A 65,475-nucleotide genomic window follows, 5' to 3' on the forward strand; every position below is an offset into this window, starting at 1 on the left:
TCTTTCCACTCTGGGATGTCTCTCAGTAGGGTCTACTCAAGTTTTTCTGTGTTCTCCAATGAGCGACTCCAATTTTGGAGGTAATCCACCGATGCTGAATAAAAGTTTCTCACTGCACAAAAGAAATCATCCGCTCGCATTTCACCAACTTCAACCAGGGCATCCAACTGCTTTTTAATGTCAGAGGGTATGAGTGATTCCTCCAGCCTGGCCTGCAAGACTTTTCTCAGGTCATGAATGTGCAAAGCCACTTCTGTGGCTGATATGTGGTCTTGTTCTACTATCTCCAGTGTACGGTTAAAAGTGGCTGTTTGCTTGAGTGTGAAGCCAAACCAAAGTTTAGTGCAAGGATCGCTGAAAATGTCTCTTAGAAACTTTGGGCATTTTTCTTGAGAAAGAAAGTATGCACGCAGACCATTGAAAATGTGTAATATTCTTTCAAGAGCTAGATCAAGAGAGAGGAAAGGTGTGTTGCCATGCTGCAGTAATTTCTGATAGTCCACCTGCACAAAAGCAAGTATGTTGCATATGACAGCTTCAGATTTGGTGTGGGCAGAAGAAAAATTCAGATCATACAATTTCTTGATCAATTTCACAGTCCAGTCAGCCAACTGAAAACTGTGGCCATGCACAACAGAATGATAAGCACACTTACTTTTAGCAGCATCCACATGCTTTTTGTATGACCATGCTGCGGCCTCCATGGGCGATGGGAAAGCGAGCTCCACAAATCTCACACCTCACTTTTCTAGGCTCTGTCTGTGACTCGTTTTTTAGAAATGTAAACTCTTTTTAAAAATCCTCATTAAATGTACATGCACGCTTCCTTGACATTTTTCCAGCCGCAATTTCATCTGTGTACTCTTTCAAACTGACTCTTCAATCAGTTCAATAACTGGATGTCTATTGATAGAGGATTGTGATTGGATAGTTTAATCCAATCATGTGCTTCAAATAACACGTGTGATTTTATTGGTTTTACAAGCCGTATCCTTGGCTACCTTTGATTAGAATACTCAATTGACCGAGAAAGCCGCATAGGCGATAGAGAAATTTTAGGAGAGGAGAAATATGGGACAAAACACGATTTTTTTCAGAATAAGTCAGGACACTAGAAAATGTGCTTAAATATGGGACTGTCCTGGGAAAAACGGGATGTCTGGCCACCCTTATTAGACACACCATAATGAATGGAACAGAATACACTCTTGACATTCTTTTAAAGGAATATTGTGGAGTTAAGACGAGTTAACTTTAATTGACAGAATTTGAGGCATAATGTTGATTACCACAAAAATACATTTTGACTTGTCCCTCCTTTTCTTAAAAAAAAAAAAAAATATGGGTTATAGTAAGGCACTTACAATGGAAATGAATGGGGCCAATCTGTAAAAGTTAAAATACTCACTGTTTCAAAAGTATAGCCACAAGATGTAAACAATACATGTGTGTTAACATGATTTTAGTGTGATTAAAATAAATTACTAACCTTTTCCTTATAAAGTTGTATCTAATTTTACAACCATGACGACTTGTGCCGTTAACCCTAAAACCTTAAAATGACCATAAAAATTATGATTTAAACAACTTTACAACTAATATAGTACACAGTTTTTAACATAAGAATTATAGTAAGTTATTTTATAATATTTTAAGATTTACAGATATGCCTTTAAACCCTCAACATAATTTGCCCCATACACTTTCATCGTAAGTGCCTCACTGTAACCTCGATTTTTACTTCTTTTTTTTTTTTTTTAAGAAGTCGAAATTAGTTTTTGTGGTAATCAACATTATGCCACAAATACTGTCAATTAAGCTTAACGTTTATTGATCCCGGGATATTCCTTTAACTTGACATGGTGTCTTAAAAACGCTGCACTAATGGCATGAGATGGTCAAAAACGTAAAACACGTCATGTATGAACAGCCCCTTATTGTTTTAATTCCCAAAATACGTAAGTTACTTTTTTAAATAAGTAATGTGCATTACTTATGGGCATATTGGTTTAGGAGGCCTAAAAACTAGCGTTTACCAAGTATATCCATTGATTTAGATGGAAATGGTGCCTCGCAAGGACAAAAACGGCATGAGGTTGAGAAAAGAGCGGTTGGTTCATGCATCTAAAAGAAAACGTTTTATTTTTCTGCAACACACTCCGATATACACATCTGTTGACCAATGACAATTTCAGACAGGCAGTCCAGTTGTGGTTTCGAAATTTAAATTCACTCACTGTATTCTCACTTGATTTCAAACTGACCCAGCTCTTTCCACACACTCAAAACAGATTTTACGCATTCCTATCTGTCAAACATTCTGTCAGAGCTTTCTATAGTGTGTAAGTGCCTTTACTTTTAAAAGTTAAACCCCTCAACACTGCTTTTTTGTTCTGCATTTTCACTTTGTTCCTTAAAGGTACAGAATGTAAGATTCAGAAACCCATGTTATTAATGACACCTGTGGCCATTAAGTGAACTGCAGCCTGTTGCTCGTGATTGCGCACACACTGTATAGGGACACGAGCGAGCATGACTCCATAGGGAAGCGAGACTGACCGTGATTCACCGGCATCATGATCACGGATGAGGTAGCATAATTAAAATTACACAGTTATGATTGTTTTACTACAAACGTTGAGACTGTATATTATATTTGACTCTCCAGCGCTGGAACAGGGCTAAAACAACAGCTTGCAATTCGTCAGCATTAGCAGGCAAGATCAAGTTAGCTAAAATTACACAGATCAATCCTTATGGCACTATATTTCACATGCTTTGCAGTTATGTAAGCTTACCTGACCAATAAGAAGAACACCAATTCAGGGTCGGTTTTGATCCCCGAAACCAAACAAAGGTCCCTCCAGGAATCAAATGTTCTGCCGATGTTCACTCTAGTTTTCGCTCGACCACAATCACTTTGTCGCTTAGCCAGACGGGATTCAGTAAATGTAACATCCTTTGGATTTTCCCGGCAAAAGCGACCTGCTCCCTTCGCATGAAAATCAGTCTACAGGCTTTAATAGGCAACCTAGGAAGTCCGGGAAGGGCTCATTTTTTAAGTTGCGTTACAAGCCGTTCACACATTAGCAAAAAAAGGCGAATATTACATGAACAATTTTACATATTGCACCTTTAATATTATAGCTTTCCTTAACTGAAAAGTGCTTTGATTATTCATTTCTGAAGGTATGTTAGGGTAAGGCATCTTGAGAAACCTTGCTGTTTTGCTGTTTTGTCTCAAGTGCATAACTGTCATTTGGCATAATATTTGAAATAAAATGATTCACAAATTGGAATCTGGCATTTCCACTGATGATCTGAAGTAAACATAATTGGAGCAACCAATGTATTTAAACAGACAAACCTGTTCTGCTGGTGCTAAATAATGTATTGACTTGTACAAGTATGTACTTAAGGTTAAGCACATTAACCCGACTAAGAGGTTGAGGCATGACTATTAAAAATACAATATTTAGCCTTAAGGAGTCATATTACTAATATCAAACAAGATATATATACATTATGCAGCTTTCCATTCTCACTTGTTACCATAAATAAAATCACAAATATTTTTGCAAATAAAAAGGTTTACATGGAAACAGAAATCTTTGATGAAAGAATGAAAAAATGATTCTGAACCCACAGATGAAAATTTACTTCACCTGTCGTGCATAACGTAATGGCTCACAGTTTCTGGCTGGTATAGATACGTGTAGGCTGGGTGTTTAAGTGTGGAATGTGAGCACAGATTACCGAAACGCGATCTACCCTTGTGCACTACCTCTGATTATATGCTTGTGTTCATTTCTTCTTTTTATTCTAATGAAACTATTAGATGATCACTGAAAAGACAGATTATGATGAAATGCCTAACACTTTCCCCCAGTCTGGCTCCGACAACATAAACTTCACCCAGAACACACCTGATCTCAGGTGACACCCAGTGCCTGACAACACCCCTGCTCGCCCACTCAGTTCCCCTCAAAAACAATGGGACTGCCGCCTAACCATGACCAAATCCCCTCCTCAGGTTCTGATTGGCCACCTGGCATGTCATGTGATATAGTAAAGAGAGAGAAGTCGCAGGTTGAAGTTTCTGCAAGACAAAGTGTTCTTCAGGTGCAGCCGAGCGTAAGCAATAGAAAGGTTCTGGAAGACTGACAGGCAGCAGAGCATGACCAAAGTGCTGTATTTGTTTTAGTCCATTGCTTAGGGTGTATACCAGTGTGTGTGTGTTTAGGTTATGGTGTTCCACTTCTGAGGTCATGTCACCAGAAGAAATTCAAAGATTTTTGAGCCAAGTGGACTTTGAATGCAACTTCCAAAAAACATTATTTGTATGGTGTAATTTTGAAATCAACCATTCATGGGTCCAAATTTGGTCAGTCCAATCAAATTGCACCTTCTGCAGTTCATGTCATTGTACCCACCCTTGCTTGATTTATTAAATGTAACTTATTTTTGTGAGGTGTTTTGCTTGAAATGTGTTTGTGCTATTTATAAAGGAAATTGGTACTTTAATCCACCAAAGTGGCATTCAACTGATCACAAAGTATAGTCAGGACATTACTGATGTAAAAAAACAGCATCACTATTTAAAAAAAAAGTAATATTTGATCAAACCTAGACAGGCCCCATTTCCAGCAGCCATCACTTCAACACCCTATCCTTCAGTAATCATGCTAAATTGCTAATTTGGTACTAGAAAATCACTTGCCATTATATCAAACACAGTTGAAAGCTATGTGGTTTGTTAAATGAAGCTTAATATTGTCTTTGTGTTTGTTTTTGAGTTGCCACAGTATGCCATAGACTGGCATGTCATTATTAGGTAAAAACTGGCAAAAAAGAAAGAGCTTTCTCTAGAAACTCATCAGCCAATCATAGTTTTGAGGAATGAAGGCTATACAATGCTTGAAATTGCCAAAAAACTGAAGAAATCATAAAATGGTGCGCACTACAGTCTTCAAACTCAAAGGACAACTGGCTCTAAAAAGGACACAAAAAGATGTGGAAGGCCAGATGTACAACAAAACAAGAGGATAAGTACATCAGAGTCTCTAGTTTGAGAAATAGATGCCTCACATGTCCTCAGCTGACAGCTTCATTGAATTCTACCCGCTCAACACCAGTTTCATGTACAACAGTAAAGAGAAGACTCAGGGGTGCAGGTCTTATGGGAAGAATTGCACAAAAAAAAAAAAAAAAGCCACTTTTGAAACAGAAAAACAAAAAGAAAAGGCAAGGCAAGTGCTACAGGAAGTGTGGGGTGAACTGTCACCTGAGTATCTGGACAAACTGACAGCTAGAATGCCAAGGATCTGCAAAGCTGTCATTGCTGCACGTGGAGGATTTTTTGATGAGAACTCTTTGAAGTAGTTTAAGAAGTTCTGAAATTATTTTTTAAATTGCAATAGAAATTTTTCTTGTTATTAATGTCCTGACTATACATTGTGATCAGTTGAATGCCACTTTGGTGAATAAACATACCAATTTCTTTCCATAAGAGCTAAATCTGTACATTATTCCAAACATGTGGCCGCCAGTGTATATATATAGAAAGATAGATAGATAGACAGTATAGATTTAAATAAATACAACCTGATATTTTGGTATAAAATGCAAAGACATTCAGACATTTTAAGTGTGACTTAAGACACTTGGCAACTGTATATATTAGGTCAGGTACCCTCCCATGAAACTGAAGCTGTGTCCCAGATGTTGCCCTATACAATATACACTCTTATTAATATAGTTTTAATTTATAGTTTTAGTAGTTGCTACATTCACCAATAATTTTTACAAAAGATTTGTTAGATCATCAGAGTGGCCAGTTAACTCCACTGCTTCAGCAACATAGAACAAGCTGCAAGTGCTGAGTGCATGAAGTGTCCAACATCCCACACTCTGTTTAATTGTTTGAAGAAGTACCTTATCCGGGTGCTTGTAGTTCACTTCTTTTCATTGCATTTTCAGTGTGAACGCACTGCTCGCAGTACTTTACTCTACAAAATGGCATAGAATAGTGTGCAGTTTGGGACACACCATAAAACTATAGCTCTGCACTAACATGTCTTGCTTTTAGTTACTAAGAAAACCTGCTTGAACTGCTTAAAAACAAAAGTTTAATTTTATTAACCCTATCTTATCTCACTGAGGGCATCAAATTGGTGCCCTGGCTCACAAATATGAAGGTGCACAATGTTCTGGCTGTTCAAAAAGTGTTCAAAAAGTCATTAGTAAGGTCAGTATGACATATGGGCAATACCATTCCACCTCACTACTCGCATCGTATTTCAGTTCAAATAACTTCAGCTGCACACACTAAGCATCTTAGCCAAATGCTGAGAGCGTCCCTAACACTAGACTTACAAATGATTTTAACTTCCATTTTGTTTAGTAGGTAAATACCTCTGACCCTAAGATTGAGCTCAAAATAGCCTCAGTTGTAAAGCAGGATATTTTTCTGCAAATATTCAGTGCTGTAATACTTTAAAATGAAACAATGTATTCTTGTGGACCACAAAATACTGAGTGCAAAAATTCCTACTGCAATGAAACTATGTTTTATATTCACATATTAATGCATAAAACATAAGCTCACGTGTCTGAAAACCAGCATGCCAGTTAGACATCAAGCTGTTAATATTGTTGGTCTTTGAGTACAATGAGCATATAAAAGCCAACAAAAAGTGGAGTCAAAAGAAGTGATATACAAAGCAGTTGCAAACAAAATGGACCTACCTAGCAGTTGACTAGTATGGTTAGCACTTTACAGTAATATATTTGTTATATCGTAATATCACAAACATTTTTAAACCATTGTTCCATTTCAGGATAAAAACTCATTTTAGCAATGGGTTTTAATTAGCATTAAAGCAAATCTGTAGTGTCAGATGGGTTGTATTTCGATTAAATTATTTGCTATTTTAATTTGAAATTTGCATTTTTTTTGTCACACTAAATAAGCCTGCGGGTAATAGTGAAGTCACTTCAGAATTAATGTAATGTACTACAAGTTTAGTTAGACTAGTCGTTAGTACAGTTGAAGTCAAAAATGTCAGAATGTCATTGCATTAGATTACAAAATATCAAAGCAAGTGACATCTTCAAACAATAAACCTTTCTTCACATTCATTTAATAAATTTGTTGTTGTTGTTGTTGTTGTTGCCATTTTTCCAATCTTACGTTTTGATAATTCTGTGAAGTACCTGAATGTTGAACTGTTTGTACTTCAAAGAATAACCTCTTCTCCCTAAAGGGGATGACTTGCACTGCTTCCAAGTTTCATTTTATCGATATTAACCTTTTTAAAAAGCTTTGCCATTTGAGCAAGCTGTTGAAGAATCAGTTTTTCCTGAATGGCCGTGTGTGGGGGGGGGCATGTGTGTATGTATGCTGTGTGTATAAGTACCATCTGAAGAGATCTTGGGATGGTCTTTTGTCATTTAGCTTATCCTTGGGAGTGTCTCGAAGACCTAATGACAGAGAAAAAGAGGGTATTTTTAGAGCAATACTTTTACTTTCGAGATACATCAGTCAGATTATCTTACTAAACATTTCAGACTGCATGTATTGAAAGTCTTGGAGAAAACATGATCACATAACTGACAGTTTGTAAAGCCCACACACTTGTACAGAACACTGAACATTAAAGCAAAACAAATGGTGCACAATTTTTCTTTCAATGAAGGTTTAAATGTCTAATTTTTGTAATCCTGTTTTACAAGAGCATCCCTCTTGGCTCGGCCCCATCAACTTACCACACACAAAATCTTTCTCTTTTCCATTTCTCTATCCTTTTCTAATCTATGAACCCTTCTGTTTGACTGTTAATACTGAGCATAAATACTATGTTAGAGAACTAGAACTTCAGATGTGACATGACGTCCACAGTTGCTGCAAGTAGCTGTCCGTTGGTAAAAGTTAAACGATGAATGCTTTTTAAACAATGATGACTCTATACTTCTGTAGAAACTCCACCCTGATGTTTGAAATATAAAACAAATTCTTAAGGCTTGGTTACATCTTTCATGGATCATATCTTTCAATGATTTATTGACATGAGAGAACAATTTTGTTTTGAGATGCACAAGGTTTGGAACAATGCACATTATTAATACTATTAACTAAATAATATGCAGTATACACTGCATACTGTTTATTATTCTTATGTTCTAATATGTTATTTTGTGTAAAATGTCTAAAATTTAGCATTCCAATAAAAAAAAATCAGTCAAAAAAGAGATGTTAAATATTGTGGCAGTAATTACTTCTGGATAATTCCAATGGAAGACCATATTTTGATAAATGTAGTTGGTCAGCAGGTTTTTCTATGCATACAGCAAATTCTAATGTTTTGCACAGAATAAATCAAATATACTGCAAAAATAGATTGAATGGTAGTATGCTATTCCAAATATGGCCTTATTGTTGAGAACTCAAAAGGCTTATGGGTAATAAATGCCTTGACAGTTTAAACTGGCCTCTTTTATTGAATCAGAATCAGAAGATTCTTATTCAATAAAAGAGGAAGATAAACAAGTATATTTGGCAGGGAAAGATTTGTAGGTCAAGGGCCTTAATGTGAGTGAAGTTGATCAAACATGGTAAATATTGCGGTATATGGGGGTTCCATGTTCATTTAATGTATGTGCATGTATGATCGTTATTTGAGTTGGGTGCGGATGGACCCTCTCTGATCTAGTGACCTGAGGTGACCTCCCTTCATAATTGTATATGAGAGTATGTGTGTGTTTTGGGATGTAGAATGTAAGGGGGAAAGGAGGGGAGAAAGTTGAGAGAGTTCAAACTTTTGGGGGTCTTTACAAGGGATCTGTACTCTGTTCCCTCTTACTCACTATGTTCGAACACATACATACACAAACTCCATGTAAATTCATATAAACTTCAGAGCAAACTTCTATTTTGTTTCAGTTTTTGACTATTTGTGATTTCTGTTTGTGTGGATTTTTTAAATCCATAAAGCCTACAGAACAAGTCTTTATAGATGTTTCTGTTGCCCTATCAAAGTTTTTAATACTCAAATATGTCATTCTACATAGAAGCAAATTGTTATTTAGTGTGGAAATGTCCAGAGCTGTAGGTTAGCAAATAAATCTTGCTTATGATTTAGACTAGAGAAAAAAAACAAAAGAGCAATATTGAGAGAGAGAGAGAGAGAGAGAGAGAGAGAGAGAGAGAGAGAGAGAGAAATAAAGAGAGGCAGGGCGTTTGTGCATGTATGTGGCACTTTGCTGGCTGTCAGCGTCACTCGGATGATGACCCTATTGTCCAATCAGAGCTTGTGATTGTTTTGCACTTCTTGCTTCGAGGGGGCCCTGGCATGGACCCCAGTTGCACCCCCATTACCAAGAAATAACCCCCTCTCCAGTCCATAATGAGACCCAAAACCAGTCCAAATTTCAACCATCCCTCCTCCAAATAAAGACTAGAGCACCTTCATGATATTGAGCTGCCTCAAGTCTATCATGGTAAGTCCTACTCAGCAAAGACTTCCTGTGAGGGGACTACGGCAGCCTAAATCCATTGCACCACTGAAACAATCTGGCCAAACACCTTAAATTACACACAGTATTTAAGGCTAACACTCAATGTAGCATACATACTTACAGTTAAAATGTAGCACTTAAAATTAGGCCCACACTGCTTTAATGTACACACTGATCAAACAGTTGTGTAGCACAGAGATTTCGTCAAACCCAACTTAATAGTGTTTTTGTGCTTATTTGAATTTGTAACGCAATTACGAAATGTTTGTTTTTAGAGGGCTTGCACAGTTTCTCTCTCTCTCTCTCTCTCTCTCTCTCTCTCTCTCTCTCTCTCTCTCTCTCTCTCTCTCTCTCTCTGTGTGTGTGTGTGTGTGTGTGTGTGTGTGTGTGTTTGGACACCAAGTGTGCCAGTCTCCAAAAGGTTAGATCTGGACAGGGGCCAAGCCTGAAGGGGTGACATGAGAGAGAAGGGACAGAAAAGGTTTTAAAGAGGGAAAAGGAACCAATCCAGAAATGACAAACCTTTTTCAAACCTAATGAGGAAATTTCCCAAAATGCACGCGTACACACACATAAAATTTATGAAATGCCACAAATATGGGGTGGGGGGGAATCAAAGAGCATTCCCAGGATCAGCACAAGGACCTTATTCATGCTAGTGGCATCTTTTATTTTTTATAGGAATGACAACGAGGCTGTGAGGGATATACTTACAGTCTCTTCAATGGGCTGTACTGCAGTTTAAAGTGTTTTTGGATCGTTCCGTGGACAAAACATTGATAAAATATCTATTCAAGGACATTCAGTATACAAAGAACTCGAGACAACATGAACTGTGGAAAATCAGATGTGATCAAAAAGCTTTATACAGCTTTATACCGTTCGTGCCATTGAAGAGATGGAATTACTCACAACCTCGTTGTCATGCTCATTAAATATCAAAGATGGCGCAAGCGTGAAAAAGGTGAATAAGGGGCAGTGTTGGTATCAGATGGTACCATGGACCGTTGATATGTAATATGGTAATGAATGATTACTATATTAATAAAACATGATATTTATGTTACTCCAAGATTCTTCATGTACTAAACAAGAAAGTTATATCTAAGCCAGGGATTATTGAAACCACAAGGGGGCACCAAAGGATCTTTTCTTAGGACTTAAAAGGACAGTTGACCCAAAAATGTAAAAATAATTTACCCACTCTCATGCCATGCCAGATGTGTATGACTTTCTTTCTTCTGCAGAGCACAAATGAAGTTTTTTTTTTTTTTTTAAGAAAATCTCAGCTCTGTAGGTCCATACACTGCAAGTGAATGATGGCCAGAACTTCGAATCATTCAAAATCATAAACCAGCATAAAAGTAATCCAAAAGACTAAAGTGATTAAATCCATGTCTTCTGAAGTTATATGATAGGTGTGGGTAAGAAACAGATCAATATTTAAGTCCTTTTTTACAATAAAATTTCCACCCTGCCCAGAAGGTGGCAATATGCATGACAAATATGAATCACCAAAAAAAAAAAAAAAAAAAAAGAAGATGAATGTGGATATGAAAGTGAGAGTGGAGATTTATAGCAAAAAATGACTTTTCATATTGATCTGTTTCTCACTCACACCTATAATATTGTTTCAGAAAACATGGATTTAATCAATGGAGTATTTTGGATTACTTTTGTGCTGACTTTATGTGATTTTGAATGATTTGAAGTTCTGGCCACCATTCACTTGCATTGCATTGACCTACAGAGCTGAGATACTCTTCTAAATATCTACACAAATTATTGTGTGCTAGTACATTTCCTACCAGTGCAGTCCATAATGACTGTTAATGAGTTAATGGCTTTAGAATTGTAGAAAGAAATTTGTGTCAACACCTTTCACATATTATTTAAATAATAAAACTAAAAGGAATGCACGCAGTATGCATACTGATACATACAGTGGTTTTAAAGTGTAATTTGCAAGCACTTTGGAACATACAACACACTGGAAGTGGTTCATTATTTCTTGTCATGCATATGAATGGGTATTTTATGTTCATTATTGGTTCTTCCCTCTTTTTTCCAATATCTTTAGTCCACTCTTCTCCCTGTATACCAACGACTGCACCGCCAAGGACTCCTCTGTCAAGCTCCTGAAGTTTGCAGATGACACTATTGTCATCTGCCTTATCCAAGATGATGATGAGTCTGCACACAGAAGGGAGGTTGAATGGCTTGCTCACTGGTGCAGTCACAACAATCTGGAGCTCAACATGCTCAAAACAGTGGAGATGACTGTGGATTTTAGATTAGTCAGGCACCCCCTGCCTAGTACCCCCCTCCCTAATACCTCTTCCTGCAGCAACCTTAGTTTTCCCCAGGAGGACTCCCATCCAGGTACTGACCAGGCTTAACCCTGCTTAGCTTCAGTGGGCAACCAGTCTTGAGCTACAGGGTGATATGGCTGCTTTGGTATTAGTGGTTGCCCCCTTCCCTCCCTTCAAGAACTGTGCAATTCCAGAGTGTGGAAAAGGGCTGGAAAAATCACTCTGGACCCCACTCACCCAGCCCACTACCTTTTTGAACTGTTGCCTTCTGGCCGGCACTACAGAGCTCTGAGCACCAGAACCGTCAGGCACAAGAACAGTTTATTTTTCCCTCAGGCTATCCATCTCATGAACAGTTCAAACTGCCCCACTGAGCAATAATTACATGCAATACACAGCTTTGTCAATTATATTTATTTAAAATATCCTAATATTCTTCTGCATAACATTCCCTTGCACTATATATAACAGATTTGTATTTGTACATACGTATATACAGGTGCATCTCAATAAATTAGAATGTCGTGGAAAAGTTCATTTATTTCAGTAATTCAACTCAAATTGTGAAACTCGTGTATTAAATAAATTCAGTGCACACAGACTGAAGTAGTTTAAGTCTTTGGTTCTTTTAATTGTGATGATTTTTGCTCACATTTAACAAAAACCCACCAATTCACTATCTCAAAAAATTAGAATACATCATAAGACCAATAAAAAAAACATTTTTAGTGAATTGTTGGCCTTCTGGAAAGTATGTTCATTTACTGTATATGTACTCAATACTTGGTGGGGGCTCCTTTTGCTTTAATTACTGCCTCAATTCGACGTGGCATGGAGGTGATCAGTTTGTGGCACTGCTGAGGTGGTATGGAAGCTCAGGTTTCTTTGACAGTGGCCTTCAGCTCATCTGCATTTTTTGGTCTCTTGTTTCTCATTTTCCTCTTGACAATACCCCATAGATTCTCTATGGGGTTCAGGTCTGGTGAGTTTGCTGGCCAGTCAAGCACACCAACACCATGGTCATTTAACCAACTTTTGGTGCTTTTGGCAGTGTGGGCAGGTGCCAAATCCTGCTGGAAAATGAAATCAGCATCTTTAAAAAGCTGGTCAGCAGAAGGAAGCATGAAGTGCTCCAAAATTTCTTGGTAAAGGGTGCAGTGACTTTGGTTTTCAAAAAACACAATGGACCAACACCAGCAGATGACACTGAACCCCAAATCATCACAGACTGTGGAAACCTAACACTGGACTTCAAGCAACTTGGGCTATGAGCTTCTCCACCCTTCCTCCAGACTCTAGGACCTTGGTTTCCAAATGAAATACAAAACTTGCTCTCATCTGAAAAGAGGACTTTGGACCACTGGGCAACAGTCCAGTTCTTCTTCTCCTTAGCCCAGGTAAGACGCCAGGAGTGGCATAACAAGAGGAATACGACAACTGTAGCCAAATTCCTTGACACGTCTGTGTGTGGTGGCTCTTGATGCCTTGACCCCAGCCTCAGTCCATTCCTTGTGAAGTTCACCCAAATTCTTGAATCGATTTTGCTTGACAATCCTCATAAGGCTGCGGTTCTCTCGGTTGGTTGTGCATCTTTTTCTTCCACACTTTTTCCTTCCACTCAACTTTCTGTAAACATGCTTGGATACAGCACTCTGTGAACAGCCAGCTTCTTTGGCAATGAATGTTTGTGGCTTACCCTCCTTGTGAAAGGTGTCAATGATTGTCTTCTGGACAACTGCCAGATCAGCAGTCTTCCCCATGATTGTGTAGCCTAGTGAACCAAACTGAGAGACCATTTTGAAGGCTCAGGAAACCTTTGCAGGTGTTTTGAGTTGATTAGCTGATTGGCATGTCACCATATTCTAATTTTTTGAGATAGTGAATTGGTGGGTTTTTGTTAAATGTGAGCCAAAATCATCACAATTAAAAGAACCAAAGACTTAAACTACTTCAGTCTGTGTGCACTGAATTTATTTAATACACGAATTTCACAATTTGAGTTGAATTACTGAAATAAATGAACTTTTCCATGACATTCTAATTTATTGAGATGCACCTGTACATATACAGTATAGAGAGAGAGAGAGAGAGAGAGAGAGAGAGAGAGAGAGAGAGAGAGGTATTATATATATTGTCTTATTGTGTATTTCTATATATTCTTATATTTTCTATTGGCTTTTTCTATTTTCTGTTCTAATTTTCTATTAGTATCACTTGTTGCTGTATTGTTTGTGCACTGGAATCTTCTGCCACCAAGAAAAATTCCTTGTATGTGTAAGCATGGCAATAAAGCTCATTCTGATTCTGATATGTTTGGCTTTCACTTGTGAATGCCAAAAGTAGTGTTTAGTTTGTGGATAAATCAGTGTCTTTGAACGATTTTTTAAAAGTGAAATAATCGTTCTAATTCACTTCCATTGTTTCAGTTAGCTATTTGTCGCCCTCTAAAGGCGTAATCTGCATAAATGGTGACAAAACAAATCTTTTTGGTGAACCTGATTCAAAAGACTCGACTCGCTGGGATGAATTAAAATCCCCACCTGCCGCGGTAAAACACCATAGTCTCTAATTATTTATGTACTCTTTTCTTTTCATTGGTTTTGTAAATTTTCACTCTTCTATTTTCTTCTCATTATCTTCATTTTCCTTTTTAAAAATACATTTATTTCACCTCCAAACTAATCTTATGAATTGGCAAAAACAGGTATCTAAACTTGACTGGGATTTGTAACAGAACAAACTTAATGGTTGAAAAGACTTTTAAGTTTAGAACTGGATGTCTGAACCTCATAGAACACTGATCTAGGATCAGTTTTAACTCTGACCTCCTGGTTAACATAATTACATGCTTGTGGTGTTTGTTCCTAGAACAGCACACTTAAAGATGTTTCAAGCATACAAGCAGTGTTTAAAAGGATAGCTCACACAGAAATTACAATTTTGTCTTCATTTACTCACCCTCATGTTGTTCCAAATCATTCTTTCTTACTTTCTTCAGTGAAACACAAATGGAGATAGAAACCTCTGTTAGTCTCAGTCGAAATATTTTTTCTTTTATTTTTCAATGAAAGTGAATGGTGACTGAGGTTGTCATTCTGCCTAGCATGCACAGATGAAAGTTATACAAAATGTGAGTAAATGATTACAGAATTTCTACACCTATATTAAACATAATTCCATTTGCAATAACCAGGTAACCAGTTTACAAAATAAACTGATTATCCACAATACCTTTCTTTAGAAATGCTTTTAAGTCTGTATCTTTTAAGTATGCTTGTACATGTGTGTGTGTAACAAAATCAGAGAGAATAAGTGGCAGTGGTGAGGGCTTTAACACACTTCATAAATTATAGCATGTGTCAGTGAAGCTGTTTACAGCTGATTGTGGCTGCTCAGAGAGCTGCCCTGCGGCCAGTCACTGTTTGCAATGCAAATCAGTCACGCCAGTAAAGAGCCAACGGGACAGCAGACCTTTGAAAACTGATACACATGTTGATTTGAGACAAACGCTCAAGAACACACACACACACACACACACACACACACACACACACACACACACACACAAACTCCTGAATGGCCTTTACACTGTCTCACGCACACTATCACACTCACTACTAGGTTTACATTTTCTGAAGAGAGGTATGCTTGCTTGTGCAGAACCCACCACCACAATGCTAGGGTGTTGTGGGTGGTTGCCAGGGCATTGCTACAGTATGGTTTTCTGAGTGGTTGCTAAAAAGTAAAAAAAAAAAAAAGCCCACCCCAAAACTTTCAAGCTCCACAAAGGACATAAAGGCAGAATAAATGTAATCCATGCGATTTAAATGGTTTAATCCATGTCTTTTGAAGCCATACGATCGGTTTTGGATGAGAAACAGACCAAAATGTAACTCCTTATTCACTATAAATATTGACATCTGCAGTCTCCTTGGTGCTTTCATGAGAGATGCTCGATAGGGGTGTGCAGCAAAGCCATTATCTGTATTTGTATCTGTATCTGTTCATATGACAAATTTATCTGTATATGTTCCTATATTCGGATAGAACCAGGTGTGGGCGGGGCTTAAACCGGAAGTGCGTCAAAATTAAATGAAATGCCCATTTTTAAATGTTACTCTTACATTTATAGTTTCTATTAATAAAATAGACTTTGTGTATGCCTTTTCATAATAATAGCCTCATAATAATAATACTAATTATAATAATAATAATAATAATAATAATAATAATAATATATTATTATTATTATTATTATACAACTATTATTATAAAAAATATTATTTTGTACTTTTTTTTTCTTACCAGATGAAGCTGAATTTGTAGACTACATTAACTGTGGAATATGTTGGTTACTGTGGTTTCTCCTGGTATTTCTGATATTAATATATGCACAAAACAGAATTTTTGTTTGCCTGTTCATGTATAACAACATTATTCTGAAAGCAGGAGGTGTCAAGTAAAATGTGAAATGTCAAGCACACATTTTGCAGTGAATAATAAATACAATTTCAAATGAAAATAAAATCAATATAGCCTACAAACAGGTGAAAGTCCCGTAAATCTATCAGGAATTATTTTACGATAAGATACCATTATTTAGTGTTTAGCTTGTTTCAGTTTCTTCATTTTACATAAGGAGGAATATTCCTAATATTCCTTTATGAAGCTTTTAAACCTTTATAGAGCATTTGAACTTTTTTCGGAATAAAGTCAACTAGATGTGGATATAAATGTGGTCAACTTTAAAAGATGGATAGACGAGAGTCTCCGATGTGAAATCATCTCTTCAGGTCAGGAATTTAACATCACGCTCAGGTATAGGCTATAAATGAATACATGGGAAACACGTGTGAACTGTGTGATACATTAACATAGACATTTCAAGAAGTGGAAAGTGTACAGGTAAATGGTGCCGTACCTTAATGTTACACTTGATAAGCTCCAGACGTGCACAATGAACAGAGACCACAAACGGAGTCGAGTCTGTGCACATTTTCGTTCATAAGGTTTATACTTTAGAAATATTGGCTGCACAGATTCATGAATTCTTTGTAATTTTGTATATGTTTTATTTAAAATGTCGCTTTATCTTTGTACCTCTTGGATAATCAGTCATACGAATATTTTTTTTAGATTATTCGGATGAATCCGTTATTCATTTTTAAGTCATTATTCGTGCCTTTCCGAATAAGGTATTCGGCTTCGAGCACATCCCTAATGCTCGATTACACTTCCTTGCGCTTGACTATGAATTTCTCACCCAAAACCGATCGTAGCTCTAAAAGACATGAATTGAACCACTTGAGTAATATGGATTATCTTTATGGAGCCTTAATGTCCTTTTTGGAGCTTGAAAGTGTTATACCCCATTGACTTGCATTGTATTGATATAAAAATCATACATCTATGAAAATGTCTTTTTTTGTGTTACTCAGAGGAATGAAAGTCAATCCAGTTTGAGATGGCATAAGGGTGACTAAATTGGCTGAACTAATCCTTTAAGATTATAATAAGTCATTTACGGCAATTCTAAATATTAATCATTATTATTAATATTTAAAAATCCATTCTAATCAAAGCATTCTCAGTAGGCTACTGTCTGCAATAATCTCTGCAATCACCCTAAGCAATACTGTTATCTTTTTATGGTGCCATAATCTCATAGATGTAACTAATCATAATCATTCTGCCTTTTATAATCTCTGTTATCTTTGCAAATACAATGTTAAACTCTCTGCCTTATCACCTATGCTGTACGCTGTATTTGTCATTAGATTCAGTTCAGCATAAATATCTGAAGTTTCAACGCCTCTCCTGGTAAACTTTGTTTCTTTTCTGTAACAAGTTCCTGCTTAACTTAACTGAGGAAGCGGTGAGCCAGGTAAATTCTCCATATTTATTTAGTCTCTTCATACACTTTTCAATGTTCGCACATGCGCAGCGGTCCATCTATGTTTATCGAGGAGCCCTATTGGGTTTCTGGGAAAGAGGAAGCATTACTGTTTTCCTTGTCAGCCGATGTTTACTCAATAGTGAGTAAAATTACATGCCTCAGTGGCTCTATGAACCTCAGAAGCCAGTCCGCACCTTAACACTGCAAAAAAATCATTCTCTATCAGTATTTTTGCCTTGTTTCCTGGTAAAAAATATCCATATAGCCTAAAACAATACATATATACTTGAGAAGCTAAATTGATCAAGATAAAGATACCAAGACGTGTATTTCGAGAATATATCCTGAATTAAGTTTGCCTTACCCCATTGGCAAATATATTTGTCTTGTTTTAAGCCTAAATCAAACTACATTTAGAGAGGTTAATGTTTAAAACAATTTGCCAATGGGTTAAGAAAAAGATATATTCTCTGAAAACAAGTCTTATTATCTTACGCAATTTTGCATCTTACGCAAATTTATCTTGTTTTAAAAACTTTTGATATTTTACTACATTAAACAAGACTCTTTGAAAATACTAATTTACCTCGATATACTTCCTACGAAATCAAAGAACGAACGGGTGTGATGCCATTTAGAACAAAATCAGGTCAAAAAGATGGTGTTTTTGCATTCATTTTGGTGGTTCGTAACAGCTCGATGGGGCGAACTTTTAGGAAAAGTTATATTCGACAGCAAAACACCTTACTACTATTGGTCGACGTCATCGGTAGGTGTGACCTATAGCTCCACCTACCTTGATGCCGACAGCAAGTTCTGTTCATGATGTTTAGTGAGTCAGAATGAGTCAGCATGAACACGTCGGCGTGTAGAGTTATTAGTGACCTGGTGCAACTTACCTACATCTGTATGATTGTTCGCTTAGAGACATTTTCCAAGACCATGTCTTGTTTTGTCTTGTTTTGTTTAATTATTCTACTAAAGGAATCAAATCTTCTCAAATACTCTCAAGTGCCCATTTACTCATGTGCCATCTGCAGTAAAAGCCATTCACACTTCTGTCTAAAGTAAGATATGCCCATGATTATTCTTTTGTCTATATTCTGAACATCATCACTTTTATGCACTTATCTTTGCAATAGTATCAGTGTCATTTTAAATCACAATAACAGTGTAACCGGCACAACTAATGGCTGTGTATAGCATGGTAGCACATTAGCTTCATGAATTCAGAATATAAACAAAACAAATTAAACATTTTCTACTGCATATATATTATTTTAAATCATCATCGAGTGATTAAAACGGCTTCTTTTACTGACCTTGTGAATTCAGAATATAAACAAAACAAATTAAACATTTTCTACTGCATATATATTATTTTAAATCATCATCGAGTGATTAAAACGGCTTCTTTTACTGACCTTGTGAAGTCTACACATAGAATGAGGCATAAAGTCACTGATAACACATTTTAGTTGAACACATTATTTAAGGTTTTACATGTGGCGTCCTCATTTTTATTGTACTTCTAAACACCTCCTACTGTGGTGTGAATGTTCGGAAACAGTATAGGACTACTGTTGCTTGGCTGTTTAGAACTTCTTTTCCCCCTGAACGAAAATAAACTTCTCCAGAAGTATATTGAGTTTAAGACGGTCGCAAGAAAAGTGGGAAGAATAATAGTATGAGATTGAGAAATCATAAGAAATTGTACAAAGTTGGCTTGCATAAAAACGTACAGCTTTTACTCTAATAGAGAAAAATAAATGAACCAGCGAACAATGTTATTTAAATTTTTCCTAATTTTAACCCAAACTTAAATCGAACTATAAAGTCTAATCCCTTACCCAAACCCTAACCATAATTTAATAGGAAAATAACTTTCCTGTACCACAGAAGGCTGAAAACACTGGGATTTTGAATAAGCGTTCTTACGGTTTTTCCTAAATTTAATCCCTAACCCAAACCTAACATTGGGGTTTGGAACGAGATGAGGGAAGCGTGTTACAGGTTATTGACATACAATAGTCATTTGTATTGCATAGCTAAATAAACTGGAACAAGTAACTAAATTTGTTCACTGACGTTTACTTTCTTGAAATAAATTGTTGGATAGGAGGCTAGCAAAAATTTGATGCCTGTATTGTATCGATTTAAAATTCTGTTTGTTGATTGGTTGGTGTAAAAAAATGTACCTTCTCATACAATTTCGCCATCTCATGCGAATTATTCAGAACTGTCATGAGACTATGTTTGATTTTATATATATATATATATATTATTAATTCATAATTTTTTTTTTCTTTTTTGCGATGTAGCTCCCTTTCTTTTGCTTTCATTCAGTTTCTTCTCTTCGCCTGAAACCAGTTTTCCATCCCCTTTCTCTCCTTCTGTCACTCTTTCTGCACTTTTTGCCTCTCTTCTCTCTTTTCTCTCACTCTGTCTTTCTTTCAGTCTGGGCCGTAACCTGAGGCAATGTTCTGGCTTTGCTTCCCCCACAGAATAAATGTGGGGAAACTTTAGATTTGGCCCACTCGTGAGAGCATAACCTCAATTTCCTCCCAGAGAAATAGAGAGAAAAGGACCGGGGAGGTGGGTGGATGGGAAGAAACCACTGCCCGCTTCCATGGTGACGACCGTCATCATAATTTCTCTCAGTCTCTCATTCTCTCTCTGAGGTGGGCTCCATCCCCAGTGGTTTGGAGCAAGTGATTATGAGATCAAATTGGGAAAAAATGTGTAATAATAATCGCTCCAGTCTTTCCCCTTTCTAGCAATGTCACAACGTTGCTCCCTCTTTATCTGAAACAGTATTACAAAGTAACTTTTTCTGTGCTCCCTGGCAGTATATCGCCAAGATAGTGTCTTAAATAGAACTGTTTGGTTAAAAAGTTTTGAAATTTGTTTTAGCTTGTAACTTTTGCATTGAATGTCCAAGAAACTTGTTTTTCTCTGATTCAGTGAATCACGCAAATTAAAAAAAAAATGTGTCCCATCAAACAGGAAGTATCACCATTTCTTAGCAACACTTGAGCTTATTGAAGAACAAAACTTTCTTTTTGCACCTCTGTTCTCTCCTTATATTACTATTCTCTATATTCAAACATGTAATGCTGCCTCTGTGTTCCTTTACACTTCAATAGCTCGTTGTACTGCATTTTACCATGTTCCACATGCTCATTGTAGAGAAAATTATTATATGATTGACAGGTAGGTCTGCAACTCGTCCCACATTTTGGCTGAAAAGGTGACATCATATTGTACTGTATTTAAGTCCCATTTCAGACCAACATGATCACACGGGAAGTCGACATGTTACCGAATGTTCCAGTACCCTGACATTGACCCCATTCTGCTGAGTTACTGACAAGTGCCATCTTCCATCAGACATTTTTGCATCAGCACAATTGTTTTTACCTTTTCCCGTGGTGTGACTGTTACCACGTTGCATCTGTACCCTCAGAGACACGGGTTCTCATCTCGCATTGAAACCAGGATGCAATTGTGTTCACATAATCAATGAAGAACGCAATTCAGAGGTTCCATTTTCCCTTCAAGATTACATTGTTACTCCACTGATGGTTAGGTTTAGAGTTTGGGTTTGGGGTTAGAGTTAATAAAACATGCATTACTCTACACTGTATTATACAATTTACTGCTAAAAACAACTCGCTTTTGGCACCACTCTGTGGACATTTCACCTGAAAACTGCTCACACTTGCCCATTTGTTCAAAAACATATCCAGCTTCACCCAATGGGGGCAGTTGTTTCAATTTCAGTAAGCACAGACCGTGTTTAGCTGAAGAAATTTTGATCTACTGTCACCGAATTTACAGTGAGTTCAGTCTGCCTAGACAGGTGACGAAAAGTCCCATTAAAATGGCACAGTGCTTAAGCAACCTGTATTCTCGTGACGAAAAGTTGGCAAGCCTATTTACAGACCAGGATGCAAAAGGCCTTAATGAAATGTTTTACACACATGCACACATATGTAGAAATATATTCAAATATATTCTATACCTGTTATGTGATAATCCAAAATAAGTACACTGTATTTATCTCAACATAATGAAAATGTTAAAACCTCAGATGCAATGAAAGTTTGTTTTTCAGAACATCACAAAGCATTATTTAAATTTTCTTCTACAGCTCTACACCATACCGGTTCTCTCAAAATACCTAACCCTAACCTAACCCGTATCTTAAGCTACTGACAGGTGCACACCAACCTGCAGCCTGCCATATGACAAGTCCCATCATACAGTGGTATTAAGTAGAGAGTGGGAATTTCTCCTCTTGTCATGGTCTTCTCAAACAAAGACGGAAAAATACACACATGGTTTTTCTCTCAGTGCTAAAACAACAGCCTGAGAAAACTATCTTGCTGTATCTGCAGACTGAAAAAGAACGTTCTCTCTCTCATTTTCTGCACCCTTACACTCTGTTTCGTCTTCTGTCCGGACTTCTCATCCGATCGGGTTTCTCTCCCAGAGTGGCTCTGCACAGCTGCACACCTCTTTAATCCACCTCTCGCTCTCTTTTCACACACACACACACACACACACACACACACACACACACACACACACACACACACACCTACCATTAGTTTTTAAATTAACATTACTGGGAAAACATGGAGGAAAACAGTATTTTTCAGAAAAACTCATAGATGCCATCCAGGATTTTTGCAACCGCCAATTGAACTTGAGGGAAAAAAACATCTGTGATTGTAAACACATGGGCGGAATTACCATAGAAACTAGCTAGCTGTATAAGGGCTAACAGCCTGTCAGTTGCAACAATTACAGACTAAACTTTGAAAGAAATTTACCTTGAAATGTGACTCAAATATACCAGAACTGAACTAAGAGCTTCTTTCACAGTTGCTAAATAGTGAATCCAAGCGACAGACTCTTATTAGTTTTTAAAGCTGAGGTTATGGACTGCAAAAAATAAATTTCTTGCAAAAGTGACAGATGATGTTAACCAAATTTAGTGAGATTAAGCTTAAAATGTTTTTTTTTTCCTTCTTCTGTTTATATATTTTATTTATTAATATTCCGAGTTCAGTACAAGTTGAGCTCAATTGACAGCATTTGAGGCATAATGTTGATTACCACAAAAATGCATTTGCACTTTTCAGCAAAAATCTGGGTTACAGTGAGGCACTTGCAACGGAAGTTAATAGGGCGAATCTGTAAATGTTAAAATACTCACTTTTTCAAAAATATAGCCAAAAGACAAATGCAATATGTGTTTTAACATGCTTTTAGTGTGATGAAATTGTTTACTAACCTTTTCTGTGTAAAGTTATATCTAATTTTACAACTTTGTTGCATGATGATTTAACGGTGTAAACCCTAAAACCACAGTAATACGATGATTTATACAAATTTAAAGCTTAAAGTTTTAACAGAAGACTTTATGTTTGTGCTTTTATAAAATTCTAAGCTTCACATTTCTGCCTTAAAACAACTGATATATAAATAGAACTGGATCACTGACGCAACAGTAAACTGCCAGCAGGAAGTGAAGCCACCGGAAGTGTTCGAGCGGCCATCTTGGTGTGCCCAAACTGTCATAGAACATCAATTACTGACAAGCGAAAATGCCCCCGTTTCACAGTCTCTGATCTCCGGATACAACAGTCACGTTTTGCCCTCTAGTGACTATCATGATTAACTTTTAATTTGCACATTATGGATAATATTCATAGCGAGGTAGAAGATATACACGGATCGTGATGTAAGAGCATTCACATGCCCCAGTTTTCAGCCTATCAGTGCAGCACAACGATCAGCAAAGGAAGCAGCAAAACTGTCCAAAAGTTGTAATGTAAGCATGAAAAACTGTAATAGCTGCTTGTTTTAGGGTGAAAACACGTCCTTTCACCCAGAGGGACTTTTAAAAAAGTCAGACCGGGATTTCTAGCTCACCTTAAATGCCCAGGATTTGTCTGTTTATATAGTGATGTGCTCTCTGTGATCATACATGGATACATGTCATACATTATGTGTTTGTTTGCCATTTACACCTAGCATATCAATTTTACCCACCTTTGCTTTGCGTGTCTCCCTCACTCTCTGTGCGCCCGCTGCGCATGTGATAGAGGGAGAGAGAGAATGCGCACTCATGTGGAGAGAAAATTCACTTTTTGATGAAAACATAAAATAAGTAACTCTGAATAAACACTGATGTTAACAATAAATAATTCTGAAAATATCTGTTTGTATCTCACCTCAGTTTCAGTGAACTTGTTTACATTCAGCTGATGTGTTCACCACTGAAGTTAGTTTGAGGTATATTGTTTGTTACAGATATACATAACTCGCTTGGGCTTTCAAGAACCAGGAAAATGTAGGGAAAATAGGGATGTACATACAGATTTCAGATATAAAATCGATGACTGAATGACTTATGTTTACTCACTGAAATGAGATGATTTCCTATTAAGTCAATAGGCTTAGTGGAATGTTTGGGCATAGCAATATGGCGGTGCAGTGACTTCACTGTTATGATGTCATCAGCAGTCCAGTTCTATATTATATATCAGTGCTTTAAACCCTCCAAAAATTGGCACCATTTACTTCCATTGTAAGTGGCTCACTGTAACTGTAACTTTCTTTTTTTTTTTAGGAGTCAAAATTATTTGCATTTTTATGGTAATCAACATTATGCCACAAATGCTGTCAACTGAGCTTGAGAGAGAACTTACCTTTACATGCTTAGTGTAGCACGTAACCACACAAACACACATGGGCACACTCTTTAAATCACTCTCACTTTTTCCACCTTGAGCTACCATGAATATGTTTGTGTGCACGGAGGGAACGTCATTCCGGTGAGTAGCTTGGCTACTCTTAGCGTCTCTTTCATGCAATCACTAAGTGGTTGACCCCATCTCCTTGGAGCACATGGAAGCCCTTCCTTTGCAACTGCTGGTGGGACAGATGACATCACCAGTGGAGAAGGTCCCATTAATGACAGAAGGGATGTGGGGTGTAGATTGGGGGCAATCCGGAGCGTTGTCAGCTTTTTCCAACATTATTCCGACATTACTCCGACATTATTGTTGTATTAGTAGTGTCATTATTAGGCCAGGTGTGTTTTCACAGTGAGAAAACCCTCGTTTCTTGAAATAGACACTTTATGGCCAAGACTGAGATGGGACATGCGTGGCATAGCTGACACAAGCTTCTTCCTCACGCAAACACTCATCACGAACCGACTAAAGTCAAACTGAGTCCATGAATGCAACATCTAAATTGTACCCACAAGAGTTTCCGCTTAGTAAATTTGGTGCCGATGAATGTGTTTGGCAATGATTTTCAGTGTGCCGAATAAATGAGAACAAATCTGGTCACTTCATTTCTGTGAAGTAAGTCATGGAATAAAAATTTATTTTTATTAAAAAAAAAAAAAAAAGATTGCATTAATTCTTCTGTTAAAACTCATGTATTATTTCAGCTGTAAAGTTGTTTAAATTGTCATTTTTAAGTCATTTTAGGGTTTGTTGACATTACATTGTCATGGTAACAAAGTTGTAAAATTGGCTATAACTTTACACAGAAAAGGTTTGTAAGTAAATTTTTTATCAGACTAAAAATCATGTTTACACGCACATTGTTAATGTCTTGTAAATGCCTCACTGTAACTTTGATTTTTGCTTCTTTTTTTAAGAAAAGGAGGAACAAGTCAAAATACATTTTTGTGGTGAACAACAATATGCCACAAATGCTGTCGACTGAGCTTAACTTGTATTGAGCCCGGAACAATCATTTAACCCTTATTAAGAATGTAGTTACCTAATATTACTCAGTACTTTCTTGGGTATGTACACTGTAAGTATACTAAAAGAACACATACTGTAAAATAAAGTGCAACCAGTATTTTTTTTTTCTTCTAATTTTTCCAAGATTTTGTTTTTTCTGGAAAATAAGACAAAAATACTTGATTTTTTGCAATGAAAGCCCTTAAATCAACTCAGAGGGCCAGGCTACCAAAAAGTTAAACTGCAATTTGCCACATATCTTTTCATCTTTCATCACAAAGAAATAAAAAGAATAACTAAACCAGGGGATTCAACTACAGGGAGTCAAAAACTGTAGTCGCAAATTAGAACTTTACAAACAGTCAGGAAAGTTAAACCTCTGTGACAGCGAAGCTCTGTGATCATTTGGCTTGTCTGCTCCCTCTCTAGTTTTGTGTACTTTTGAAAACTTTCATATAAAATCACTCAATGTCTCTGTAATAAAGACCAACTCAGACCAGCATGAGTTTCCTTGTTGGTCCAGGCTCATTCATGCTGGTTTAGTGCTGGTCCAGCAGCAAAATCTAGCTGGTGAATTTGGTTGACCAAAATGATCTTCTTGTGAAGATGTTTGAGCAAGGTAGTGTTGCTGGTTAAGCTACTGTAGTTAAGCAGCCTGGTGGAGACACCAGCCTACCTGCATCCCTTGCTGAGTACCAGTGTCCAAAACACATTATACACTGGTGATCAGCTATGCTGGCCTTTTCAGTCAGGGTTAAACACACAGGCATGCACACACCCAATGGCTGTTTCACTGTGAAAGCTATCATGTTCAAGAGAGCATGGGGATCCTGAAACTAGGGCCAGATATGACGGTCTTCCTCTTTTAAAAGAGCATTGTCATGGAGACACTTCTGACACCACACAACGTTAAACGGCAGAGCCATGAGGCACATATTCGGCCAATATTCAGTTGCACGCTCACACAGCGGCAAAGACACAGTTGAAAAGATGTTCTTCATTTCACATCCACCTGGATATAAGCGCACAGTCTTAGCAAGAAATTTGCCAACAGATTGGCTTGAAGATAAGCAATAAAAACACAGATACAATCTTGCACACACACATCTTCATGTCTGATTATAGTTAAATAGGGTTGTGTTGAGTCTGGTCCCTATACACACAGATCTGGCCTCACCCTAAGGATTTTTGGTAACAGAACACTCAATAAGTGTATAAACAGGTTTCCTCTCTCTGCCTTTATTTTTCATCCCCTATTTTATACTATACAGCATTTTGCTCTTAATCTTCTTCATTTTCTCATTCCCATAGTAATGAAAAATCACAAATAAGATCTCTTTAATATCTCAGTTGTTTCTCCTAGACAGCAATTAGATTACATGGAGAGCAAATGTAGTCTTTTGGGGGAATATTGCTCCACTGGATTTTCCTTTTGCACCCCTCCTGGTCCAATGAAGAGACAACCACTTGACCACCCTAAAGATTAAAATACCTCCCCACAGATCGCCTCTTAGTACCGGTCCTGCATGTTTCTCCTCTAAAGTTTTACAAGAGATTTCAACAAAGTCTCAAACTGTGCTCAGGTGTGCCAAGATACCAAAATCTGCAATCAAATGTCAGAGATTTCAATTCACTGTTTTCCGGTCCAACCGCTGGGCTGCGGCATGATAATTTTGATTGCTGCTGGACTGTTTTATGGTTCTCCATTAGAGGCAATGTAAAAACTACCGCAATGAGTGATTTAGAAAGAGAACAACAACTATTTTAAGGTAATTGGAGTAAAAATGAATTCAGGCTCAACTTTTGCAGTCTGCAACTTTGGCTGTCATAACAACTCCAAGTAGTTAATGATGTCAATGTAACTAACCTCAGGCCACAACTTCATGTCTTCTACTTACTCAGGTTAGGCACTGTCAGCACGACTCTGTGAAGTGTCGGGCCTTTGGAGCCACTTGTTTTTTTTTTTTTTATTTGGCCGTTTTTACAAATTTAACATGCTAAACACATAAAAAAAAAAAAAAAATATGCGGATGCAAGTGAAAACACTGGAGTCTGGAAAACAAAACTGTTATGAATCATGGAACACTTGTGAGTTCAGGAAAAAGGTGAATAAGAACTTATATTTCTCAAATCTTTCCAAAACACCTAACTAGCTATCCACATTATTTTATTGCTTTAAAGGAATATTCCAGGTTCAATACAAGCTATGCTCAGTTGACAGCATTTGTGCATAATATTGATTACCACAAAAATTGTAAAAATCACTTACAATGGAAGTGAATGGGGGCCAATTTTTGAACGTTGAAATACTCACTTTCTAAAACGTTTAGCCACAAGATGTAAACAATATGTGTGTAAACATAATTTTAGTGTGATAAAATCACTTTCTAACCTTTTCTGTGTAAAGTTATAGCCAATTTTACAACTTCGTTACCATGACGATATACAGTGCATCCGGAAAGTATTCACAGCGCTTCACTTTTTCCACATTTTGTTATGTTACAGCCTTATTCCAAAATGGATTAAATTCATTATTTTCCTCAGAATTCTACAAACAATACCCCATAATGACAACGTGAAAGAAGTTTGTTTGAAATCTTTGCAAATGTATTAAAAATAAAAAACGAAAAAAAAAAAAATTACTTGTACATAAGTATTCACAGCCTTTGCTCAATACTTTGTTGAAGCACCTTTGGCACAAATTACAGCCTCAAGTCTTTTTGAGTATGATGCTACAAGCTTGGCACACCTATTTTTGGGCAGTTTCTCCCATTCTTCTTTGCAGAACCTCTCAAGTTCCATCAGGTTGGATGGGGAGCGTCGGTGCACAGCCATTTTCAGATCTCTCCAGAGATGTTCAATCGGGTTCAAGTCTGGGCTCTAGCTGGGCCACTCAAGGACATTCACAGAGTTGTCCCGGAGCCACTCCTTTGTTATCTGGACCAGTCTGAGGTCCAGAGCGCTCTGGAGCAGGTTTTCATCAAGATGTCTCTGTACATTGCTGCATTCATCTTTCCCTCGATCCTGACTAGTCTCCCAGTTCCTGCCGCTGAAAAACATCCCCACAGCATGATGCTGCCACCACCATGCTTCACTGTAGGGATGGTATTGGCTAGGTGATGAGCGGTGCCTGGTTTCCTCCAGACATGACGCTTGCCATTCAGGCCAAAGAGTTCAATCTTTGTTTCTCATGGTCTGAGAGTCCTTCAGGTGCCTTTTGGCAAACGCCAGCCAGGCTGTCATGTGCCTTTTACTGAGGAGTGGCTTCTGTCTGGCCACTCTACCATACAGGCCTGATTGGTGGAGTGCTGCAGAGATGGTTGTTCTTCTGGAAGGTTCTCCTCTCTCCACAGAGAAATGCTGGAGCTCTGTCAGAGTGACCATCGGGTTCTTGGTAACCTCCCTGACTAAGGCCCTTCTCCCCCGATCACTCAGTTTTTCTTCCATTTACAGATGATGGAGGCCACTGTGCTCAATTGGACCTTCAATGCTGCAGAACTTTTTCTGTACCCTTCCCCAGATCTGTGCCTCGATACAATCCTGTCTCGGAGGTCTACAGACAATTCCTTGGACTTCATGACTTGGTTTGTGCTCTGACATGCACTGTTAACTGTGGGACCTTATATAGACAGGTGTGTGCCTTTCCAAATCATGTCCAATCAACTGAATTTACCACATGTGGACTCCAATCAAGTTGTAGAAACATCTCAAGGATGATCAGTGGAAACAGGATACACCTGAGCTCAATTTTGAGTGTCATGGCAAAGGCTGTGAATACTTATGTACATGTGATTTTTTTTTTTTTTTCGTTTTTTATTTTTAATAAATTTGCAAAGATTTCAAACAAACTTCTTTCACATTGTCATTATGGGGTATTGTTTGTAGAATTTTGAGGAAAATAATGAATTTAATCCATTTTGGAATAAGGATGTAACATAACAAAATGTGGAAAAAGTGAAGCGTTGTGAATACATACAAGTGCTGTTATAAAATTATAAACTTCAAGTTTCTGTTTAAACTCTCCAAAAATTGGCCCTAATCACTTTCATTGTAAGTGCCTCACTGTAACCACAAATTTTTCTTTTTTTTTCTTTTTTTTTTAAAGAAAAGGACGGATGAGTCGAAATACATTTTTGTGGTAATCAACATTATGCCACTACTGCTGTCAATTGAGCTTAACTTGTATTGAACCTGGAATATTCCTTTAAACACTTACTAAAAATCAACAATTGTCTTTTTTTCTTTTTTTTTCTTTTTAATTTAGTTCAAAAGGGATTTTAGAAAAAAGAAAAAAAAAAACATCTGAGACAGAAGATACCCACATTTTATATAAAGAGAGCAATCTTTGATTAATAAAATGTCTTTTTGGTACTTGTACAATTTCAATCACAACTGTAAGATGCAAAGACTTTTTAATTTTTATTATTGTTTTTCTGCACACACAAATGCATGCATGCATAGACGTCTCTTTGTTTCCCCCATTGATGACTCCTGATTTTCCAAAACAACCTTAATGAGGGGGATATGTGAGAAAGAGAGAGAGAGAGAGAGAGAGAGAGAGAGAGAGAGCGCTAAAGAGAGAGGGGAGGATATCAATGTAGGGCCTCTATGGAAATTTTGGTGTGTTGGACAGGCCTGCTCTTTATTTAACAGTTGGAGTAAAGAGAGATGTGTGTAGATAAATATAGTGTGATAACAGGCAGACTGCTGGGGAGCTCTACTCAACCTAACACTTCCTAAGACACTGACAAAGCAGAGTGAGAGAAAGACAGGGACAGAGGTTAGCTCTGTTTCCAGTAAAGACTTGATGGAGTGAATTACAAGATAGATGCAGGTCAGGGTTTTACAGTCATCAAGGTGGCCCTGCAGGTCCACTTGACGTTAGCACTCATTTGTTTTTAAGGATGTTTAGATATTTCTCCTGGAAGACAAGACTAAAATACCTATTAAGACAATGATTTATTGAATTAAATGGCCATGTACAGGATAGTTTAAACATGAGAGATCATATTGTACGGATCGAAGACATAAGACTCCTACATGCTGTACACCAACGCACATACGCTCATACTGTTAAACCTGTGGAAACAGCAGGTTGTCACTAAGAACCTGACCTTCCATGCACTTTTGGCAGTCTGTGTATGCAGAGAAAGACAGCAAGAAGGACAGAATGAGACACAGAAAGAGTAGACAGAGGTGACCCACACATACAGTACACACACACACACACACACACACACACTCATACACAGACTTGTCCAGCTGCTCTCTTGGGTTGCCATTACTTTGCAATCATAATGAGGATGAGAGAGTTGGCAAGAGCAGCTTCAGAGTGAGCCACAGTGGAAAACCGGCAGAAATGATGTCAGAGGAATCGCAACTACCAATTGGAGTGGAGATTCTCAGAGAGAGACTATAAAACCGGGAAAGACAACAGCAGGAACCAGCAAAGGCAGAGAACGTGAGAAATTCCAGGAACTGCACGGCATCCATCCATACTTCCCGTGTGACTGAAACTAAATCAGATTAAGGGTAAGGAACCTTGGAGAGAGAGACAGAGAGAAAAAGATCTACCTACATGTTCCTACAGGGCTGTGTGTGTGTTTGGGTGGAAAGGTGAGCAGACAGGTGCTGTAAATGTTTTTAAAGGCATGTTCTTTGAGGGGTCAGATAACACAATAATGCATGCAGTTCAACAAGAGTGGCTGCAGTTTTAATAGCTAGTTAACTGGACTCAGTCTGTATTTAATCTCTTGGTCTTCGCATTTGTTTGAGTTTTCTGATAAGCAATGGTGAATTAGTTTGGGCTACAGGGTTATAGATGAACAAGTATCAGAAACATCTTGTTGATGTTACATCGTTGTAAACTTGCGACAGTGGCACTGAGGTATGAAATCGTGTCTGGTATCAGAGGACTTTTAAGAGTGTCTTTGATAGAGTGTGTGTGTACATAGGGAGACAGTGTGTCCAGTGAAGTGTGTGGGCAATGGGAGATGGCTGGAGTTGTTTATTTTTGGGGTTGGAAAATGCTAAAGTTAGCCCATGTTGCTGGACAATGCATTTCCCAGTCGTGGGGCAGGAGAGGGTCCGCATCTGGTGTGGTGCTCAGTTCACCAGACCTGAAGTGCCAGATAAAGGACAGGAAACTCAAATGATAAGTATGAAAATGCATTTTTGGGCAATTCAGAGAAACAATGCTATACAGAATGGCTTGATAATAGAGAGTCAAAGCTATTCTAGAATCCTGCCAAAGAGTTTTGAAGAGTTTTGAGTTTTGTATGTAAAATGTGTTACACTTCTTTGAGAATGACAAACAGTTGCATAAATTACAATTTCACAGATTTAAAAATTGTACAAAAAAAATAAAATAAATAAACATATAGCTTTATTTATTTGTATGTATTTTTGTTGTTTATATTGATTTTGTATATATATATATATATATATATATATAAACTTTAAAAATATACACAATTTTGAAGTGTTTCAAATCAATTTTAGTGGATTGATGTCAGACAGACATTTCTGATATTTAAAAGCTTGGAATCAATTTTAAAATGGATACATCCAAATTTCTGAATTGTGAATGGCTGCCACATTTGAAGCCGTTAGACTCACCTGTGACCATATATTCCATTTATGTGCCAAGTTGTTGGCACTCATCAACAGCTCACAGTTATGCTAATGAACTATATTACTTGGCAGAATAATTGTTTCATGTATTTATTTTTTATCAAATATATTTTTAATTATTTATTGAACACTGGTGTCTTTTATAATATTTTTGTCGCCGATTTATAAAAGTAATAACCAACTCCGCACGGACTCAATTGGTTGCTTTATTATTATTCGTCTATTAATATTTGCCATCCCAGATGTGTATGACTTTCTTTTTTCTGCTGAACACAAATGAAGGTTTTTAGAAGAATGTTTCAGCTATGTAGGTCCACACAATGAAAGTGAATGGGTGCCAAAATTTTTACGTTACAAAAATCACATAAAGGTATCATGAAAGTAATCCAGTCTCCAGTGTTTTAATCCATATCCTCTGAAATGTTATGATAGGTGTGGGTGAGAAACAGATCAATTTTTATATATATATATATGTATATATATATATATGTATATATATATATATATATATATATATATATATATATATATATATATATATATATATATATATATATATATATTATTTATTTATTTTTTGCTAGAAATTCTTCTCCCTGCCCAGTAGGGGTGATAAGCATGAATAATGTGAATCACCAAAAACACAAGAAGAAGAAAGTGAAAGTTAAAGTGGAGATTGACTGAGCAGGGAGGTGAATTTCAAGTGAAAAAGGACTCAAATATTGATCTGTTTCTCACACACACACCTATCATATCGCTTCTGAAGACATTACTTTTATGATGACTTATGTGATTTTTGAAGCTTCAAAATGTTGGCACCCATTCACTTGCATTGTATGGACCAAAAGAGCTGAGAAATTCTTCTAAAAAACTTTATTTGAGTTCTGCAGAAGAAAGACACATCTGGGATGGCATGAGGGTGAGTGAATGATAAGAGAATTTTCAGTTTTGGGGTGAACTAATTCTTTAACCCGGCATATCAATCTGATCAAAATAAAGTGAACTTTTGGATTCACGATTTAAAAATAGCTATTGTGACGATGGTGTGCTCTTAATAGAATATTTACTCTAAATTATTAAAATAAATGATAGATTTACCAATACCACAAAATATTTGCTCAAAATATGTGAGACTGATGGAGAGTCACACCATGAGGATGTTTTGTGTGTGTGTGTGTGTGTGTGTGTGTGTGTGTGTGTGTGTGTGTGAATGGTTCAAGTGTTTTGGGGACACACAGGTAGGGGTGCAGGTTAGAGTGTGTGTTTGGGCTGAGTTCATGTGTTTGTGTAGAGGGTGTATGTAGAAGCATTCTCACACTCTCACAGCTGCCGGACCGCCCAGTCAGAGTGTATTTTCACAGATGGAGTCTGGATGAATGTAAATACTTCCCTGTATCACTGTAACTCAACACGGTGCTGAATCTGTAGCATGTGTGCATGATCAATTGATAATACACTGCGACAAACACACAATAAAAACTTTTTTGTCTATAGTCGTAGTAGCTGTTCACAAATTTCGAAGCTTTAGGCTAATTATTATTATTTTATTTTTGATTTTTTTAAATCCCCTTTTCTCCCAATTTGGAATGCCCAGTTCCCACTACTTAGTAGGTCCTCGTGTTGCCGCGGTTAATCCGGGTGGCGGAGGACAAGTCCCAGTTGCCTCCGCTTCTGATACAGTCAATCCACGCATCTTATCACGTGGCTCATTGTGCATGACACCGCGGAGACTCACAGCATGGGAGGCTCATGCTACTCTCCGTGATCCACGCACCACACGCCCCATTGAGAGCAAGAACCCCTAATCGTGACCACGAGGAGGTTACCCCATGTGACTCTACCCTCCCTAGCAGCTGGGCCAATTTGGTTGCTTAGGAGACCTTGCTGGAAGGCTAAATAATTTCTAAAAAAATGGGCAAAAACTGAAAAGTGTTACAATTATACTGTCATTCCTTTATTTGTAACACAGTATCTGGAAAGATTCCATGATTCTATAAGTGTTAATTGGTCAAAAATCTCTTTAGAACTTTCTCAGATCATGCTGGAATAACATGTAATACCAGGTTTTGTGTAAGCTTGTGAAGTCCCTCAAGACTTTAACAACTGACCCAAATGTATATTAGTACATGCACAAGAGTGAAGCATTGTAGTCTGACAATAATCACGTTGCTTGTATTGTAGATGCTGGGCTGTGGATGTGTGCTGCTCTCTGGTCTGATGACACTGACCTTGTTCCACTGCAGTACTGAAAGCCTTCATGTACCCCAGGAAAGGTCAGTGGTAAGTAGAGCTCTCTCTCTCTTTCTCTCTCTCTCACTCTCTCTCTCTCTCTCTCTCTCACACACACACACACACACACACTTCATCTTAAAGGGATTGTTCACTCAGAAATTTAAATGTCATCATCATCATCATCTACTCACCCTCATGTCATTCGAAACCTGTATGAGTTTTCTTTTTCTGTTGAACAGAAGTCATTTAGCAGAATCTGCTGGCTGTTCTTTTCCATACAGACTCTACTGTCAAAATCTAAAAAGTAAAAGAAATATACAGTATAAATGTATATTATATATATTATGCTATAATACACATTTATACTGTATATAGCCTATATCGCCATGTTTTCAAAAGCCATGCAGTAACTTTTTGTGAGGAACAGTTGGCCCAACGTGGCCTACCAGCTCTAACCAGCCTGATTACGATGGTCTACCAAGTCAAAACCACATCCACCAGATTATAGCCCAGCTGATGAACCATCTAGATCAGTTAATAACCAAAAATGACCAGCTTGGATTTTACAGCCGGGACAATTATTTGGAAGAGTGTGATTTTTCTGCAAAATAGAAAATTGAATGTAAATACAATATTTAAAACCAATATCAAAATTTGCATGATGTGTCACACTCAAGAATGCATTTTCATCGCCCTCTGGTGTAGTATGTGGAATCAAATGTCATGGAGGACCGTGGCATCCAGCAAAGCCCAGGAGAGCAGAAGACCTCAGGTGCTGTGAATGCTAAACTCCTCCTGCTCGACCAACTGGTCCATCTGGAGAACGATGTCATTGAGACCAAGAGGAAACGGAGCTTCCCCGGATCCAACACACCACTTGACCGGCTATCAATCAGCACCATGGACCCCAAGAGCAAAAAGCAGAGGTAGAGAAAAAAAAACAAAAAAATTGGAAAGTGTTCCCCAGCCAACAGAATAAGCTTTTTTTTAAATCAACATTTTGGTTGAAGGGATAATTCACCCAAAAATGAAAAATCTCTCATCGTTTACTCACCCTCATGCCTTCCCAGATGAATACGACTTTCTTTCTTCAGCAGAACACAAACTAAGATTTTTAGAAAAATATTTCAGCTCTGTAGGTCCACATAATGCAAGTGAATTGCGATCAGACCTTTGTAGCTCCAAAAACCACATAAAGGAAACATAAAAGTAATTCATATGACTCCAGTGTTTAAATCCATATCTTAAGAAGCTATATAATAGGTGTGGGTGAGATACAGAACAATATTTAAGTCCTTTTTTACTCTAAATCTCCACTTTAACTTTCATTCTCAGATGTGAACATGAAATTAAACAGGCACCACATGTAACTTTCAGATGTAAAAGTGAAAGTGAAGATTTAGGGTAAAAACAAAAGGTCTTAAAGTTTGATCTGTTTCTCACCCACACCTGTTATATCGTTTTTGAAGACATACTGTAGGTTGAACCACTGGAGTTGTATTGATTACTTGTACGTTTCCTTTATGTGATTTTTGGAACTACAAAGGTCTGATCACTATGCACTTGCATTGTAAGGACCTACAGAGCTGAAATATTCTTCTAAAAATCTTCTTTTTTGTTCAGCAGAAGAAAGAAAGTCATACACCTCTGGGATGGCATGAAGGTGAGTAAATGATGAGAGAATTTTAATTTTTGGGTGAACTATCCCTTTAAATGGATCATCAGGTCAAACTGTCAGTAAAGTTTATCAGAGTATGACAATAAAGCTAAAACATTGACATTTACTAAGCTAAACATTTTTATCTAACATGATCGGACTATTCTAAATCTATATGGTCATTTCAGGGTCAAATGTTCACTTCCTTCCTCTCTGATACAACCATTTCTATAGACTTACGTATAGATTCCACATTCCCCAAAAACCTAGATTTGCATATCTATTAAAACATTATGTATGAGAGTGAGAGAGTTCAGCCATGACAACAAAAAAGTGGGGCCTGAAGTCTCAAAAACTTTCAAAAGACTTGTTATTTGCTATGATCCAGAACTGATGATGAACCATCGGTAGCTTTGATTGGCTTTGGATCAAACATATTCAGTTTTCATTGGCTTAAGTTGAACATACACAGCTTGAGAGTTCTGTGTGTGCGTCAGTGCATGTTTGTCTGTTTTTACAGTTCACTTAGTGCAAGTTAATGTTTTGTCTATAACTCACAGTTAATTACTTAGTTACTTCTATTACATTGGTGGAGTCACAGTGGTATGGATTGAAGTTTTGTCTAACATAATAAGAGTCTAATACTGATTTACGGGCAGGGACAGTCCAGCTGTGAGGATGACTGGAGCATCGGACTTCCAGTCAATGATCAAAACCGTTCGCATTTTATCTCTTTGAATGATTTGATCTGCGCTGCTGGACAGAGCACACTGTGTTACTCAGCATGGCCTGAGGCACTGACAAGGCTCTATCTAAATGATCCTCAGCACTTGATAAGATCAGGACAGAAGCCAAGAACAGCAGTAAGAGCACAACGCCATGCATTATCAAATCTCATCACCCGAATCCATGTGTCATGGGACCTGATAAACACATGAAAGCTCACGAAACCCCTTTAATTATCATGAATGATTCTGTAACTAGATTTTTACAGTACATTTTACTTAAGTTTTCTTGATGTGAGTCGGCCTGTGCAAAACTCTTCCCCACAATGCTATGGTCTTGTCGGTGGTTGGCAGGGCATTGCTGTGTACTGCAATTATTAGGGTGTTGCTAAGTGGTTATTATGGTGTTCTGGGTGGTTCCTAGGCAGTTGCTCGCTGGTTCAAAAGAGCCAAAAGAGCCCAGTCCATATTCTGGATCCCTACTTCAATATAAAATTTTATCATCTGGCAGGCAAAAATGGTAAGTCTAATTGCTTTGAAAAGTAACAGCTTACCACTTTTCAACAGGCAGCACACTATGAGTTAACATCCCATGTCCATAACAAAAACTTAGTAACCTGAAAGGATAATCCTTGATTGTGAATGAGTGAATAAGGAGTATTCTAAAGCAATTAAGTGGTTTCCTTGGGGCTATACCTGCAGGAAGGTGGTTGAGTTGCCACGGCGACGAGTCAGCGTCCCAATTGACCGGATTGGAGTAGGCCATCTTCCCAATAGCCGAGGATAGATTCCGCTTCAGACCACACTCCGACAAACAGGTACCTGAGATCAGAGATAATCAGCTATTACGTCATTATATTGTACGATTAAATGTCCTCTACAATATAAAGCACATTTTCAACAAATACTAGATTGCATAGCAGCACATGTATTACATACATTTGTTGGAAAAAAATTTAAATTTTAGTAAGACCAATACTCTTTCTTTTGTTTATTCCACAGAGGGTGATTTTGCAGGTGGAAGATATGCATGATAAAGTACACCAGCCCTTACAAATCACTAACCATTGAACAAACTCCATATTCACTGCACACTTACAACCCTTGCAACTCCAGAGCTTTTTTCTCTCTATTGATTACTGATTTCATTTAAATCCCTGACCAAACTGTGTTTATTTAGAAGCCTGACCTATATGACATTTCACCCAATAGAATGAACTATCCGTTCCACACCCTTTATGGTGTCATCAGAGGCATATGCCAAATCCCAATCAGAGAGGAATCTGCTCATGGCTTCCATTGCACAACTCATTATTTACTCGAGTGCCTCAGCTGCTGCTGCTCCACCTCTCGCTTGCTGTAATGAATACAATTATTGTTGTTTTCTCACTTTGACTGGAGGCTGAACATGTGAGCTCAGCCTTGACAATAAAATAGATTAAATATTACAAGTGTCCAACTTTCTTTTGGTTTCAACTGTTTGTAACAAAATAGCTCAAGGTATAGTTCACCCAAAAAGGAAAATTCTTTCATAATTTGCTCACCCTCATGTTATCACAGATGTGTGTCTTTCTTTCTTCTGCTGAACACGAATGTCATACACATCTAGGATGGCAAGGGGTTGAGTAAATGATGAGAGAATTTCATGAGACTGGTTGTTTGAATGCTAAGAACTGTGGCACATCTGGTGAGAAAGCGATGAACATGCTTTTGGTTTTTCCCAAATTCTTCCAATGTGTGTGTTCTTTTAATCTTGAAAACACAAATAATTAAATTATAACAGTTTTAGACAAAAGTTATGTAAAAAAACTAAATTGGCAATAAAAATCTAATTAAATGTTAAATATTATATTTTACTATAATGATATCAAGTCAATTCAGGTCATTTTTATTTGTATAGCGCTTTTCACAACACACATCGTTTCAAAGCTGCTTTACAGAAAATCATGCATTAACAAAAAATGAAACTGTAATATCGATAAAGTCTTAGAGTGATCATTTTGTAGTTTGATTAAATATGATTGTAAATTGTGTACAAATTAAACAATTAAATAATAATTGTATTTAGAACCCCTGTGAGCAAGCTGCAGGTGACTGTGGCAAGGAACACAAAACTCCATAAGATGTTGGTTAATGGAGAAAAATAACCTTGGGAGAAACCAGGCTCACTGTGGGGGTCAGTTCCCCTCTGGCTAACCAGCATGAATATAATGCCAATATTACTTATTTATGTGCAGTGCAGGTCATGGTTTAAGATTAGTAAACTAAGTGTTAATGTCCAGTGTTTAAAAAAAAAAAAAACAACAAAAAAAGATTTTTTAGGAACTATAAGATTAATGACTAATGTCTTTGAAGTCCATCCTGGATTAACTGCAGAAGTTCACATAGATGCATTGTCCTTTGATAGTTGGCTGATGAAGGCTTTTGTTGGCAATTAAATGATAGCCTATGTATTCCATTTCAAGAGTGTAGTCCATCAATTGACAAAGGTGATCCAGGCAGAGATCAATGAGGTGTATCGCAGTTCAACCTGCAGGTCATTTCAGTGAGGTTTGGTGGGGTCCATCCTAAATCCAAGGTTCAGGCAATGGCATATGAAGTATCCAATGTCTTACAGTTGGAGCTGGCATCAGTTCATCCTCTGAAGTCCATCGTAAAAGACTGAAGTGATGTCTGGCTAGCACCCGCTGCATTTAGTCATCATCACTCAGAGACACATAGCAGTGGAGTCCGACATCAAGCAGGAACGGAGCTGGATCTGGCCGGCTCCGGTAACCTCAGGATATGAATCCCGAGATTGATACATGGAAACAAATAGAATAATATTAGCGTAGATGTCATTCAATTTTATGCAGAGTTATAGATCATGATTGATTTTTCTGGTTCCGGCAGACCTAACTAAAGCAGCCTAATTGTGAGTTGATGGATAAATTAGGTGTATGCCTGGCTAAATAGATGAGTCTTTAGTATAGACTTAAACTGAGTGAGTGTGTTTGCATCCCGAACAGTGTTAGGGAGACTATTCCATAGTTTAGGAGCCAAATAGGGAAAGGATAGACCTCCTTTTGTGTATTTTGATGTTCTAGGTACTATTAACAGGCCAGAATTTTGTGATCATAATCACTTCAGTACTGTGGAGCTAGACCATTCAAAGCTTTGTATGTAGTTAACAGAATTTTAAAATTAATATGAAATGTAACAAGTAGCCAATTTAACGACGATAAAATGGGGCTAATATGATCATATTTCTTGGTTCTAGTCAGCTCTGTGGCAGCTGCATTTTGAACCAATTGAAGTTTATTTATTGAACTTGCTGGACATCCTCCCATTAATGCTTTACAATATTCTAGTCTTGAGGTCATGAACGCATTAATAATTTTTTCGGCATCAGTAACAGAGAGCATGTGTCATAACTAAGCAATATTTCTGAGGTGGAAGAATGCTGTTCTACAAATATTGGAAATTTTATTTTCAAAGGACAGATTGGTATCAAATATAACAGAAAAGTTCTTCGCTGTAGTAGATGACAGACAGTACATCCATCAAAGTCAAAGTATATTTTAGCTGCTTATATTTAGAGGTTTTTGGTCCAATAATTAGTACCTCTGTTTTGTCGGAATTGAGTAGAAGGAAATTTCTGGCCATCCAACATTTGATTTCATTGATACATGCTATTTTGGAGAATTTTGAATTTTCATTGGGTTTAGAAGAAATATAAAGGCATAACAGTGGAAACTCCATGATTCCTGATAATATCTCCCAGGGGAAGCATGTATAAGGAGAAAAGCAGAGGCCCTAAAACTGATCCCTGTGGCACTCCATACTTAACTTTTCTTTTATTTGAAATTTCCTCATTTACACATACAAAGTGGTAGCAGCCTGATAAATAGGACCTAAACCATGCTAATGCAAGTCCACTAATGCCAGCATAATTCTCCAGCCTATTCAAGAGAATGTCGTGATCTATCGCGTTGAAGGCAACACTAAGATCTAAAAGCAATAGAAGAGAAATGCAGCCACGATCAGATGATAAGAACAAGTCATTTGTAACTCTGATAAGTACAGTCTCTGTACTGTGATGGAGCCTAAATCCTGACTGAAATTGTTCATAACATAGTTGAGAGGACACTATCTTTTCTAGTATTTTCGACATAAATGGTAGATTTGAAATTGATCTGTAATTAGCCAATTCTCCAGGATCAAGCTGTGGCTTCTGAAAGGGATAGTTCACCCAAACATGAAAATTCTGTCATCATTTACTCACCCTCAAGTTGTTCCAAACCTGTACAAATTTCTTTGTTCTGCTGAACACAGAGGAAGATATTTTGAAGAATGTTTGTAACCAAACAGTTGTGGGGTACCATTGACTTCCATAGTATGGTTACAAACATTCTTCAAAATATCTTCGTGTTCAGCAGAACAAAGAAATTTGTACAGGTTTGGAACAACTTAAGAGTGAGTAAATGATAACAGAATTTTCATTTTTGGGTGAACTATCTCTTTAATAAGCGGTTCGATAATTGCCGTTTTAAAATTTCTTGGGACATGTCCTAAGGATAGTGAGGAGTTAATAATATTAAGAAGAGGTTATGAGATTACAGGGAATACCCCTTTTCAGAGCTTAGTTGGTATTGGATCTAACATTCATGTTGTGGCTTTTGAATTTTTGATAAGTTTTGTTAGCTCTTCATGACCTGTGACAGCGAAGGATTGTTGTTGCTTGTGAGGAAAATTATGAGACAATGTTTCCTGAGATGCTGTGACAGTTGATTGCATAGTTCCAATTTTATTTCTGATATGATTCAGCTACAGTACTGAATAAACACCTAGGATTATAGTGGTTATGTTCTATGAGTTTGCTAAAATATGCTGACCTGGCAGCTTTTAGTGCCTGTCTGTAGCTACAGACACTATCCTTCCATGCACCGCAAAATACCTCTAATTTTGTATTCTTCCACTTGCGCTCCATTTTGGGGCGACACTATCAAGAGTGCTAGAGAAGACTGTTTTTATATTTTCTGTTATTACATCAAGTTCTTCTAGACTTTTTGCCTTACTGAGTATGTGAGACAATTCTGGAAAATTATTAGAGAAGCGATCTTTAGTGGTCAAAAGAATAGTTCTACCTGAACGATAGTGTGGTGTAGATTGAGTGACGTTAGCTGATCGCAGCAAACAAGAGATGAGGTAATGATCTGAGATGCCATCGCTCTGTGGTAGAATTTCTACAGTATCAACATCAACTCCATATGACAGAATTAAATCTAGCATATGATTATGTCGATGAGTTGGTCCTGTCACATTTTGTCTGACTCCAAGAGAGTTGAGAATATCGATAAATGCTTATCCCAATGTGTCATTTTCATTATCTATGTGAATGTTAAAGTCACCAACAATTAAAGCTCTATATACATTAACTACTAGATCTGATAGAACATTTGCAAATTCACCAAGGAAATCTCAAAATCAAATCAAATCTAATCAAATCAATCAAATCACTTTATTGTCACTCAACCATATACACAAGTGCAACAGTGGGTTAAAGTCTTGGGTGCACTTCCGAGCAACATAGCAGTCATGACAGTGATGAGACATATACCAATTTACAATAAACATCAGATTTACACAACACAATTTACATATCTAATATAAACACACAACACAATATACAAATAATAATATTCAATGTACAGTATACAATACACACAATATAGAATACACGTACACACAATATAGAATACACAGTATACAATAAAAATTGTATATATAAAATATACAGTAGGTTGTATTGTACTGTATTGACATTCAGGCTGTCGGTTGATAGTCAGTTGCCAGTGTGTTGTTAAGAGAGTATATAATTTATGACAGTCCTGTGTGAGATTAATAAGATTAATAAAGTGCAGTGCTGATGTATATTGATCGTGAGAGATCAAGAGTTCAGAAGTCTGATTGCTTGGGGGAAGAATCTGTCATGAAGTCGGCTGATGCGGGTCCTGATGCTGCGATACCGCTTGCCTGATGGTAGCAGGGAGAGCAGCCCATGGCTCGGGTGGCTGGAGTCTCTGATGATCCTCTGAGCTTTTTTCACACACTGCCTGGTATATATGTTCTGCAGGGAGGGAAGCTCACCTCCAATGATGTGTCTGGCAGTTCGCACCACCCTTTGCAGGGCTTTGCGGTTGAGGGCAGTGCTGTTGCCATACCAGGTGGTGATGCAGCCAGTCAGGATGCTCCCTACAGTGCTGGTGTAGAACCTTAATCACATTTTTTCTAAATGATTTAGTGAGGGGTTTGTGTTTGGTAGTTCAGGGAACAGACACAGTCTCTGTATGATATCTAGGTTATACAGTCTCTATGTGTTGTAGTTTATGTAACCTGTGTTTGACGTCTCAAGGCAGCTAGCAGACATTCGGATTAACCAGCTTGTCTGATATAATCAAGACATTGGTTTATGGACTTGTAGAGGTCCCACAAACTTGGTATCATCACTTTATATGTACAAAAGTGGCGGTGGCCTCCTCTTGGTGATTGGTTCTTTTACCTGAATGGCAGGACTTCCTTTTCTGTATCTGTTGGTCGTTCTAAATAGTTACAATAACACACACACACACACACACACACACACACACACACACACACACACACACACACCATAAGGAAACTATGGCAAGTAAAGAAAGCATCGGGTTCTTAAAAATACTTATTTTATTAAAATTACATTAATATTCATGCAAATATAAAAAATCTTATTAGGTCTTAAATGGTGCTTTAAATAGGAGTTTAACCTCCCTAATTCAGAAGTTTAGAGAGAAAAGGGATTATAGAGTTTAAAAAAAAAAGCAAGCATTCAAAAGTGTGCTTAGACATTTTGTTGGTGAATAATGGAAAACAACCCATCTGGTATAAATTATTTATAATATATATTGAAGAGAATTAGAATATATAATACATGCTAATACTGATATAGGCTTAATGAGTACTGGGGGATAATCCACTTTGAGGACATTATGAGTTTTAGATAACAGCAGATTACAATTATAAAAGGAGAACATGCAAGCTAAGACACCAAAATACTGATAGAGCATGTTCATCACCCAATCGTCTATGTGATGTGCATGTTTTCATCTGGAAAACATATTCTGCAATACATCACGTCAATAAGAAGTTTCCTCTCGAATGTCAAAAAAGACATTAAGCTGATGTCTTTGAGACATCTTTGATTTAGAATGTACATAAATCTGCTCTTTTTAAGAGGTTAATCAGATGTTAATTGGAATGCGTTGGTTTTTAGATGAAACTCTCTTGAACAGACATCTCAGAGATGTACTTGTGCTATCTGGAAACCTTTTGGTATGATAACTACTTGGATTTTACAGCTGAATTTTAGCAGGAATGTGACATTCAGTGGTTAGCACAGAGCTTAAGTCTAGTGCAGCCCTTCTTGCATTGCTGAATGCAATATGGCAATATTACTGGTGGATTCAAATGTCCTGCACAAATTCATACCATTTGTACAATCAGGGAATTAGACTTTGTAATTATTTTGCTTCTTCTAAATCAAGCGTAAAACTTTAGACTTTAATTAAAAACAGCCAAATAAAATATAGAACAGAACATAGAATGTAGAACTTCAGGTAAACCTCCATTAAGTTGAGGAGAAGAAGGCTTTTAAGGGATATTACAAAGACATTGTGGGGAGAAATTTAAAATTGACATAAAAAAAAAAAAAAGTGAGAGAGTGAGCAGATAAAGTTAGAAAAAAATGAGAGAAATCCAGCTCCTTCAATGCCATTTTCCCTCATTGCTAGTGGTCTATGTCCATATGCGTGTGTAGCCAGTGCACATAATTCGCCACCCGGGTGTACACTCCATACACTCTCTGACTGCCACATTCCTCTGGCCCGCCCCAGGACACCAGTCCTTGTGCCACCCACCTGCCACTGTGGACATCCTGGATGACAAAAGCTCCCCCACTATCACCCAAACAGGTGTCCCGCCCACCCTCGTAAAAGCCAGCGCAGAACATATTGCTGGTGATATTGTAATTGACTGAACGTGAAGCATAGCTAGCTTCGCATTCATCTTGTGGCACAACCGGCAACTTCACATACTGGAGGAGTTCGGAGACAGCACCAGAATCAGACGTCAAACCGCTTGTGGAGGCAGAAGCGTTTGCTGTGTTGATGCCCCAACCGGCCACCACGCCAAGGGTGTAAGGCATTACGTCTTGACCCCCTATGCCAGGCTTTGGTAGACAGACAGGGCGCACTAACTCAGAGAGTGCCACCTCCTGGCTGAGTTTAACCAGTGCAATGTCGTTGTTGTAGTTTTGCGGGTCAAATTGTGGATGGAGGATGACTCTCTCTACAGAACGGTTGGTGGCTGTGTGCTTATCCCGTACGTCCGTGAGGCCCAAGTGGACTCGGATGTGTTCTGGAGCGACAGGGATGACGGAAAGATTATGGCGATGAGAGCGGAGCACGTGAGCTGCCGTGAGAACCCAAGATGGGGAGAGCAGAGCTCCGCTGCCAAACCAGCGGTCCTCAGGGACACGAGATGCATCCTCTACGGAGAGAAGGGCCTGCCAGGGGAACAGACCAGGAGATGCTGTTTTCCCACCAACGATTCGCTTCTGTTGGGCAGGGAAGAGCTGGGACTGTTCACCACATGCTTAAACACAAAAACAAATGTGTGCAAATTATTATAGTATTGGAACACAAAACATAATTGCACAAAGATACATTCCTAGACACGAATAATTAGTTTGAGGCTTACCAAGAGGAGTGCTACTTAGTTGAGTCAGAAGCTGGGGGTCAGGATTTGTTCTCAAGTATTTTTCATAATCTGCTACTACAGACACAAATAAAAAAGTAAGAGATACTCTAGTCATTTAATATTCATTAACCTTTATATATCACTTAATGTAATACTCAATTACCATGCAAATGCTGTTGCTGTACAATATCAAAATAACTACAAAGAACAGAATAAGTCTGTGTGGCGAGCCGGGTGTGGCCAATTAGTAAGGACGGATGCCTGGCGGAGAATTAGCTCAATCAGCTGGGAGAACGATAAGGAGGAGCCGGAGCCGCAGAGAGGGAGAGAGAGAGATGCACAAAGCTGTCTGTGTGTGTGTGTGTGTGTGTGTGTGTGTGTGTGTGTGTGCTGAAAAGCAAACCTTTTGTGTACTGCTGAAAAGCAGTGTCTTATTGTGTGACACTACAGGATAATTGTGAATATCCCCATGCACACACCTCACCTTCACCCTTTTACTCATGCCAAAGCCTCGTCTTGAACCAAACATTGGTTTATAGTGGTCTGATTGCAGCCAGTATCCATCAAGGCTTGATGTGTACTCCCCTTAACACTCACCGGTATTCTGTACGCTCCAGCTCGATCGGGGGCAGCCCATGGAATGTCAGGGACCCGGACCAATTTTCCCAGCTCCATCACAGGGCATTGGTCCTGGAAATTGGTCCCCGCAAATCCAGTAGGCCGGCCCAGACGTTACGTCCGCACCTGCGACAGCGGGTTCAACCACCTGAGGGGGAGAGCGACGAGAGATAGAGGGCACCGGCGGCTGTGAAAAACCCCGCGAACGAGGAGCCAGCTTCTGACAGACATTTCCGGGCAATAGGGGTAGGATGGAGAAAAGGAGCAGAGCAAGAGAGAGAGAGGGAGGGGAGAGAGAGTGGGAGGGCTCTTCTGCCCTCTGGTACGCCAACATATGGTCCTCAGCCAGTTGTACGGCCTCCTCCAGCAACGCCGGGTGATGGCACTGGACTCACTCCGCCATTCCTTTCGGCAGATGACGGATAAACTGCTCCAGCACCACCAGATCAGTGACTTCATCTGCATCGCAGTCCTCAGCCAGCAGCCATTTCCAACAGGTGTCACAGAGGTGGTGAGCGAAGGCAAACGGACGGCCGTGCACGTCAAGCTTTAGCGAGCAAAACTGTTGCCAGTGTTGTTCGGAGCTGCAGCCGACCCGCTGCAGGATGGTCTTCATCAGGTCGTCATACGCCAGGAAATTTGCCGCCGGCAGATGTTGTGCCACGAATTGAGCTTTCCCGGACAACAGTGGAAGGAGTCCGGCCGCCCACTGGGCATGCGGCCACTTCCAGATCTCGGCAGTTCTCTCGAATAAGTCCAGTAATGCTTCTGGATCATCTTCTGCCCCCATTTTCATGAGGGCAACTGGAGGCATGGTGGCTGCTGTGTCCGAGGTCGCGGCTGGGGCTTTCTTCAGCGTAGTAAGCTCCGGATGGCCTGCCGGTCCTCTGCTTGAGCCTGGAGAACCTCCTGGAATTGATGATCATGATCCTTGCGAAGCTCAAGCAGGGCCTGATGTTGGGAATGATGCATGCTGGCGAGTGATTGGATGACTTCGGCCAACGGCGAGGACTACATGCCAGTGTGTATTTCCTCCAGAAATCCCGGGTTTTGGCACCACTGTGGAAAATCAGGTTCTTAATGTGGAAAGGAGGAAGTGGGGACCAGGTGAACAATCCACTTAGACATTTATTGCTGCTCTTTTCAGTGTCACACAATAAGACACTGCTTTTCAGCAGTACACAAAATGTTTGCTTTTCAGCACACACCACACACACACAAAGACAGCTTTGTGTGTCTCTCTCTCTCCCTTTCTGTGGATCCGGCTCCTCCTTATCTTTCTCCCGGCTGATTAAACCTTACTGCTCGACCATGCCCGGCTCGCCACAGCCTGATTTTATTATAGGAGTCTTAACACATTAACAAACCTTACCTGGTAGACAGATGGGTAGCCGTGTCCTGTCCTCACTTACCCATTGCCCACTCTGATGACAGGTATATGTGTCTGCAAGGCCAATGAGAGTCAAATCCATAGTGAAACCTAATATGACTTAAGTGTAATGAAATCAAAAACTGACATTAATGAAATACATACTGTTGAGTGTGGGAGTGACTTTACAGCTGTACTGGATTCTGGATCCAAACAGAGTACTGTTCCCAAAGCTCTGAAAAACCACCTCACCCAGAACTAAATCTACTGGACCACAGTCAACCACTAAAGGAGCGAGAGACAGAGAGATAGACTTACTGTACTCATGACTTCCTTCTTAACGGAATATTTCACACAAAAATGAAAATTCTCTCATTATTTACTCACCTTCATGCCATCCCAGATGAGTATGACTTACTTTCTTCTGCAGAATACAAATGAAAAGTTTTAGAAGAATGTTTCAGCTCTGTTGGTCCTCACAATGCAAGTGAATGGTGACCAGAACTTTAAAGTTCCAAAAAGCACACAAAGGGTCTGGCAGCATAAAAGGAATCCATAAGACTCCAGTGGTTTAATTCATGCCTTCAGAAGCATTAGGATACGTGTGGGTGAGAAACAGATCAATATTTAAGGTTTTTATTCACTATAAATTTACTTTCAACTATGCACGTTCACGTTTTCTTCTGTTTTTTGTCGATTCACATTCTTTGTGCATATCGCCACCTACTGGGTTGTTGGGCAAATATGATTTATTTATTATTTTCCTCTGCTTTATCACTCCCTTTCTTTTTCTTGCTGCTCCCTGCCCAGTAGGTGCCGATATACACAAAGAATGTGAATCTCTAAAAAAAAAACAGAAGAAGAAGAATTTTGTCCTTTCATGAACATGCATAGGAAGGCTGGTGAAAGTGTATATTTATCGTTAAAAGGACTTAACTATTGATCTGTTTTTCACTCACAATTATCATATTGCTTCTGAAGATATGGATTTAACTACCGGAGCTACTTTTATGCTGCCTTTATGCACTTTTTGGAGCTTCAAAGTTCTTGCCACAATTCACTTGAATTTAATGGACCAACAGAGCTGAAATATTTTTCTAAAAAATAAAAATCATATACATCTAGAATGGCATGATTGGGTGAACTATTCCTTTAAATTAAACAAAATAAAATAAAAAACAATGTTTGTTTGTTTTCTTTTGCAGGTTTTAGAATGAGTTTTGTGCATTTATTTAATAAAATGTACAAAAGGCAATATTAAAAATTCTTCAAAAGTACAATTAAAGCACATTTTAGTAATTATAAAATGTGACTAAAATTAAGAGATTTGACATCAAATTAAGTCATGAATACATTATTTGTTAGAGAGATTAGATGGGAAGGATTATTTGAGCACAGTGAGGTGAAAACAGTTCAATGACTCACAGGATGTTTAGAATTATCCTTAAATGTGATTGGTGGATTTTGGTTTAGAACATGCCATAGTTCTCATGAGATGATACAGATGGAGTGGAGTTAATGAACAAATGAATAATTTAAATGGAGAAGGTCGATCATACCAATCTGTCAGTGTCCACTCTTCCAATGGGGTTTCCACAGTTGAGGGAGTTCTGTTATGTCTGAAAATCTAAGTGCATTTTATGTGTTTTCTGTGTGTCCAAAAATGAACCAAATAGTCATATGAATGTGTACTACTGATTAAAGGCAGGCATATATACTTGTAGGGCAGGGGAAAAAAACTGTAAGGATCACAACAATTAGATTTCTTAGATGTGTGCCTTGAGTACATCCACACATATGTACAGTATATTGAACACTGGTTTGATGCAACCCAAAGGCCCTTGTCATGTCATACCAGTAATGACCAGTAGAGGGAGACAATATCTTAAACTAAACTTATGGCCATCAGATGAGCTAAACTGGTCTCTGACATGGAGCTCCTATTGTAATATTGATCATGTTTAGCACAAATGATAATTTATATAAGCTTGTTTAACAAAAAGAAGTTGTGCAAAATGTTTCATTAGAATAAAGTGACAAGGATTATAATGCAGAGTTGAATTATCAACAGAATTTAACACATATTTGTTACAGTCCGTTAAGTAAATCATCAAAAATTCTCAGATTATTAAATTAAAATATATTTTTATTAAATGAAGGTTTATGATAAATTTAGATTTGGTTCTATTCAAAGACTAGCCCATAACATAACAATCCAAAATATAGTCCAGGACTAAAAATGTTTCCCAATAAACCCCAAGAAAAGGAACTACAAATACATAGAATCAACAATGTACCTTTGTTTTAAGATATTTCAAATATGGTTGAGGAGTAGTATCTGAGTACTCTGGGGTATCAAAAACTCAAGCCGTGTTAGATAACATAAAGAAAAATACAAATAAAAATGCACTGCCTAAGTTGGTCTTTATATCAAGCTGTTAATCAAATACTGCAGTGTACAATGGGCTGCAGTTTGAAGTTGACAGTGATTGGCTACCAGCTCTAACTTAGTATCTGACTAGTTAAAATGCTTGGTAGGGAACGCCGACTCCTTTCAGATCCTTTCACTGGTGGCAACAAGGAGAGGTAGAATAAGACAAGAAAGAGAAATGACAAGTAAGAAAGAGACAGTAGGAGGAAAGAAGGAGTGTGTAAACATAAATTTTAGAGTTTTCAATTAAAGACTTACTTTTACATAGTGGGATATCGCTGCTCCATTTTCCATCGTTCTGACACTCAATCTGATAATGCTCAAATTCTTTATCATCCTGTCACAGACAGAAAGCGAGAGTCTTAAAAATAGTAATGATTTGTCTCTCCATCATTCGCTGCCTTTATCAGCGCAAGAAAAGTGTGACCTTTGCCTGACCTTTTTCAATGAATATCCAGAGTCACAGGTCACCGTAACATGATCTTTGAAAATGTAGTTAGATTGCAGAGGCTCTAACTGTCCATTAAGGGGCGTCGTGGGAGGAGAACATTCAGAACCTGAAGGTGACAATTTTTAACTACAACAATGTCATACAAATATAATAAAACATTTAGTTTATATGTGTTTTCTCCATTAAAATTAAAATATTTTTTTAATTTCCCTTCTCTTCTCAAAAAGCTGCTAAATGTTGGGACAGGGCTGTTCAAAGCTCATCATAATATGCATCAGTCTCTTACCTGTGGAGGTGTAGGTGAGTTTCCAGCCTAGATTCTCTCCAGAGTTGTCACTGTGAAACAGGATGCTGACCATGTTACTTCCTGTTTGAATCTTCCCTGGTGACTGATCTCCACAAAACGGACCAAACTCTTTGTCACCGGCCAGAATCTGTGGAATAAGCATTAGCAGGATCACCTTTTATACCAAGGGCTCTATTTTTGTAAGTATGCAAAGCGAAGCGCTACGCGCAAAGACCACACACTGTCTTATCCAATTTTGGTGAGAGTGCTAATTCTAAGTGCAATTTTTGTGCCAGCGCAAAGCGCAAGTGGGCGTAGGTGGGAGTGTTTGCGCAATCTGTGGGTGTTTGCGCGCAAACTATGGGTGTATTATATGGTAATGAAGAAGCGCAAAGCGCAATTTGCAATTTTCCAGAGAAACAGGTCATTGTGCTAAGACGTTTCAAGAGCAGGTCTGTTTTCAGCGCAAAGTCTAAACTCAGTTCCTGCATTTGCAGGTGGTAATAAAATTTATGTCCAAACTCTGAAAATATTGTGGAACATCACATTATATCCCTGACAATCGCTGTATTATGAAACAAAAATTTATGAGATGTGTTAAACTCAATAGGTCATGTTTTTTTTTTATTATTATTTTAATGTTTATATTTACAGTTGTATTTATGACCTAATATGTATTGGCATTTTTCCACCTGATGTCATAGTAATTTTTAAGTCACTGCAAAAGGGGCCGGTGGAAGAAGTTGGGAAAATGTTTGGATTTGGTATGATTTTTATGACCACTTCATCATTTTAATTATATTTACATTTTGTTTGAAGTGTAATTTGAATTTATAAATATTTCTGTGACATTTTGTTTGTTTCAATAATTTTATTTAATTTTTCAAAAATTCTAGCCATGATTTGTGTGTCAGTAGATGAAAATGATTAATATTACTTATAGTACACTTTAATAATTTAAAAGTACATCCAAATCCTGACGAGAATCACATTTTCTATGCTTATAAAAGGAGTGTGTTACTGTGATAGAAATTCTCCGCGGCCTCCACGCATGACTCATCACGTGCCCCACCGAGAGCAAGAACCACACATTATTGCGACCACGAGGAGGTTACCCCATGTGACTCTACCCTCCCTAGCAACTGGGCCAATTTGGTTGCTTAGGAGACCAGGCTGGAGTCACTCAGCATGCCCTGGATTTGAACTCGTGACTCCAGGGGTGGTAGTCAGCATCAATACTCGCTGAGCTACACAGGCCCCCTTATATTGCTTGTGCTTGACAGAGAATGGACTATATGCAGATAATAGGATGCAGACGCTGCAATAACTGGAGAAGAATCTCCGAATTAAATTGCACTTGACCCAGCCCATTAGCGTGTTTACCGCGCAAGATTTCGCAAAACCCACTTGTGCCTAGACATAGCGCATGCTTGCATGAAAATACCAAACCCAAAACAGCTGACTTTGCGCTTATGATTTATGGCATAGCTCTTTGCTTTGCGCTAGTGCTCTTAAAATAGGGCCCCAAATTTCACAATAAATGCTCAAATTTAAACTAACATGTTAAATCCCCTTTCGAATGATATGATGACTATATGTAACTAATGATTTTCATGTGCACAGTGGTATCATCATTAGCCACTGGGCAAAATTGTAATTATCCACTCCTATTTTCATACACTTGCAAGTCAAATTTTTTTTTGGCAAGAGTTTTATGATACAAGCACTAATCCTTTTAGTCTGTAGTCTTATAACTAAGAACAATGGCTCTAATGTTGTTTGTACGTATGCACGTGTGACTCAAGTCAAGAGGACCCTGGGGGTTAACCTGTGGGTGACCAATATACCAGGTTGCATAACAAGGTCCTTATGGCGCATTCAAGTTCTTCTGAGAAGTACGTACTTGCGAGGTCGTAGATCGTTAATATGATATAATGTCTGTCCAAGTGATTTGGGGGGAGGGGGAATAACAGTTTTGCAATTTCTTTTTTCTTTCTCCTTTTTTCACTTTCTGGCAAAGACAGGAAACTTCTTTAGCACTAATGCAACACAATGAAGAGCAAATCCACGATTTAGGTGTGTAATTAATGCTTTATACAGTATATCTATTTTATTATTCTCTTGCAGCCACATATAATGATGGGAAATGTAGTTTTCTTGCACAAGTCTGTCGCTTATTTTCTGGCAAGCCTAATTGTTATTCTTCATGAACAGTACAAAAAATGCATACAAATTAAACTGCACAGTCAAAATCCACAAGTAAAACTGAATTATTGCCAATAACAGTTTGTTTCCGCCACTATTCTTAAATGGACACGCCTCCAATTTGGAAAGTCAGGGCTTAAAGAAAATCCAGAGTTTCCCACTCGTAACAATGACTTTGTGGTGATGTTCATGTGTGTTCAACTCGTAAATACGATCATTCTGACATGACTTGAATGCACCATTAGCCATGTGAAATTCTTACTGATGGCTTTGAGATATTTTAACATTCATGACTGACTGAGTTTATGTTTGTTTATATGGGCTCCTGTTTGTCTGTACCAGATTTCAGTGAAGATTTTTGGACATATTTACAAGCATGACGTAGTTTTCTTCTTAGATTTGCCAAATTGTTTTCATATTTGTTCTCTATATGACTTCTGTCCAGTCTATTAAATAACATTTTATCACTTAACCTGTTGCTATACAACGTGGACAAGCTACAAGATTCTCACTTTAACAAAATCATAAGGGCAGGTGACATCAGGATGGTCTTCTATGTCAAAGGTGTCATCAAACTCCAGAGTGATTTGAAATCCCTCCTCCAGCTCAATTCGGTTCATGCAGTCCAAGCTTTTGGGGTACGGTTTAGGGAAATCTGCACTGGTGATCTCTCCAGACCGCTCCAAATACACACTTTCATTACATTCCACTGCAGCAATTACAAACACAAGAACATACTGTGTATTAAGTCAATCACTCCTCATACTATAGAAACCAAAAAAGGAATGCACACTCATGAACAATTAACATATAACGACTTAAAAAAGAGCCTTTGTCTTTCTAAAAATCCCTTGGACATACAAATTGCATGCAAATGCATTCTGCTTCTCTAATCAAGTGTTTGAAATTCACAAGTTTATCCCCACCTCACTGACCCCTTAAATGTAAATATTTAACACTCTGCACTTAGTTACAATCAGATGGGCAGGGGCCAAAAGCTAGACATAAAACAGACACAGAATCACAGAAATACATGTATTAACTACGACTACAATGCATTATAGCAACATAAATCATGATAAAGTGACTAGATTTACCAAGCCAACATTTTGTAAATATGTTTTAATTAGTTCATCAGACTTACACAGTGCAGACTGCAAGATTTCTTTGCTTTTTCATTAGGAATTCCAGAAACTAATCCTAGATAATCCACCAGCGCAATATTTCTTACAAAGAAATAAATACAATGAAATTCTATGCAATTTAGAGCTAAATGTTTACATAAGCTGCATTTGTAATTGTCAGACAGCGTTTGCCATGTCCATAAATATGGACACAATGTAGATAAAGTCAGACACACACACACACACACACAAGGAATTATATTTGTTGTTATGACATAAACTTGACTAATCAACATTTTCCAGAGTTTTAGCAGCTTAAAGGATTTTCCTCATTAAGTTACAAATGAATAATGTTTTGACTCTGGCACCTTTTGGCACCAGAAAGAGTAAGAAATGGGTCAGAGAGTCAACCTTTTTCTAGTGGGAAGGTTTAATGAAGCTTATCTGGGCAGCTGGAAAAACACTGGTTTTCGAGGTAGGTTTAATCAGTAAAAATGAACCAACACATTATGCAGCATTGTTAGGCCCTGTTATAAGTAGACTTGCAGTCCACAGAACTATACAGCATCCCAAATGCCATTTTATTTTGCAGACTGGTGCAGACTTCACAGCAGATTATTACACAAAATTACAACACCACAGTGTGGACTCAAGAGCTGATGACATCATTTGGGACAGGGCTATAATGTTGGAGCAACATATACGGCACTGGGACGACTTGTTTTAACTACCCAAATATTAATAAGGTCATTATGTTCAAAGTCAAGAAAAATAAAAAAAGCCAGCATCAGGGATTTCACTATATAAGCTTCAAACATCCAAAACACCATACCATAGTATCATGAGTTTAGAAAAAAAAAAAAGAAATGGAATTAAATTGATGTTGAGGGATGAAATAACAATACTTCACTTTATTACATGGCTCTCCGGAATACTCGATTCTGATCTGTCAATGGCGCCATCTAGTGGTCTAATTTATCTGAGTAACAACCGCACATCCACGTATCAGACCATTCATCCGGGTATTAAGAGCCATCTTTCCTGCTTCTCAGATAACTTTCCAATCTCCAAAAGTAAGCTAATACAATAATCAACTCAAATCAATGTTTCATGTGCATTTATTTATTTATTTATTGCAAATAGTCTTGTAATAAGCTGTAGAAGCAGTCAGATGGTTATTAATAATACAAATTAAACATCAACATAACTCCAACGGAAACCAGAGGTGGATTTCAGCTGTTCAGCGATTTATTTCTTCTCACATAACTACATAATTTCAATGCAAATCGATATTTGATGTCCATGTATTTATTTTTTTGTTATTAGCCATATAATAAGTGGAATAATGTAAAGTCAGCCAGCTGTTATCGCAAAATAAACCCCTTCAGGGTGATACAAGACCTCTCAGCTTCAGGTCGGGGTCCTGATCTCCCTGTAGGGGTTTATTTTGCTATCACAGCCGGCTGACTGTATTATCCCTTACTTAGTTTTGCATAGAACACAGTTAGTAAAACATATGTTTGCTTCGCGCTGCTGTACAGAAGCTTTTTTTTACATACTGTAGATGACAATCCAACTGTAATGAAACAAAAATTTTGAAAAGGACTTGTTCTAACCAAATACAGAATTTATATAGAGAATGAGACTTGAAGATTTTTAGTTTAGTAAATGAAGCAGGTGTTATACAGTAATTTAACAGCTCATAATGTCAGTAGGTGGATTCTGAAATGCTACCTTTGCAGGTTCTGTTGTCGGAATGAAGCAGGAACCCATAACGACAGAAGCAGTAGAAACCACCAATGTAGTTATGACAAAAATGATCACACACAAGATCTTCATAATTTCTGACCCGGCATTCATCTATGTCTGGAAAGAGACAAAGAAAATTAGCAATTCTAGCAATTAGCCATTCAAAAAATAGTTAAGTGCCCCATGAAATTTTGAGTTTTGTGATTTTTAGTCAGTGCGTAAGAGCTTTGAGGTTATCTTAATGCTAGTGTTCTCCAAAAAGTTGACAACTTTGAGAAGATATACTCATTTAAAATTTACAATCTTTCCCTTGCTGGAAAATGGACCCCTGCACTCATGGGCATGTACAATTTTATTTGTCCAATAAAATGCTCTCTAGAATGTGTCCCTCCCTACTAGCACCTGCCTCTGACTTGCAGTGGCAAGTAACAAATCATAGTTGTGACATGGTTGTGACATAAACGAAATGCAATTAGCTTTTGTTTTGATCAATATATGTAAGTTAAGTAATTAATAAGTTAACAAGAGAAGAAAACGATGCACGTCAATCGGTTTTGTAGGGTCTTTAATACAACTGACACTAGCGTCAACATGGAAAGACCATAGTGTTTTCATGTGTGTGTACATGTTGTACAGGGGAGTGTATGTGAGTATGAATGTGTTTCTCCACACTCTCACCAACTGCGCTAAAGTGGGCCTCAAAGCCAGAGTAACGTTCCTCATTTGAGAAGTCTGAACGGAATGCCACACTGAGCGTGCTCCCAGGGGACACAATGACATCATCAGCAGGGACATGCTCTGTGTCTGTATTTTCTCTTCCACAGAACACGGCCAACTCCTCAGTGTCTGAGTATACCTGCATGAACAAACACGCAACAACAACAATCAGAACATTGCTATGCACTACACTGTCCATACAGGTTAAAGGGATAGTTCACCCAAAATTAGCCTCAAGCACCATTCACTTTCATTGTATGTACAAAGAGATCCAATACAAGTGAATGGTGACTGAGAATCACTTTCCACTAAACATCTATTTTTGTGTTCCATGAAAGAAAATTTGTCATACAGCTTTGGAGCAACATCAGCATAAGTAAATTATGACATTTTTTTTTTTATTTTTGGGTAAAGTATCACTGCATAAAAACATTATTATTAAAAATTACACATTGAGCAGACTAACAGCACATTTTCCGAGTTTACTTACATGAAATGCATAAAAAGACGCATACCATTTGAACACTCCTACCTTCTCAAGCTCTGGAAGTTCCCAAATAAATTACAGTACACAACAAGAATACTGCCAACCCATTAATTTAAGAAAATACCTGCACAAAAACTGGCATGCGCATAAACACAATTAGATTAAGTAGACAGCCAACCTGCCAATCAAATGCACAGTCATCCGTCCAAACATTTCAGACTGTAAACCCAGCCAAGTTCTCATTGTGTTTCCACAAATGCACACACACACACACACACACACAAACAGCCTTAAAACATGTCTCTAATCTGACTCCCAGCTTAAGTGTTTACTTTACCCGTGTCAGTGAACGGTGGGTAACCCACGGTTACCAAAGAACCCCCATTAAGAGATGGCCATAGGCAATTTATTTCTAAACACAATAATAATCACATACGCACAAATACACAAGGAACTTGAGAGATCTAGCAATTAAAATAAAATGTGTGTGTTGAAGACAAGCCAATGCAAGAATTCTAATTGCACAGCTATTTCACCAGACACACCTCCAGAAAAATTATTACAAAAACAATCAGGCAAAGGATAAGGTATGTGTATGAAAAATGGGCTATAATCATGGCCGTGTCTAGATGCTCCTTGTGCCCCCCTGAAACTTTTGGAAAGTCATGTGGTTTGACTGGCTGTACTCCATGTAAAACAATTTAATCATAATTTCTTTAATAATTATTATGCAAGCAGCTTTACAGGAATAGAAGTACTTTTAAAAATTAATTTGTTACTCTGCAGGACCATTTAAAGGTGCACTCAGTAACTTTTTGCTCATGTCATCTTGGACTTACATTGACACCTAGTGGTGTGGATGCAGCATAATAATGAGGGCACCCCTGCTCCATGTAGAATAACACAGCTTTTATAAGGTTACTGATATAACTAGAGTCCTCATCTCATGTAATTGGTCATGATTTTATACATATGTTTCAAAATTACAATTCATTTCTTTAGGAGTAAAACTTTTTTTAATGTGGAAACAATTACTGAGTGCACCTTTAAGATGAACTAGCAATCAAAAACGTTAAAAATGCATCCAAATGCATTCTGCTTCTCTAATCAAGTGTTTGAAATTCACAAGTTTAAAAACTTTTTTTATACATTTGAATACATATGAATTCTAACATAAAATTTTGAAAAAATTAAATGGCCACATTTATGCTTCAACTACCCATCTATGTGTGTGTGTGTAACCATCACTGTGTGTGTTTTCCATGCCCTTTGTGTCTGGCAGCGGATCTTGGTCCGTTGCCGTGGCTCGTTACCATGACTGGTTACTGTGGCACCCTCTGGGGGTATTTGAATATGACTATAACCCCCTGTGGAGTGGGCAGTGCATTGGCTCCTGTGAAATAAATGCTGTTAACTCCATCCACAGGGCATCTGCCAGACCTGTCCATCAAACCACTTTCACAGACCACTCTTACCAACTTATACAATAAGAACACCAAACTGAAAATGACATTCTTGCAAGCTCTGGACATGGTAACATGGGATTACCATTATTTTTTGGACATGCACCATGGCAATTACATGATTTTTATTCATTGTACCATGGTGATACTGTTTTTTATTGGATGGTACCGTGGTAAAACTATGTTGTTGGTGTTTTGTTTTTTACATGATACAAATGCAGTACCTTGATAGTCTTTAAAATACCTTGGAGTAGGCTACCATGCAAGTAACATGGTATTCAATTAGCATTGTAATCATTCAGTACAACAGTATATATCAAAGCACCATGATATTACCAAAATAAGCTAATATGTCTGGACCATTGTACCACCACATTACTTTTAGTAAAGGTATTGTCCAATATGAAGTACATGAATATGTAATCATTCAGTTTCATTGTAGGCTTTATGTCAAACTCTGATGTATCAAAGTACTATTATATTATACCATGACTGTACGATAGTAATTTTTTTGTAAGGGAATGTATCTGTCTTTTACAGGTTTTTTTTTTTTTTTTTTTTTTTTTTTTTACAATCATTTTCACACATTTCTCAGTACTTAGAACACATTTTCAAAACTCTTCACACAGTCATCTCTAACAACATTTAAACTAGCACAACAGTTAATCTTTCATCCAAAACACCCTACAACCATCACAACACTTCATGCCTCTCTCAACATCAGTTCATTTCACCAAAACACCGGCAAAATGTTTCTCCCAATAGAAATATTTTGTCACTCATAAACACACCACTTAACAAACACAAACAACAGGAATCATCACAAGATGTTTAATTTTGGCTTGCTGTAGTGTATGCTACTATGCTTGATTTTTTTACATACTGTATGTAAACCAGTATTCTATTACAAAGCAAGAGAGGCACTTCCCTGTGTAGAATGTACTCCATTCTACACTAATGGAATGAATCTCAAATGCTGTAATTTGCTTCAGTGTGCTTTACTGTATTTCCACATATGTGTGCATGTGGCACAATAATTTAAAAATAACAAAAAAGCTCAAACGAAAAAAAAAAAAAAAATACAAAGTTACAGTAAGCAGTACTATAATCTAAATAACAGTAAAAAGACAAATACATGTAAGTAGTTCTGCAATCTCAATTTACAGCACATCAAAACACATGGGTAGCTCTTTAGCTAAAACAGGAATCAGTTGTTTTTTTATTATTATTTTATTTATCTTGATTGTGGATATATTTCAGTATACTATTATTATAGAAATATAGCAAATTCTGTCAAATGTAATTTTGTGTGAGGTTTTGAACATAAGTTTCACAGTATTGAAAACAGTATGCAAACAACTGTAAACTGTATAATCACACTTCATTATTCTACTTATGCAAACATTATTGCAAATACTTACCTTTAAGTAGTCGTACTCACACAAGTATGACGGCTCGATGTCGAAATGCATAAAATAAAGTCGGATTTGATATCCGCCCGGTACTGTTATATTCCACTGTATTTCGGTCTCCTTCGGGTATGATTCGGGGAAGTTCGGGGACTGGATTGTCCCATACATGTCCGTGAGGTGGATGACTTGAGTCCACAAAGGCCACACGAACTGGGCCAAGATCAGAATAACACTGCGTACAGAGACATTTTATTTTGATAATGTTATCATTATCAAATGCGGCATTTTAAAGGTTAATACAAAGGTTAATTACCAGATTAAATAAAGTGTGTGTGCTCAAAACATTTCATAAAGCGATTTTAATGCGATATAATGCAGCACATATAAAACTGAGCCGGAGAAGCAAATCCCAGACAACTATAAACACTTCATGGATAATAATTCATTTCTTGCACGTTATAATAAAAGAAAATGAAATCTTAACCGATCGATATTTGATACTAAATTGTTAAACTGTAAAATAATAATAATAATAATAATAATAATAATAATAATAATAATAATAATAATAAATAATAAATAATAATAATAATAATAAGTTCAATTTTGTTTCAGACCATTTAAAATGCAATATATTATTTCTTAAAGAAAAATTAAAAGTTCAATGTGAAAGAAACAGTTTGTAGAAAGTAGCCTATTAAGAAAATTCTCACCACGTGAGCTCCATGACACCGTTCATTTACATTTATTTCTCAGTTGGAAAGGGGTTGCATTCCCGTCTGAACTTTTACTGCAAGTCACATTGCAACTGTTTACAAAAAGTGGTCTCCCCCACGGTGTGTGTGTGTGTGTGTGTGTGTGTGTGTGTGTGTGTGTGTCGGGGCGGGGTGAAAGTTTCTGTTTCTGAGGTTATCACAGCCACAGTATCAATATCAACAACACTAACAACAAGTTAATAGTATAATAATTAACAATGCTGTGCATGTAGCAATTTACAAAAAAAGACAATATCAGTCAATGGTGCATTACTGGTATATATCAAGCAATATGCTTTTATTTATCGTTTATTTATTGTTATATGTTTATTAGCAATAAATTAAAGCAAGATAAAAATAAGGGAAATAAAAATTATGCATCTTTCCAAACCTTTATAAATACAGTTTTTATATTATACAGTATTTGTCAAAGATTGGAAAGTTCTTGGAAAGTCCAAAATTCACAAAAAAATAAATAAATAAATAAATAAATAAATAAATAAAAAATAAAAAAGAAGAAGAAGAAGAAGAAGAAAGAAAGAAAACAGAAAATGACAGAGATGATCCCAATTAGATTTTTTTTAATTATGTTCTTATATCACCTAGGTGTGAACTTACCAGCAAACACACACACACACACACACACACACACACACACACACACACACACACACACACATGTTGGTGCGGCTATCCTTATGAGGACTCTCCATAGATATAATGAGTTTTATACTGTACAAACTATAGATTCTATCCCCTAAACCTAACCCTCACAAAAAAACTTTCTGTATTTTTACATTTTCAATTTTTTTAAAGTGATTTGAATTAGACACTAGAAATGTCCTCATAAACCACATTTATAGCATAATACCCTTGTAATTACCAGTTTGTAACCTAAAAAAAATGTCCTCGTAAACCACCCAAACCCGCCCACACACACACACACACACACATGTTGGTGCAGTGATCATTATGAGGACTCTCCATAGAAATAATGATTTTTATACTGTACGAACTATAGATTCTATCCCCTAACCCTACCCCTAAACCTAACCCTCACAAAAAACTTTCTGCATTTTTACATTTTAAAAAAAAAAACATCATTTAGTATGTTCTTTAAGCGAATTTGAATTAAGGGGACACTAGAAATGTCCCCATAAACCACATTTATAGCATAATACCCTTGTAATTACCAGTTTGTAACCTGAAAAAAGTCCTCATAAAACACTTAAACCTGCCCCCCCCCCCCCCCCCCCCCCCACACACACACACACAAAGCAGTATAAAACAGACAGTCTATGCAAAAAAGCAACAAAAACTCCTAATAATTATGTCAGCTGACCCAACAATAATCTGTTAGTTCTGAAATCACATTCATTAAAAATGTACTTCATATGATTTTACCTCTTTTTTTCTTTTCTTTTCTTTTCTTTTCTTTTCTTTTCTTTTCTTTTCTTTTCTTTCTTTTTTAGTTTTTCTTTCTTTTTATTATTTTTTTTTATCAACTAAAATCAGCACTTTGTCCTTGTTTGAGGTCATCTCTGTATGTGTATGACTAATCTAGATTTGTGATATCACTGTGGGTGATGAAGTCTGATTAATGTGTTTTAAACCTTCAAAAGTTCTTTAAATCCAGAAAGATCCACATCCTACTGTTTTGTCTCTCGGTATGAGAAAGTGAGGGAGTGCTAATTGGACTGTTATCACAACAGTGTTATAGTCGACATGTGGGAAATGAGCTGTGTTTGTGTAAGAGACAGAAAGAAAAAGCATAGGGTTAAAAAAAAGTTATATGTGTTACAAACATGCCCATTATGAAAGAGGCCCATGAAGAGCAACCACATACTGTAGAAAACAGTTTGCATGTGAACTTTGAAAATTAGGGTTGTCTTAAGCCTGATTGTTATAGGGTGAAGGTAAGGGTGCCTATCTCAGATAATGCAGAATAACTGAGTCAAAAATCCTGCATCATCACCAGTGTGCCCTTAAGCAAGATACTTAACCCCAGGTGATTTAGAGGTACAGAATTACTGTACTGTCACTCGGGACAAAGAGTATGTTCTAAACGGCAGCTGCAACTACACAATGATATTGTCTTGGGTAATTGCAGTAGATGGGCGACAGAGACAATTGAACTGAGTGAATTGCTATTAGCTTTTTGACCTCTAGAGGGGAGTGTTGACCACCCTATGCACTACTAAGTGCATTTATTCTCCGTCAGGGGGTCGCTCCCACTTTATGACTCCTACTATGATAATAGCTTGGCTCATGAATATTAAATAGGTTACGTAACTTGAAGCTCCATATCGAGTAATTACGTAATCAATATTGATGAGGAAACTTCAAGCGACGAATTCTCATGGAAATTTAGAAGAAATTAGATACTGTTTAGAAGGATACACAACATCGTGACAGGTAAGACGAGCAAAAAAGAAAATACAAGTGAAATGTTCAAAGTTGGTCACTAAGGTTTACTTTCAACTTTGATTGAATTTGTGTATTATAACCGCCACACAAATGTGCCATGGTAACCACAATTTCCTCCGTTACTATCATTATTGCAGTAAAACTGTGGTATTTTTATTTAGTCACCACTTTGATTAAAAAATAAAAATAAAAATAAAAAAATGAAAGAAAGAAAGATTCAAAAAACTTCTCACACCGGTTGAAGGAGATCTCATATCAAAGCTAAACGATTTATTTTACGCCACTATGTCTGCCATTGTGCAAGTAGTAGTCCCGCCCCAAACTCTCGCCATTGGCAGAGATTCGCCTGCTATTTTTTTGATTGGCTAACTCGTGCGGGCCGCAGTAAAACCTTTTTTGCCATTTCCAGTTCAAACCTAGGGCAAATAGGGTTTGTTTACACTGACTGCAGGGAAAATCCTTTTCTTTTCTTTCTATTGTTTCTCAAATCAGGCTGCAAACAGACAGCAATATATATGTGGCCAGATCTGACTATTTTCTGTTCAGACTGCAGTCACTTTTGCTAGCATTTCCACATTAGTTGTCAAAGTAACAGTGCAAACTTATGTATGTTAACCATGCGTGAGTGTTTAGCATTTTTTTTTTTTTTTTTTTTTGTCATTAATTTATGTTTTTCATGAGAGCAGTATCAAAATATGAACACATTTGTCACAACACCCTTCTGCCATGCCAGATGTGTATGACTTTCTTTCTTCTGCAGAACACAAACGGAGATTTTTAGAAGCATATCTCGGCTCTGTTGGACAATACAGTGCAAGGAAATGGTGACCAGAATTTGGAATCTTCAAAAATCACATAAAGGCAGAATAAAAGTAATTTATATGACTCCAGTGGTTTAATCCATATCACCTGAAGTTCTATGATAGGATGTGGATGAGAAACAGATCAATAATTAAGTCCTTTTTTTTCTTTAAATCTCCACATTTGACCAGCCCCAACCAGTAGGTGGCGATATGAAGGAAGAATGCAAATGGCCAAAAACAGAAGAAGACAAATGTGAAAGTGAAAGTGGAGATTTATGGTTAAAAAAAAAAGGACTTAAATATTGATCTGTTTCTCCCCCAGACCTATCATATCACTTCTGAAGACAGATTTAACCACTGCAGTCATATGGATTATTTTTATGCTAACTTATGTGATTTTTGAAGTCTCAAGGTTCTGGTCACCATTCACTTGCATTGTGTGGACCTATAGATCTCAGATATTCTTCTAAAAATCTTAATTTGTTTTCTACAGAAGAAGTAAAGTCATACACATCTGGGATGGCATGAGGGTGAGTAAATGATGAGAGAATTTTCATTTTTGGGTGATCTTTCCGATTAAAAAATGAGAGGTAGCATATGTTATGTTTGTTGCCGCAATGGGTTGACATCTGTCCCATTTTAGCATGACATCCCCATGTTTTTGCCGAAATGTCCCATACGGGAGGCCTATTGTCCTTTATTTTAGTGGGCAGCAAAACATCCCATATTGAAGACTTCGTGTCCTGTATGAATGCTCAATGAATGCTCAAAAAAATGCTCAAAGGAGACCCAATTGGACGGCGGAATGTTTGAAGGGGACATCCGTCCTGTATTGAAGAGTTAAAAATTCCCAAGAGTGCCATATTTGTGTGATACATTCAATACCATATCGCGTTGTGGTGGCTAGCAACTGGTGTGGTTTAGCGCATCTCTTTGAGTGGATAAAGCCAATGTCTGTATTTTTGTAAAAGAGGTTTGCACTGTTTTGGCTCTCCTGTAGCATGTACATGACATATGGGTGCATTCCATTCAGAAGTGATAATCTCTATGCCCTATTCCCCTAAAAGACTTAACCACCCACTGTCAGAGTTTCAGAATGCTGAAAGGTGTACAGTAATAAAATAGTAATTTTGATCTCACATTTTAAGTCATTTTTATTGAAAATTCTGTTTGTAACGATCCTACAGCTTGGCCATCATTATTTTTTTCCCTTCAAAGTTCCCCGTGAAGACATAATTTAATAAGAAGTAAACGTGAAGCCTTTTTCCTTGTTCCGACTCACACGATCATCAAAGTCGGCAAATTAACTGGTATGCTTTGGCACAGTTGTGTCACCCAATGTGATCCAGAGTTGGATGAAAAGCATGGATTCATTCGCTAGTAATAAGTGTGCTCGCAATTAAAATAAAGCTTCTTCTGCTTTCAGATGTGTGCCATAAGTAAGAAATAATTGATGACGGACCGTTAAATTATTGAAAAGTAATGCACACCCCAAGGTAGTAACGCCGTTACACCTCGAGTGTGCATTATTTTTCAATAATTCCACAGGCCCAAGTGAATTATTCTGCTTAAACCATGGTTACCACACATTAAGACATTGTTCGGGGTTTTATCTCAAAACATTTTCTAGTTTTTGTCCCTAAAATGGTCTTGT

The 65,475-nt window shown here is 37.6% G+C and overlaps 2 protein-coding genes across 4 annotated transcripts; one reads left to right on the top strand and one right to left on the bottom strand.

Moving 5' to 3' along the window:
• The first annotated feature begins 30,925 nt into the window (after positions 1–30,925).
• Positions 30,926–38,139, top strand: LOC127430042 (osteocrin-like). Of its 2 annotated transcripts, none has more exons than XM_051679468.1 (5): positions 30,926–31,034; positions 34,317–34,415; positions 35,073–35,293; positions 37,452–37,567; positions 37,752–38,139. In XM_051679468.1, the coding sequence occupies exons 2-4, from the start codon at positions 34,317–34,319 to the stop codon at positions 37,534–37,536; spliced, it is 405 nt and encodes a 134-aa protein (XP_051535428.1). In that variant the 5' UTR covers positions 30,926–31,034; the 3' UTR covers positions 37,537–37,567; positions 37,752–38,139. The 2 variants fall into 2 exon arrangements, with proteins under 2 accessions (XP_051535428.1, XP_051535429.1); XM_051679469.1 differs by lacking the exon at positions 30,926–31,034 and adding an exon at positions 31,064–31,118.
• Positions 38,140–42,295: 4,156 nt separating this feature from the next.
• On the bottom strand, positions 42,296–60,658 carry LOC127430241 (mannan-binding lectin serine protease 1-like). Of its 2 annotated transcripts, XM_051679890.1 has the most exons (12): positions 60,550–60,658; positions 59,846–60,068; positions 56,436–56,613; positions 55,743–55,874; positions 53,397–53,593; positions 50,680–50,827; positions 50,381–50,499; positions 50,201–50,279; positions 47,677–47,796; positions 47,515–47,586; positions 45,525–45,599; positions 42,296–45,419 (listed from the first exon to the last, which is right to left on the bottom strand). In XM_051679890.1, exons 1-12 carry the CDS (start codon positions 60,573–60,575, stop codon positions 44,554–44,556), a joined length of 2,235 nt encoding a protein of 744 aa, XP_051535850.1. In that variant the 5' UTR covers positions 60,576–60,658; the 3' UTR covers positions 42,296–44,553. The 2 variants fall into 2 exon arrangements, 1 of the variants encoding a protein (XP_051535850.1); XR_007895425.1 differs by lacking the exons at positions 42,296–45,419; positions 45,525–45,599; positions 47,515–47,586 and adding an exon at positions 49,071–50,078.
• Positions 60,659–65,475: the final 4,817 nt, after the last annotated feature.

The sequence above is a fragment of the Myxocyprinus asiaticus genome, chromosome 39, assembly GCF_019703515.2.
Source record: "Myxocyprinus asiaticus isolate MX2 ecotype Aquarium Trade chromosome 39, UBuf_Myxa_2, whole genome shotgun sequence".
Classification (NCBI taxonomy): Eukaryota; Metazoa; Chordata; class Actinopteri; order Cypriniformes; family Catostomidae; genus Myxocyprinus; species Myxocyprinus asiaticus.

Bases quoted from the DNA above. Each gene is read 5' to 3' on its own strand.
- LOC127430241 (XM_051679890.1), bottom strand. From the start codon at position 60,575: ATGAACGGTGTCATGGAGCTCACGTG. The intron at 47,587-47,676 runs GTATGTATTTCA...TTGGCCTTGCAG, and splicing joins AGTCACTCCCACACTCAACA to ACACATATACCTGTCATCAG. The intron at 45,600-47,514 runs GTAAGGTTTGTT...TTGTGTCTGTAG, and splicing joins GCTACCCATCTGTCTACCAG to TAGCAGATTATGAAAAATAC.
- LOC127430042 (XM_051679468.1), top strand. From the start codon at position 34,317: ATGCTGGGCTGTGGATGTGTGCTGCTCTCTGGTCTGATGACACTGACC. The intron at 34,416-35,072 runs GTAAGTAGAGCT...CCTCTGGTGTAG, and splicing joins TACCCCAGGAAAGGTCAGTG to TATGTGGAATCAAATGTCAT. The intron at 35,294-37,451 runs GTAGAGAAAAAA...CTATACCTGCAG, and splicing joins CCCAAGAGCAAAAAGCAGAG to GAAGGTGGTTGAGTTGCCAC.